The sequence below is a fragment of the Carcharhinus amblyrhynchos genome, chromosome 19 (assembly GCF_965287045.1).
Source record: "Carcharhinus amblyrhynchos chromosome 19, sCarAmb.v2.hapA, whole genome shotgun sequence".
Classification (NCBI taxonomy): Eukaryota; Metazoa; Chordata; class Chondrichthyes; order Carcharhiniformes; family Carcharhinidae; genus Carcharhinus; species Carcharhinus amblyrhynchos.
Window position 1 is genome coordinate 15,986,868 of NC_137342.1, and position 72,089 is coordinate 16,058,956.

A 72,089-nucleotide genomic window follows, 5' to 3' on the forward strand; every position below is an offset into this window, starting at 1 on the left:
TGACAGAGTCGTTTGTTTTGGCTCAGCAGTGTGATGGACCTTGCTGGTGAAATTTATATGTAAACATACAGACGTAATTATTCCTTCCAACAAAGTAAGTTTGAAGCAGTAAAGTTCAATATCATAATTTCCTGATCTGGAATGTCACCTGCGGGATTTTTGAAAGACATACGTTATTCTTTGGAAAATAAATGATTTAGTCACTGTTAAAATTTCACTTTCACTGGCTAATAATATCCAAATAATTTTGGGAAAATTTAGTGCCACATTTGCTGACCCCATGTTGAATGTTTTGTAATTGCCTGAAAAGTAGCTGGTTTTTGAAGGCAACTTGGTGGAGGACCTGTTCTGAATGGTAAACACTGCATTTGTGGAAGGAAATGATTAATTTTGCAGTTAGTGAATGGATATTTTCCTTTCTCCTTCTCAATGTGGAACCGGTTGAGGCTTTGACTGACATAATGATGCTAAGATGAATAAAAAATCTTGGGAAACAATTTCACTGTTAATGAATAAATATTGTGTACAAATTCTGCTTCTCTTTAGGGCCAACGCCATTCACAGGAACTGGAAGACCTACAACTTCAGAGACTACTGTCATTGGTGAGTCTTGCTTTTAGCATCTTTGTCATCTGAAATTAATCGATTTGATTGGTAGATTAATATTGTTTCAAATTTGCTCGATTACATGGGGCCAATAGCAATGACTCCATCAGGTGTACCAACTGTTGCTGAGACAGCAATTACTGGTGAGTAGATCTCCTTACACATTGTAACTTGGTGTTAATGTTAAGCAATTTGTAATTTAATACTCTGCAGCATTTTTCCTGTTAACTTGGACCAGCACCGACTTGGATGTTGTAACTTCCATTGTTCCTGAAACGAAGGGCCTGATTTTACCATTTTCATTCTAAGTGCCGATTCTGGGCATAGTACGGATCTGACTTTGAAATCTGCTTTCAGGCGCCCCCATCCGCTCTGAGCCATCTCCAGTCCGATTCGTGTTCTGGGCAGGGCTTATCGCTTTGGGAACCATAGGAGCTCTGAACTGTGCTTGCGCAGTTAGAAAAAAATTGGAATTGCTCCTGTGCTGCAGAAAGATGAGAAATGGGCCTGGGAGCGAAAAGCAGGAGTGAGGTTGGATCTTGGATTGGGGAGGAGGCAGGCAGGTAAGATGTATCTCGTTGGCAGGTGGATAACCGGGGGCAGTGATGTGTGTGGGTAGTGGGGGGGGTGGATAAGGAGGACACGCACACATCACCACCCTCCTTATCCACCCCCCCACTACCCAGACCGATCGCCACCCCTGCAACCCTCCCACCCGACTGATTTCCCACTGAGTGGCAGAGGACCCCCCCTAGCTCCCCCACAAGAGATCTATCTGCCATCTGCCGCACCCCCTTCTCCCCCCCCCCCCCCACAAGAGACCCACCTCCCTCCTCCCTCCTCCCACTCCCCAAGACAACGATCTGGCCTCACACCACCACCCCCCTCCCCGACAACGAACTTGTATCAGTTCCCCCCCAGCTATCCAGAAAATGGCCTGGCTTCACTCCGCCTCCTCTACAGAAGAACATCTGACCCATCTCCTCCCCCCACCACCATCAGACAATGATCAGCCTCCCCCCACCATCAGCCCTCCCCCCGGCACCAAACAAGGAACAGCCCTCCCCCCCCACCACCAGACAACGATCAGCCCTCCCCCCCCCCACAACCAGACAACCATCAGCCCTCCCCCCCACCACCAGACAATGATCAAACCCCCCTTCCCCCCGTGATACATCTGACCCCCCCTCCTCTTCCTCCCCTCCCAACCAGACAACGATCTGACCTCACTCCCCTCCTCCCCACTCCAAGCAGAGAATGATCTGGCCCGCCTCCACCCCCACCCCCACCACTGATCTGAGTCGGAGAGCCATTGCAAACACTGAACGTACTCTTCAGAGGCTGGAGCGCCTGACTCAGGCTTTTATTCAGCAGGTCCCTAAAAGCAATGTTCTGGATTGGTAACCGCGGTGGTAAAAGAGGAAATGCTGATAGAATTGGGCGGGCGGTTCATTAATTCAATTTAAATGCATGCAAATGTGGAATGGATTCCTGCCATTCACAACTCTTGGTAAAGTGGCAATCTGCGTGGACTCGGATGCAGATCGCGATAAAGGCCTCACACCCGACTTTACCACAATTTAATGTCCGAAAACGGGCGCAAATAGTTGGTAAAATTGGGCCTGAAGAATTATAAGAACATAATAAGAAATAGGAGCAGGAGTAGGCCATCTAGCCCTTCGAGCCTGCCCCGCCATTCAATAAGATCATAGCTGATCTGTCGTGGCTCAGTTCCACATTCCCGCCCTCTCCCCATAACCCTTAATCCCCTCTCTTATCAAAAACCCATCAACCCGCGTCTTAAAAATATTTAGCGAGGTAGCCTCCACCACTTCAACGGGCAGATGTATTTTCTTATTGTCACAATAATATTTCAGAGCCTTGAATAATCAGTTTTCACAAGCAAGGAAGATTTGAAACTTGTGAAATTTCATGTTGTGTTTGCTGAGAACAGGTCAGTGATATTGTTATTCCTTCAGGCAATATGGCTGAGGAACTGTTCTGAAGGGAAACCTCAGAATTTGAGTGAGGGAATTATTGTTGATCTGTGAAATAGTTTATGGGTCATGTTTGATCCTTGCTGAGGTGCAAGCAATTCCTGGTTAAGAATTTGGTTAGGATAATGATGCTTATAACTAAACATTTCCTTGGAAATGAATTGCAGTAGTAGTGAATAAATATTCTGTCCAAATGTCTGTGCTGTTTAGGGCCAACAAGAGCTGCAGGAACTGGAGGACCAACCACTTCAGAGACCACCATCAGTGGTGAGTTTTGGTGCAATTGTACCAGCCTCATTAAATTAATTTGTGTGCTTCGTGGACTAATGTTGTTTCAACTTATCTCTGCTTCCTAGCACCAATAGCAATGACTGTGACAGGTACGCTTCCTGTTTCTGAGAGCAGAATTACTGGTGAGCAGAGCTTCTTCGTGCTACAAACTGCTATTAGTGTTGTGCTATTTGTGACTTTTAACTCTTCCATGTGTCTGCTGTTAAACCAGATCCACACCAGATAGCAGGACAGTCACTTCGTTTCTGAAACTGTGATGAACAACGATTGAATGTATTCTCAGTGTCATATGAAGTTTGTGCTGCCAAGGTGTCCCAGGCAAGGGATGCATCATTGCAGTTCACTGTTGCAGTTACTGATGCATCATTGCAGTTCACTGTATTTTCAGTCCATTCAGATGGAAGGGTTTGAATGTGTATCACTTGAGTTGTTCCCTATTGCCTTTGGTCAGCATCTTCTTGTTTGAACGTGCTTGTTTTTGCTTTGTGCTGAATGTAAAATGTTCAACAGATAGGAATTAGTGATTGGTTTATTTCAATTTTTGTACACATTTGCTTCTCAGTGCAGAAACTGTAAACACATACGTGTTGGTGTTTCACTTGCCTGCTAATTGATGCATATTCATGTTGACACTGAAGGAGCTTTTCAGTGAATGGAAATTGGAATAATAAAAGCTACCTGATAGAGTACATAAGAACATAAGAAATAGGAGCAGGAGTAGGCCATCCAGCCCTTCGAGCCTGCCCCGCCATTCAATAAGATCATGGCTGATCTGTCATGTCTCAGTTCCACATTCCCGCCCTCTCCCCATAACCCTTAATCCCCTCGCTTACCAAAAACCCATCAACCCGCGTCTTAAAAATATTTAGCGAGGCAGCCTCCACCACCTCAACGGGCAGAGAATTCCAGAGATTCACCACCCTTTGAGTGAAGAAGTTCCTCCTCAACTCCGTTCTAAACCGCCCCCCCTTTATCTTGAGGCTGTGCCCCCTAGCCCTACTGTCCTTTCTGAGCGGGAAGAGCCTCTCCACCTCTATCCTATCCATCCCATTCATTATCTTGTACGTCTCAATGAGATCTCCCCTCATTCTTCTAAACTCCAACGAGTACAAGCCTAGTTTATTCAGCCTCTCCTCATAGCTCATCATAGCTCAACACCCTCAACTCCGGTATCAGCCTAGTAAACCTCCTCTGCACTCCCTCCAAGGCCAAAATATCCTTGCGTAAGTACGGCGACCAAAACTGCACACAGTACTCCAGCTGCGGCCTCACCAATGCCCTATACAGCCGCAGCAAGACCTCCCTACTTTTATATTCAATCCCCCTTGCTATGAAGGCCAGCATCCCATTAGCCTTCCTGACCACCTGCTGCACCTGCAGGCTGGGTTTTTGCGACTCATGCACAAGGACCCCGAGGTCCCTCTGCACCGTCGCCTGCTGCAGTTTTTTGCCCCGTAAGTAATAGTCCTTCCTACCATTATTCCTACCAAAGTGGACCACCTCGCACTTGCCAACATTACATTCCATTTGCCATTTCCTGGCCCATTCTCCCAGCATATCTAGATCCTCCTGCAGACTCTCCACACCCTCCGCGCAATTTGCCGTTCCACCAATCTTGGTGTCATCAGCAAATTTCGACACCATACACCATACACTACATAGAGTAGATGTCGTGCATTATCAATTATAATGCTTGAAAGTGGGCAGTGTTATTGAATATGATTATTGATTATAATGTAGGTTGTGTCCGTGATATCCATGAATGGCAGCATTTATGAATTTAAAAAGATAGTAAGGCAGACTGTCCAAACTTTAATGAGCACTGGAAGATCCTGGTTTTGACATTCTGCATTGCTATTTTGGAAGCTTGTATTGAAATTTAATATTTAACACATTTTCATTTCCATTTTGAAGAGCCAGGATTTTGGTGCCATTGATTTTAGATCGCTAAATGCATTTATTTCTATGAACGATGATTGGTAAGGTATCCGGAGATTTGAGATGCACAATAATGCGTGGCTTGTCTGTGACCGAAAAGCCTACTGGAAAGCTCCTCATTTGTAGCTTTGCAGAATGACTGAACCTTTTATTTTGATTCGGCAGTATGATAGACCTTGCTGGTGAAATTTATGTGCAGATGGACAGGCATAATTATTCCTTCCGACAGAATAAATTCAAAGCAGTAAATTTCAATATTGTAATGAATTCCTGATAGGAAATGTCATTTGTTCAGTGGGATTTTTGAAAGACAAACTTTATTCTTTGGAAAACAAGTGATTTAGTCAGCTTTAAGATTTCACTTCTACTGGCAAATAACATACAGATCATTTTGGGAAATTTAATGCTCCATTTGCTGACTCCATGTTGAATTATTTTGTAATTGCCTGAAAAGTAGCTGGTTTTTGAAGGCAACTTGGTCGAGGAACTGTTCTGAATGGTAGGTGCTGCATTTGTGGAAGGGAATGATTGATTTTCTAGCTTGCTTATGGATATTTTCCTTTTTCCTTTGCAATGTGGAACCATTTGTCCCTCAAGGCTTTGACTGACATAATGATGTTAAGATGAGCAAAAAATCTTGGGAAATTGTGAGGGAATTATTGCTGATCTGTGAGATAGTTTATAGATCATGTTTGATCCTTACTGAAGTGCAAGCAATTCCTGGTTAAGATTTTGACTAAGATAGCAATGTTTATAATTAAACATGTCCTTGGAAGTGAATTGCAGTAGCAGTGAATAAATGCTGTGTCCAAATGTCTGTGCTGTTTAGGGCCAACAAGAACTGCAGGAACTGGAGGACCAACCACTTCAGAGACCACCATCAGTGGTGAGTTTCAGTTTATCGTACTCACCACATAAAATTAATTTGTCTGCTTCATGGACTCACCTTGTTTCCAATTATCTCTGCTCCCTAGGCCCGATGGGAATGACTGTGACAGGTACACTTCCTGTTTCTGAGAGCAGAATTACTGGTGAGCACAGCTTCTTTCATGTTAAAAGCTGCTGTTAGTTTTGTGCTATTTGTGTTTTTTAACTCTACCATAGGCCTATAGTTATGTTGGACCTGCACCAGGTAACAGGGCAGTCACTCAGATAGTTTCTGAAACTGTGATTAACAATGATTGAACGTACTCTCAGTGCCATACAACGTTTGCAATCCCAGAGTGTCCCAGGCATGGGACATGTTGTTGGTGTGTCATTACAGTTCACTGTATTTTCAGTCCATTCAGATGGAAAGTTTTGAATGTGTACCTGTTGAGTTGTTCCATATTGCTTTTGGTGAGCATCTTCTTGTTTGAACGCGCTTGTTTTTGCTTTGTGCTGAATGTAAAATGTTCAACAGATAGGAATTAGTGATGGCTTTATTTCAGTATTTGTATACATTTGCTTCTCAGTGCAGAAACTGTAAACACGTGCATGTTGGCTTTTCATTTACCTGCTAATTGATGCATATTCATGTTGACACTGAAGGAGCTTTTCAGTGAATGGAAATTGGAATAATAAATGCTACCTGATAGAGTAGATGACTTGCATTATCAATTATAATGTTTGAAAGAGGGCAGTGTATTTGAATTTGATTATTGATTATACTGTAGGTTGTGTCCGTAAAGTCCGCTTGAGACCGTGAATGGCAGCATTTATGAATTTAAAAAGATAGTAAGGAATAAGGCAGACTGTCCAAACTTTAATGAGCAGTGGAAGATCATGGTTTTGACCTTATGCATTGCTGTTTTGGAAGCATATATTGAAATATGAAATTTAACATATTTTCATTTCCATTTTGAAGAGCTCGGAGTTTGGTGCTATTGATTTTAGATCACTAAATGCATTTATTCACATGAATGATCATTGGTAAGGCATCTGGAGATTTGAGATGTACAATAATGCATGGTTTATCAGTGACCAAAAAACCTACTGGAAAGCCCTTATTTGTAGCCTTGCAGAATGACAAATCTTTTATTAAATTTGGCAGTATGACAGACCTTGCTGGTGAAATTTATATGCAGATGGACAGACACAATTATTCCTTCCAGCAGAATAAATTCAAAGCAGTAAATTTCAATATCATAATGAATTCCTGATCAGAAATGCCACTTGTTCAGTGGGATTTTTGAAAGACACACTTTATTCTTTGGAAAACAAATGATTTAGTCAGCTTTGAAATTTCACTTTTACTGGCAAATAACATCCAAATCATTTTGAGAAAATTTAATGCTATATTTGCTGACTTCATGTTGAATTTCTTGTGATTTCCTGAAAAGTAGCTGGTTTTTGAAGGCAACTTGGTCAAGGAACTGTTCTGAATGGTAAGCGCCGCATTTGTGGAAGGGAATGATTAACTTTGTAGTTAGTGAATGGATATTTTCCTTTTTCCTTCCCAATGTGGAGCCATTTGCCACTTGAAGCTTTGAATGACATAATGATGCTCAGATGAATAAAAAATCTTGGGAAACAATTGCAGCCGTAATGAATAAATATTCTGTACAAATTCTGCTTCTCTTTAGGGCCGACACCATTCAGAGGAACAGGAAGACCTACAACTTCAGAGACTACCGTCAGTGGTGTGTATTGTTTTCGGCATCCTCGTCACCAGAAATTAATTTATTTGATGGGTACATTAATATTGCTTCAAATTTGCTCCACTCCTTAGGGTCAACAGCCATGATTTCGTCAGGTCTACCAATTGTTCCTGAGACAGCAGTTACTGGTGAGTAGATCTTCTTACATGTTAGAACTTCATATTAATTTCAAGCTATTTGTAACTTAATGCTCTGCAGCATTTTTCTCTTAAGTTGGACCAGCATCAACTAGAATGATAGTAAATCCTGTTGTTTCTGAAATGAAGAGTAATGATGTATGTATTCATTTACATTGTCACAGTAATATTTAAAAACCTTGAATAATTAGCTTTCACAAGCAAACAATATTTGAAACTTGTGAAATTTAACATTGTGTTGCTGAGAGCAGGTCAATTATATTGTTATTCCTTCAGGTAACATGCCTGAGGAATTGTTCTGAAGGGAAACCTCAGAATTTGAGTGAGAGAATTATTGCTGAACTGCACGATAGTTTCTGGGTCATGTTTGATCCGTACTGAGGCGCAAGCAATACCTGGTTAAGAATTTGACTAAGATAATAATGCTTATAATTAAACATTTCCTTGGAAATGAGTTGCAGTAGTAGTGAATAAATACTCTGTCCAAATGTCTGTGCTGTTTAGGGCCAACAAGAGCTGCAGGAACTGGAAGACCAACCACTTCAGAGACCACCATCAGTGGTGAGTTTCGGTTTTATCGTACATGCCACATTAAATCAATTTTTGTGCTTCATGAACTAATGTTGTTTCATATTATCTCTGCTCTCTAGGGCCAATGGCAATGACTGTAACAGGTACACTTCCCATTTCTGAGAGCAGAATTACTGGTGAGCAGAGCTTCTTTCAAATTGTAAGCTGCTGTTAGTTTTGTGCTATTTGTGATTTTTAATGCTTCTGTGGGTCTATAGTTACGTTGGACCTGCACTAGGCAGCAGGGCAGTCACTCAGATAGTTTCTGAAAATGTAACTAACAATGATTGAATGTATTCTCAGTGCCATACAATGTTTGCAATGCCAAGGTGTCCAAGGCAAGGGACATGTTGTTGGTGCGTCATTGCAGTTCGCTGTATTTTCTGTCCATTCAGATGGAAGGGTTTGAATGTGCACCAGTTTGGTTGTCCTATATTGCTTTCAGTAAGCATCTTTTTGTTTGATTGTGCTTGTTTTTGCTTTGTCCTGATGGTAAAATGGTTAACAGATAGGAATTAGTGATTTCTGTACTTCACATTTGCTTGTCAATGCAGAAGCTGTAAAGACATGCATTTTGGTGGTTCACATTCCGCATTTCTAAATGATGTATGTTCATGTTGAGACGAAAGAGGTTTTCACTGAATGGAAATTGGAATAGTAAATGCTACGTGACACAGTAGATGTGTTGCATTATCAATTATAACATTCAGAAGAGGACGTTGTTATTGAATATGCTTATTAATGATAATGTTTTGCGGCATGCCCTTGAAGTCAACTTGAGACCGTGAGTTGCAGCATTTGTGAATTTGAAAAGATAGTACTAAGGAAGACTTTCTAAACATTAATGAGCGCTGGTAGATTCTGGTTTTGACATTCTGCATTGCTGTTTTAGAAGCTTATATTGAAATTTAATATCTGATGTATTTATAGTTGCATTTTGAAGAGCACCAACTCGGATGATTGTAACTCGCATTGTTTCTGAAACAAAGATGGTGCACTTTCTCATTGTCACAATAATATTTCAGAGCCTGTAATAATTAGCTTTCACAAGGAAACAACATTAGATACTTGTGAAACTTAATGTTGTGTTGTTGACAGCGGGTCGCTGATATTGTTGCCTAGCTGAGGAACTGTTCTGAAGGGAAACCTCAGAATTGGGCTGAGGGAATTATCGCTGATATGCGAGATAATTTATGGATCATGTTTGAGTCTTACTGAGGTGCCAGCAATTCCTGGTTAAGAATTTGACTAAGATATTGGTGCTATTAACTTTAGGTCACTAAATTCATTTATTCACATGAATGATGATTGGTAAGGGATCAAGAGATTTGAAATGTAGAATAATGCATGGTTTGTTTGTGACCGAAAGGCCGAATGGAAAACACCTCATTTGTCGATTTGCACAATGACAGAGTCTTTTATTTTGGTTTGGCAGTGTGATAGATCTTGCTGGTGAAATTTATATGCAGGCATACAGACATAATTTTTCCTTCCAACAAAATAAATTCAAAGCTGTAAATTTCAATATCATAATGAATTCCTGATCAGGAATGTCACCTGTGAGATTTTTGAAAGACATACATTATTCTCTGGAAAATAAATGATTTAGTCCATGTTAAAATTTCACTTTCAGTGGCAAATAATATCCAAATAATTTTGAGAAAATTTAATGCCACATTTGCTGACCCCATGTTGAATTTTTTGTAATTATCTGAAAAGTAGCTGGTTTTTCAAAGCAACTTGGTCAAGGACCTGTTCTGAATGGTGAGCGCTGCATTTGTGGAAGGGAATGATTAATTTTGTAGTTTGCAAACCAATACTTTCCTTTTTCCTTTGCAATGTGGAACCATTTGCCACTTGAGGCTTTGACTGACATAATGATGCTAAGATGAATGAAATATCTTGGGAAACAATTTCAATGGTAGTGAATAAACATTCTGTACAAATTCTGCTTTTCTTTAGGGCCGACACCATTCACAGGAACTGGAAGACCTACAACTTCAGCGACTACAGTCAGTGGTGAGTATTGTTTTTGGCATCCTTGTCATCTGAAATTAATTTATTTGATGGGTAGATTAATATTGTTTCAAATTTGCTCGCTTACATCGGGCCAATAGCAATGACTCCATCAGGTGTACCAACTGTTTCCAAGACAGCAGTTGCTGGTGAGTAGATCTCCTTACACATTATAACCTGATATTCATGTTGGGGAATTTGTGATTTAATACTCTGCAGCATTTTTTCTGATACCTTGGACCAGCACCAACTCGATGATAGTAACTCCCATTGTTTCTGAAACGAAGATGGGTGTAATTTCTTGTTGTCACAATAATATTTCAGAGCCTGAAAGAATTAGCTTTCACAAGGAAACAACATTAGAAACTTGTGAAATTTAATGTTGTGTTGCTGACAGCGGGTCAATTACATTGTTGCCTGGCTGAGGAACAGTTCTGAAGGGAAACCTCAGAATTGGAGTGAGGGAATTATTGCTGATCTGCAAGATCGTTTATGGATCATATTTGAGTCTTACTGAGGTGCAAGCAATGCCTGGTTAAGAATTTGACTAAGATATTGATGCTTATAATTAAACATTTCCTTGGAAATAAATCGCAGCATAATACATAAATAATCCGTATCAATTGTCATGCTGTTTTGGGCTAACAATAACTGCAGGAACTGGAGGACCAACAACTTCAGAGACCACCATCAGTGGTGAGTTTTGGTTTATTGCACTCACCACATGAAATCAATTTGTGTGCTTCCTGGACTAATGTTATTTCATATTACCTCTGCTCCCCAGGCCCAATAACAATGACTGTGACGGGTACGCTTCCTGTTTCTGAGAGCAGAATTACTGGTGAGCAGAGCTTCTTTCATGTTATAAGCTGCTGTTAGTTTTGTGCTATTTGTGATTTTTAACTCTACCATTGGTCTACAGTTATGTTGGACCCGCACCAGGAAGCAGGGCAGTCACTCAGATAGTTTCTGAAATTGTGATTAAGAATGAATGTATCCTCAATGCCATACAATGTTTGTGATGCCAAGGTCTCCCAGGGAAGGGACATGTTGTTGGTCCGTCATTGCAGTTCACTGAATTTTCCGTCTATTCAGATGGAAGGGTTTGAATGTGTATCAGTTGAATTGTTCCATATTGCTTTTGGTAAACATCATCTTCTTTGCATGTGCTTGTTTTGGCTTTGTCCTGATGGGAAAATGGTCAACAGGTAGGAATTAGTGATCGCTTCATTTCAGTATTTGTACACATTTTGCTTCTCAGTGCAGAAACTGTAAACACATGCGTGTTGGTGTTTCACTTGCCTGCTAATTGATGCATAGTAAGAAGTCTGACAATGCCAGGTTTAAGTCCCACCGATTTATTTGATAGTAAACTCACAAGCTTTTGAGGTTCCCCTCTTCGTCAGGTGAAAGAAGAGTTCTGGCCTCAGACAGTACATTTAACATCACAGACAGTTTACAGATTACTGTGCTGTTATATGTACTGTCTGAGACCAGAACTCTCCATTCACCTGATGAAGAGGGGACCCTCGAACGCTTGTGAATTTACTATCAAATAAATCAGTTGGACTTAAACCTGGTGTTGTCAGACTTCTTACTGTGTTTCCCCCAGTCCAACGCTGGCATCTCCACATCATGACTACAATTGATGCATATTCATGTTGACACTGACAGAGCTTTTCATTGAACGGAAATTGGAATATTAAGCGCTACCTGATAATGCAAGACATCTACTCTATCAGTTATAACGTTTGGAAGAGGACAGTGTTATTGAATATGATTATAGATCATCATGTAGGTTGTGTCCATGAAGTCCTCTTGAGACCAGGAATGGCAGCACTTGTGAATTAAAAAAAAATAGTGATAAGAAATACTGTCCAAACTTTAATGAGGACTGGATAGTTCTGGTTTTGACCTTATGCGTTGCTTTTTTGGAAGCTTATATTGAAATTTAAAATTTGACATATTTTCATTAACATTTTGAAGAGCTTGGATTCTGGTGCTGTTGATCTTAGATGACTAAATCCATTTATTTGCATGGATGATGATTGGTAAGGCAACAGGAGATTTGAGATGTACAATAATGCCTGGTTTGTCTGTGACCGAAAGGCCTGCTGAAAAGCACCTCATTTCTATGGTTGCAGAATGACAGAGCCTTTTATTTTGATTTGGCAGTATGATAGACCTCGCTGGTGAAATTTATATGCAGACAGACATAATTATTCCTTCCAGCAGAATAAATTCAAAGCAGTAAATTACAGTTTCATAATTACAGTATCATAATGAATTCCTGATCGGAAATGCCACTTGTTCAGTGGGGTTTTTGAATGACAAACTTTATTCTTTGGAAAACAAATGATTTAGTCAGCTGTAAAATTTAACTTTTACTGGCAAATAACATCCAAATCATTTTGAGAAAATTTAATGCTACATTTGCTGACTCCATGTTGAATTTTTTGTAATTACCTGAAAGTAGCTGGTTTTTGAAGACAGCTTGGCCGAGGAACTGTTCTGAATGACAAACGCTGCATTTGTGGATGGGAATGATTAATTTTCTAATTTGCCTGTGGATATTTTCCTTTTTCCTTTGCAATGTGGAACCATTTGTCCCTCAAGGCTTTGACTGACATAATGATGTCAAGAAGAACAAAAAATCTTGGGAAACAATTGCAGCAGTATTGAATAAATACACTGTACAAATTCTGTTTTTCTTTAGGGCCGACACCATTCATAGGAACTGGAAGACCTACAACTTCAGAGACTACTGCCAGTGGTGAGTCTTTTTGGCATTCACATCAACTGAAATTAATATTTGATGGGTAGATTAATATTGTTTCAAATTTGCTCCTCTACTTAGGGCCAACAGCAATGATTCCATCAGGTGTACCAACTGTTCCCAAGACATCAATTACTGGTGAGTAGATCCCCTTGCAAATCAAAACCTGATATTAATTTTGAGCTATTTGTAATTTAATACTCTGCAGCATTTTTCTGTTAACTTGGACCAGCAACAACTCGGATGACAGTAACTCCCATTGTTTCTGACACTGGGAGTAATGATGGGTGTATTAATTCACATTGTCATAATAATGTTTCAGAATCTTGAATAATTAGCTTTCACAAGCAAACAACATTTGAAACTTGTGAAATTTAACGGTGTGTTGCTGAGAGCAGGTCAATGATACTGTTATTCCTTCAGTCAACATTCCTGAGGAACTGTCCTGAAGGGAAACCCCAGAATTTGAGTGAGAGAATTATTGCTGATTTGCAAGATAATTTATGGGTCATGTTTGATTCTTACTGAGGTGCCAGCAATTCCTGGTTAAGAATTTGACTAAGATAACAATGCTTATAAGTAAACATTTCCTTGGAAATGAATTGCAGTCGTAGTGAATAAATGCTCTGTCCAAACGTCTGTACTGTTTAGGGTCAACAAGAACTGCAGAAACTGGAGGACCAACCACTTCAGAGATCACCATCAGTGGTGAGTTTTGGTTTTATAGTATTCACCACATGAAATTAATTTGTATTTTTCATGGACTCATCTTGTTTCATATTATCTCTTCTCCCTAGGGCCAATGGGAATGACTGTGACAGGTACACTTCCTGTTTCTGAGAGCAGAATTACTAGTGAGCAGAGCTTCTTTCATCTTATAAGCTGCTGTTCGTTTTGTGCTACTTGTGATTTTTAACTTTACCATACATTGGACCTGCATGAGGTAGCAGGGCAGTCAGTCAGATAGTTTCCAAAACTGAAATTAACAAAGAGTGAATGTATTCTCAGTGTCATACGATGTTTGCACTGCCAAGGTGTCCCAGGCAAGGGACGTGTTGTTGGTGTGTCATTGCAGTCCACTGTATTTTCAGTCCATTCAGATAGAAGGGTTTGATTGTGTATCAGTTGAGTTGTTTCATATTGCTTTTGATGAGCATCTTGGTTGAATGTGCTTGTTTCTGCTTTTTTCTGATTATAGTTTCTGATGGGAAACTGGACAACAGATAGGAATTAGTGCTACCTGATAGAGTAGATGTCTTGTATTTTCAATTATAATGTCCAGAAGAGGACAGTGTTATTGAATATGATTATTGATTATAATGTAGATTGTGTCCGTGAAGTCTGCTTGACATCATTAATGGCAGCATTTGTGAATTTGAAAAGAATGTAACAAAGCAGGCTGTCCATCTTTAATGAGCACTGGAAGATGTTTTTAACATTCTGCATTGCTGTTTTGGAAGCGTATATTGAAATTTAAATTTGCAATTTGAAGAGCTAAGATTTTGGTGCTGTTGATTTTAGATTGCTAAATCTATTGATTTGCATGAATGATGATTGGTAAGGCACCTGGAGATTTGAGATGTACAATAATGCATGGTCTGTGATTGAAAAACCTACTGAAAAGCACTTCATTTGTAAACTTGCAGACTGACAGAGTCTTTTATATTGATTCTGCAGTATGATAGATCTTGCTATTATATGCAATTTATATGCAGACAGACATAATTATTCCTTCCAACAGAATAAATTCAAAGCAATAAATTTCTATATCATAATGAATTCCTGATTGGAAATGGCACTTGTTCCGTGGGATTTTTGAATGACACACTTTATGGGAAATAAATGATTGAATCACCTTTAAAATTTAACTTTTACTGACAAACGACATGCAAATAATTTTGAGAAAATCTAATGCCACATTTGCTGACACCACATTGAATTTTTTGTAATTGCCGGAAAAGTAGCTGGTTTTTGAAAGCAGCTTTGTCAAGCAACAGTTCCAACTGGTAAGTGCTGCATTTGTGGAAGGGAAAGATTAATTTTGTAGTTTGCATATGGATATCTTCCTTTTTCCTTCGCAATGTGGAATCATTTGCCACTTGAGGCTTTGACTGACGGAATGATAATGTCTAAAACACATCTTGGGAAACAATTGCAGTGTAACTAATAAATATTCTGTACAAATTCCTCTTCTCTTTCGGACCAACACTAAATGGCAGGAACTGGAAGACCTACAACTACAGAGACTACCGTCAGTGGTGAGTATTGATTCTAGTTGCCTGAAATTAATTTATTTGCTTAGTTGATTAATATTGTTTCAAATTTGCTCCACTACATCGGACCAACAGCAATGACTCCATCAGGTGTACCAGCTGTTCCTGAGACAGCAATTACTGGTAAGTAGATCTCCTTACACATCATAACCTGATATTCATGTCAATTTAATACTCTGCAGCATTTTTTTCTGTTACCTTAGACCAGCACCAACTCAGATGATAGTAACTGCCATTGTTTCTGAAATGAAGAGTAATGATGGGTGTATTTATTTGCACTGTTGCATGTAATTTGTTCTACAGTAGCGTCCCAGTCAGCAATCTTATTGTTGGCCTGATTGAAGTTGACAATGTTTTCAGTCCATTGACACGAAAGTACCCAAACGAGTCTCACTTGTGTTGTTTAACTTTGCTTTAGCAAGTACTTTCTTGTTGAATGTGATTCTTTGTCCTTTTGTGTTGATAATGCTCTCTGATAGGAACTTGCTCAACTGATAGCAATTAGTGAATGCTTGTTGTCTCTTGTTTTCAATATAATTGCCTATATAGGAAACATTGAGCACAACCTTGTTGGTATTTGAAATATTTTACTGTGCGTTGATGAAACTTTATGTTGAGATTGATAGAGCTTTTAATTGAGGAAGTAATTGGAAAGTGAACATTAGCTGAAATAGAACAAGTCTGGCATTATCAATTGTACATGCAGGTGAAGATGGTGCTAGTGAATAAATTTGTTGATTATAATGTAAACCACTTCAAGTGCCACTGTCTCCTGTTTTGACAGAATTGTTGGCAAAATCTTAAAATTAAAGGAAAATGCTGATAGGAAAGGCAGTCCTAAGCGTATTGAACAACAGAGAATCCGGGATTTGAATGTCTGTATATCTATTTTGGAAGGACATATTGAAATTGAAAGCCTGTCTATTTGAATCGTGCATTTGCATTTTGGAGACCTAAGAAATTGCTGCCATTCATTTTAAAATTCATATCCATTTATTTGCATGAATGATGATAGGTAAAGCGCTTTGAGGAGAATGATAATGCTTCTTTCTCCTGAAAATGAAGGATCAGGATCAAACGTATCTAAGTTGTAGAATGCCAAAATCAATATAGGGCTCGATTTTACCATTGCATTGCATTCATTTTCGGGCATGAATATTTGGTAAAGTTGGGTGTGAGGTGAGTAGTGCAATCCCACCTCCATGACAGTTCTCCCTTTACCAAGGCCTGAACATGGTCGTGATCAAGACCGTGCCCAAAAGAGACGCGATTGCCATTTAAATGCATTTGCATGCATTTACATTGACTTAATGGGCTGCCTACCTAACTTTACCGGTAGTTCCCCCTTTACCACAGCGTTTGCCCATCCAGAATTTGCGTGAAACAGACATGCTCCATTTAAGTCCTATTCAGGAACCATTCTGAAGGGAAATCTCAGAATTTGAGGTGAGGGAATTATTGCTGACACTCTAGATTGATTAAGGATCCTTTTTGTTCTTACTATTGTGCAAGCAATTCCTTGATGAGAATTTGATTATGGTGCTTATAAATAAACATTTCCTTGGAAATGAATTGCAGTAGTAGTGAATAAATACTGATCCTTCATTTTCAGAAGAAAGAAGCATTATCGTACTCCTCAAAGCGCTTTACCTATCATCATTCATGCAAATAAATGGATGTGAATTTTAAAATGAATGCAGCATTAATGTAAGCCTACCTGTGCCACTAGTAAATAAATAAATAAATACACCATCCACCACATTGAAAAAAACCAAAGTATAAGTGTGGGAAAGGACTTTAAAACCTTTCCAGGGCCTCTTTGCACAATTGAGGGTTAGTGAGGAGGTAAATGCCTAGCGTCCAACGGTTCTTTGCTTGAGATCAATGGAGGGGAAGGGTATCCACTGCCACTATGTCTGCAATCAGAGGGGGTAAATTGGGGTCTGCTGCCATTCTGCCCAAGATCAGTGATGGGGCAGGGGAGAAGTGGGGGGGGCGGGGGGTTGGTTGACAGGGAGAGGCCCACAATTGGTCTGGATAGCGAAGGCGGGTGGGAGGGTTAAGAGAATCAGTAATGTTGTGAGGGTGGGGCAGTGTCTGTGGGGGATGGGGGAGGCATTATCTGGCCCGGGAGAGATGTGGCAGTGGAGCAGCATTCTTTCATTTTTTTTCTAAGCATGCGCACTTGGAGGCACCGAACAGAGCTGCAGGATTTTAGTCGCATTAAACACCGCCCACAGGCTTCTGCAGCACAATTTGAACTCGCTGATACTTTTGCAGGAAGTGTGTGTATGAGGGTGCCTCAGCACGGGTCTAAAAGTTGGATCTGAAATACTCCCAGTTTCAAGTCCACCCAGCACTTAGAATCAAAATGATAAAATAGGGCCCATAGCCTTTTTTTGGTTCTGGAATATTATGGCTCTTAAATATGAAATTCATAACAGAAAAACAGACAACGTAATTGCTTCAAAGGGAATGAAAGCAAAGTGCAGATAATGCGACTTTTTAATGAGAATTTGAAAACACATTTTACTGATTCAATGACAAATCATTTTTTTGGAACCTTTAAAAATTAGCTTTCAACAGCAAACCACTTCTCAAACTTGTTGAAATTTAATGTTGTGTATGATATTGTTTTTCCGTCTGACAACATGGCTGAGGAACTGTTCTGAAGAGAAATCTCAGAATTTGAGTGAGGGAATTATTGCTGATACTCTAGATTGATTAAGGATCCTTTTTGTTCTTACTATTCTGCAAGCAAGTCCTTGATCAGAATTTGATTATGGTGCTTATAAATAGACATTTCCTTGGAAATGAATTGCAGTAGTAGTGAGTAAATACTCTGTCCAAATTTCTGTGCTGTTTAGGGCCAACAAGAACTGCAGGAACTGGAGGACCAACAACTTCAGAGACCACCATCAGTGGTGAGTTACGGTTTTATTGTACTCACCACGTCAAATTAGTTTGTATTCTTTTAACTCGTATGGTTTGATGTTATCTTTGCTTCCTAGGGCCAACAGCAATGACTGTGACAGGTACACTTCCTGTTTCTGAGAGCAGAATCACTGGTGAGCAGAGCTACTTCATGCTATAAGCTGCTGTTAGTGTTGTGCTATTTGTGACTTTTAACTCCTCCATGTGTCTGCAGTTAAACCAGATCCACACCGGATAGCAGGACAGTTATTCAGTTTCTGAAACTGTGATTAGCAATGATTGAATGTATTCTCAGTGTCATATGATGTTTGTGCTGCCAGGGTGTCCCAGGCAAGGGACATGTTGTTGGTGTATCATTGCAGTTCACTGTATTTTCAGTGCATTCAGATGGAAAGGTATAAATGTGTAGCAGTTGATTGTTCCATATTGCTTTTGGGAAGCGTCTTCTTGTGCTTCTTTCTACTTTGTACTGGTAATGTTTTCTGATGGGAAAAGTTTCAACAGATAGGATTGACTCTCAATACGTAATTTAAGCATTTGTATCGTCTTACATCTCAGATTAGAAACTGTGAGCACTGGCATGTTGTTGATTTACTTGTATAACTGCTACTTGATGCATGTTTATGTTGAGACTGAAAGAACTTTTCAGAGAACAGGAGCTGGAATATTAACTGTTGCTTGATTTAGTAGATGTCTGACATTATCAGTTAAAACATTTAAAAGAAGATGGTGTTATTGAATAAGATTATTGGTTATAATGCCAGCTGCCCGACGTGTCCCTGTTGGCAGCTTGAAAATATGAATGGTAGCATACTTTTTCTTAAAAAAGTTAGTAACAAGCAAAACTGTCCAACCTGTAATGAGCAATGGAAAATTTGTTTTTTGTAGCCTATATTGACATTTGAAGTATTTATTTGTATCTTGCGTTTGAATTCTGAGACCTAGGAAATTGCTGCCATTCATTTTAGAAGCTATATCCATTTATTTATGAATTATGATGGGTGAGACAACTGGCATTTTGATGAGTATAAGAATGTCTGTTAATTCTGAGAGTGAAAGGTCAGCCTTGAAAGTATCTAATTTGTATAGTGCAGAAATCAATATAGTCTTTTCTTTTGATTCTGGAATATTATGGTCCTGAAATCTGAAATTTCTTCATGGAAAAACACTCAAAATATTTCTTCAGAAGAGGTGAATGCAAAGTGCAGGTTATCAAGAAATTAATACATGAAATGTGACTTTTTCAGGGAGAAATTTGAGAACACATTTTATTGATTCAAAGATTAATCATGTTGACGAAACTTTAAAATGAGCTTTCACAAGCAAACAACATCTCAAACTTGCTGAGAAATTTATCATTCAGTTTGCTGACAGCAGTTTAATTCTATTGCGAATTTGGCTAACATAATGATGCTTAAAACTAAACATTTCCTTGGGAATGAATTGCAGTCGTAGTGAATAAATATTCTGTACCAATTTCTGTGCTGTTTAGGGCCAACAACAGCTGCAGGAACTGGCGGACCAACAACTTCAGAGACCACCATCAGTGGTAAGTATTGGTTTTATCGTATTCGCCACATCAAACTAATGTGTATACTTCATGGCCTAATATTGATTGATATTACCTTTGCTCCCTAGGACCGACAGCAATGACTGTGACAGGTACTCTTCCTGTTTCAGAGAGCAAAATTACTGGTGAGCAGAGCTTCTTTCACGTTAAGAGCTGCTGTTAATTTTGTGCTCTTCATGATTTTTAACTCTACCATTTGTCTGTGGTTGCCTTGTGTTTTGGAGTAGAAAGGCGTAGGACTGGGCTGGGCGTAGTAAGATGTCTCACAACACCTGGTTAAAGTCCATAAGGTTTATTTTCTATCACGAGCTTTTGGAGAGCTGTTCCTTCACCTCAAAATAAAGAGTCCTTTATATTGATTCAGCAGTATGATAGACGTTGCTGATGAAATTTATATGCAGACAGACAGACATAATTGTTCCCTCCAGCAGAATAAGTTCAAAACTGTAACTTTCAATATCATAATGAATTCCTGATTGGAAATTCAGTGGAATTTTTGAATGGCACACTGTGCTCTTCGGAAATATTTAGTCACCTTTAAAATTTAACTTTTACTGGCAAATAACGTCAAAATCATTTGAAAAAGGTTAATGCCACATTTGCTGACAGCATGGGCCCAATTTTACCATCAAGTTGGGCCCATTTTCTTAGTAAAGTTGGACTTGATAACACGATCCATGACTGCCTCTGCACCCATCCCCCCCCTTTAGCAATGGCCTAAAATGGCCGCCGTTGGCACTATGCCCAAAACGGGTGTGATGTCAATTTAAATGCATTTGCATGTATTTAAATTGACTTAATGGACTGCATGTCAAACTTACTGGCGTTTCCCTCTTTACCACCGCATTCACCCATCCAGATCTGACACAAAACAGACATGGTCCACAAAGGTCCAATTCTGGCACTGCAGCTTCTGAGGAGGTTAGTTCAGAGCTTCTGGCAGATCTCTAACTCAGATCAGTAGTGGTGGTGGTGGGAGGGAGGGGGATGAAGGTGGGTCAGATGGCTCTCTAGTGGGGGGTGAAGGAGGGAGGTGGGTCAGATTGCTCCCTGGTGGCAGGGGTGGTGAGTGGAGGTAGGTCAGATCGCTCTCTGGTGGTGGGTGAGGGCAGGGAGTGCCCACTGCCACTCTGCGTGTGATCGGTTGGGGAGAAAGGGGTTCGCTGCCATTCTGCGTGCTGTTGGTAGGGTGGTTGGTGAAGGGGGGGTCCACTGCCACTCTGCGTGTGATTGGTGGGGGAGAAGGGGGTTCTCTGCAATTCTGCATGGTATCGGTGGGGGGGGGATGTGAAGGGGAGGTCTGCTGCCATTCTGCGTATGATCAGTGGGAGGGAGGAGGAGGACAGACAGCCACGATCAGTCTGAGTTGTGGGAGGGGGCTAGCGGGATAAGGGGGTGGGGCAATTTCTGTGGGGGCTGGGGGAGACATTATTGTGGCCCAAGAGTGATGTGGCAGGGGAGCACTTTTCTATTTTCTTTACTATGCATGTGCAGTTGAAAGCTCCGATTGGAGCAGCAGTGTTTCAGGTGTGTTAAGCCCTACCCATGTGCCTCTGCAGCACAATTCAGAATCGCTGCTTTTTTTTCAGGCAGGGTGCATATTTGTGCGCCAGAGAATGGGTCTAAAAGTCAGATCTGAAACACTCCCAGATTCAGCACTTTGAATCAAAATGATAAAATCGGCCCCATGTTGAATATTTTGTAATTGCCTGAAAAGTAGCTGGGTTTTGAAGGCAACTTGATCGAGGAACTGCTCTGAATGGCAAGCACTGATTTGTGAAAGGGAATGATTAACTTTGTACTTTGCGTATGAATATTTTTCTTTTTCCTTACCAATGTGAAACCTTTTGCCACCAGAGACTTTGACTGACATAGTGATACTAAGATGAACAAAAAATCTTGGGAAATAATTGCAGCAGTAATGAATAAATATTCTGTACAAATTCTGCTTCTCTTTAGGGCCGACACCATTCAGAGGAACTGGAAGACCTACAACTTCAGCGACTACCGTCAGTGGTGAGTATTGTTTTTAGCATCCCTGTCACCTGAAATTAATTTATGTGATGGGTAGATTAACATTGTTTCAAATTTGCTTCACTACATTGGGCCAACAGCAATGACACCATCAGGTGTACCAACTGTTCCCAAGACAGCAATTACTGGTGTGTAGATCTCCTTACACGTTATAACCTGATATTCATGTTGAGCAATTTGTGATTTAATACTCTGGAGCATTTTTTCTGTTGCCATGGACCAGCACCAACTTGGATGATAGTAATTCCCACTGTTTCTGAAACCTGGATTTTTTTGGATGTATTTATTCACATTTTATCATGTAATTTGTTGTGCCACGGTGTCCCAGACAATTGTTTTATTTTTCACATGACTGTGGTTGATTGTATTTTCAGTCCACTGACATGGAAGTGTACAAAAGAGTCCCACTTGTGTTGTATGACTTTGGTTTAGCTTTCTTGGTTGAAAACGGTTCTTTCTCCTTTTGTGCTGATAATGCTTTCTAATAGGAGATTGTTCAACTGATGGCAATTATTGAATGCTTGTTGCCTCTTGTTTACAATTTTAGTTGCCTAGATTGAAAACTTTGAGCACAATCTTGTTGGTGTTTGAAATGTCTCATCGTGCACTGATGAATCTTCACTTTGAGATTGATAGAGCTTTTTATTGAAGTATTTGAAAAGCAAACATTAGCTGCGATAGAAGTGTGGTGTTATCAATTGAACTTTCAGGTGAAGATGGTGCTGTTGAATAAATTTGTTGATTATAATGGACGCTGTCTCATGCACCACCATTTCCTGCTTTGACATATTGTTGGCAAAGTCTTAAAGGAAGATGCTGATAGGAATGGCAGCTTAAGTCTATTGAGCAATGGAGAATTGGGCATTTGAATGTTTGTATAGCTGTCTTGGAAGCAGATTTTGCATTTTGAAGACCTAGGAAATTGCTGTCACTCATTTTAGAATTTATATCCATTTGTTTGCATGGATGATGGTAGGTAAGGCAACCGACGCTTTGAGAAGTACGATAATGCTTCTTACTTCTGAAAGTGAAGGGTGAGGATCAAACGCATCTAATTTGTAGAATGCAGAAATGAATGTAGTCTTTTGTTTTGATTTTGAAATATTATGGTTCTGAAATATGGAAGACCTTTACGGGAATAAAGAAAACATCATTCCTTCAAAACGAATTAAAGTGCAGATTATCGAATAATTGATACATTATTGTTCTGAAATGCAACTTTTTGAATGAGAATTTGAATATACATTTTATAGTTTTGAAGATTAATCCTTTTTAGGAATCTTTAAAACTTAGCTTTCAACAGCACACAACATCTCAAACTTGGTGAAATTTAACACGGTGTTTGCTGATGGCATTTCAATTATATTGTTATCCCTTCAGACAACATGACTGAGGAACTTTTCTGAAGAGAAACCTCAGAATTTGAATGAGGGAGTTATTGCTGATATTCTAGATGGGTTAGGGATGCATTTTGTTCTTACTAAGGTACAAGCAACTCCTTGTTCAGAATTTGACCAAGATTATGATGCTTATAAACAAACATTTCCTTGGAAATGAATTGCAGTAACAGCGAATAAATACTCTGTCCAAATTCCTGTGCTGTTTAGGGTCAACAACAACTGCAGGAACTGGAGGACCAACAACTTCAGAAACTGCCGTCAGTGGTGAGTTTTGGTTTTATCGTACTCGCCACATCAAATTAATTTGTGTGCTTCGTGGACTAATATTACTTCATATTATCTCTGCTCCCTAGGGCCAATGGCAATGACTGTTACAGGTACACTTCCTGTTTCTGAGAGCAGAATTACTGGTGAGCAGAGCTACTTCATGCTATAAGCTGCTGTTAGTGTTGTGCTATTTGTGACTTTTAACTCTTCCATGTGTCTGCAGTTGAACCGGATCCACAGCAGATAGCAGGATAGTCATTCAGTTTCTGAAACTGTGATTAACAACGATTGAATGTATTCAAAGTGTCATATGATGATTGCACTGCCAAGGTGTCCCGGGCAAGGGACATGTTGTTGGTGCATCATTGCAGTTCACTGTTTTTTCAGTCCATTCAGATGGAAGGGTTTGAATGTGTGTCAGTTGAGTTGTTCCATATTACTTTTGGGAAGCATCTTTTTGTGCTTCATTCTTCATTGAACTGATAATGTTTTCTGATGGTAAAGGGACGACAGATAGGTTTCAGTCAATACTTAATTTAAGCTTTTTGTACACTTCTACATTTCCGTTCAGAGGCTGTGAGCACCAGCATGTTGTTGATTTACAACAACTGCTATTCGATGCATGTTTATGTTGAGACTGAAAGAGCTTTTCAGAGAACTGGAGTTGGAATATTAAAGGTCACTTGATTTAGTAGATCTCTGACATGATCAATTCTAACTTTTTAAAAGAGGACAATATTATTGGATAAGATTATTGATTATAATGCCGGCTGCCCGACATGTCCCTTTTGCCAGCTTGGAAGTATGAATGGGAATATATTTGAATTTTAAAAGATATTAATAAGCAAAACTATCCAACCTGTAATGAGCTGTGGAAAACCCTGGTTTAGAAATTCCACAGTTATTTTGTTTTTTGAAGCTTATATTGACATTTGGAGTCTGTTTATTTGAATCATGTGTTTGCATTTGAGACCTGAGAAATCGCTGCCATTCATTTTAGAAGCTATATCCATTTATTTGCATGAATGATGATGGGTGAGGCAACTGGTGCTTTGAGGAGTACAAGAATGCCTGTTAATTCTGAGACTGAAGGGTCTGTCTTGAAAGTACCTAATTTGTAGAGTGCAGGAATCAATGTACTCCTTTGTTTTGATTCCGGTGAATTGTGACCCTTAAATATGAAATTTCTTCATAAAAAAAACAAACAAAATATTCCCTTAAAGAGATGAATGCGAAATGCAGGTTATCAAGAAATTAATACATCATTATACTGAAATGCGACCGTTGCAGAGAGGAATTTGAGAACACAATTTATTGTTTCGCAGATAAATCAATTTTAAGAAACTTTAAAAATGAGCTTTCACAAACAAACAAAATCTCAGACTTGTTGAGAAATTTATTATTCAGTTTGTTGACAGTAGGGCAGTTCTATTGAGAATTTGTCTAAGATATTGATGCTGACATTAAAATTTCCTTGGAAGTGAATTGCAGTTGCAGTGAATAAATACTCTGCATCAATTTCTCTGCTGCTTAGGGCCAACAATACCTGCAGGAACTGGAGGACCAACAACTTCAGAGACCACCATCAGTGGTGAGTTTCGGTTTTATTATCTTTGCTACATCAAATTATTTTGTGTTCTTTGTGAACTAATCTTGTTTCATATTATCTCTGCCCCCTAGGGCCAATGGCAATGACTGTGACAGGTAAGCTTCCTGTTTCTGAGAGCAGAATTACTGGTGAGCAGAGCTTCCATCACGTTAATAGATGCTGTTAATTTTGTGCTATATGTGATTTTTAACTCTTCGATTTGTCTGCAGTTACATTATATTTTGGAAGACTTGGTTGAAATTTAAAATTTGACAAATTTGCAATTGCATTTTGAAGAGCTAGGATTTAATGCTATTGATTTTAGATTGCTAAATCCATTTATTCACATGAATGATGATAGATAAGGCATCAGGAGATTTGAGATGCACAATAATGCATGGTTTGTCTGTGACCGAAAGGCCTCCTGGGAAGCACCTCATTTGTAGACTTGTAGAATGACAGAGTCTTTTATTTTGATTCTGCAGACTGAAAGACCTTGCTGGTGAAATTTATATGCAGACAGACAGACATCATTATTTCTCCCAACAGAATAAATTCAAAGCAGTAACTTTCTCGTAATGAATTCCTGTTCAGAAATGCTACTTGTTTGGTGGGATTTTTGAAATTCACACTATATCCTTTGGAAAACAAATAATTTAGTCAGCTTTAAAATTTAACTTTCACTGGCAGATAATATTCAAATCACTTTGAGAAAGGTTAATGCCACATTTGCTGGCCCCGTGTTGAATTTTTTGTAATTGCCTGAAAAGTAGCTGGATTTTTGCAGGCAACTTGGTTGAGGAACTGCTCTGAATGGCAAGCACTGCATTTGTGGAAGGCAATGATTAACTTTATAGTTTGCATATGGATATTTTCCTTTTTCCTTACCAGTGTGGAACCATTTGCCACTTGAGGCTTTGACTGACATAATGATGCTAAGAGGAATAAAAAATCTTGGGAATTGCAGCAGTAATGAATAAATACTCTGTATAAATTCTGTTTTTTTTTAGGGCTGACACCAATCACAGGAACTGGAAGACCTACAACTTCAGAGACTACTGTCAGTGGTGAGTATTTGTTTTTAGCATTCTCGTCACCTGAAATTAATTGATTTGATTGGTAGATTAATATTGTTTCAAATTTGCTTTATTGCATAGGGCCAACAGCAATGACTCCATCAGGTGTACCAGCTGTTCCCGAGACAGCAATTACTGGTGTGTAGAGCTTCTTACACATTATAACCTGATATTCATGTCGAGCAATTTGTGATTTAATACTCTGCAGAATTTTTTCTGTTAACTTGGACCAGCAACAACTCGGATGCTGGTGGCAAATCTTAAAATTAAAGGAAGATGCAGATATTGGAACATTAGAAGCAGATCTTGGAATTTAAGTCTGTTTATTTGAATCATGCATTTGCATTTTGAAGACCTAGGAGATTGCTGCCATTCATTTTAGAATTTATATCCATTTATTTGCATGAATGATGACAGGTAAGGCAACCAGTGCTTTGAGCAGTATGATAATACTTAATTCTGAAAGTGAAGGGTTAGGATCAAACATATCTAATTTGTAGAATGCAGAAATGAGTGTAGTCAGAGATGTTCCATTGTTCTCTCTGTGCAGGGTGGTGAGGGACTTGACTGAATACTAATGGGGTTGCAGTTTCTAGGCCCAGAAACATTCCGTTGTTCTGATTATGGGTGAGGTGAGGGATTTTACTGAGGTGTTGGAGTTTTAGCCAGGCGGGGGAAGGGCACCATGTGCTGCTTCCAGGCTCATCAAGTCAGGCAACAGGTGCTCCAATCAGGGGCACTCTCGTTAACACAGACACTCAAATTGCATGTACTCTGCACTGAATGTGAACCCATATTGTGAGAATCAGGGGGCTGCCCTGCTCCTTGTGCCTTACCCGCAACACATACCTGGAAGAGAATGCTATAATGGCACCCACGGCAGTGGCTCAAGGTGAGCAATGGCCACACCCTCACAACCTACCTGTATGCTCTCCCTACATGCCGTGGCCACGAAACCAATGGCAGGCAACCTAATCAGGTGATGTATGGCAGTCCAGATTGTGTTGTGTCGCCAGCGTCCACAAGTGGTACGCTCGTCCAAGTGAGGGAGTGGAGGGTGCCGGGATAGTAAAAACCAAAGACATATATCTATCTATCTATCTCTCTCTTTCTCTCTCTCTCTCTCTCTGTAACTCCCACCGCGCAGATTGATTTTGGACTCATAGGTCTGGAGCTGGCCATCATGGTGGCAGCTGTTGAGGAGGAGCTCAGGAGGTGAAGGGAGTCATCTGACCACTGCAAGACCAGCCAATGGTAGAACCTACAGAAGGAGGACAGGGGGCTGCCAGTGAGGTCCAAGAAGTGGCAGCACAGCCTCCCACAGGGGTGAGGGTAGGGGAAGGAGGATATGGAGACAGAGGCTGTACAGCACAGGAGACAGTGCAACACCTGTGTCAGGCCCTTGCAGACCTGGCACCTCAGGGGAGGGGAGGGCACTCGCTCCCAGTGAAAGTGAAGGTGATGGGGGTCCTAAATTTCTATGCCACTGGATATTTCCAGGCACCCAGTGGGGACATCTGGCATGTCTGTGCACAGATGTGTGCACCAGGTTATGAATGTGTTGTAACATAGAAACATAGAACTAGAAATAAAAAACGTTAGGAGCAGGAGGAGGCCATTTGGCCCTTCGAGCCTGCTCCGCCATTTATTATGATCATGACTAATCATGCAACTCAATAGCCTAATCCTGCTTTTTCTCTATAACCTTTGATCCCATTTGCCCCAAGTGCTATATCTAGCTGCCTCTTGAATACATTCAATGTTTTGGCATCAACTACGTCCATTCTTTGGGTGAAGAAATGTCTCCTCACCTCTGTCCTAAATGGTCTACCCTGAACCCTCAGACTGTGACCCCTGGTTCTGGACTCCCCTCTGCAACGGGAATATCCTCTCTGAATCTACTCTATCTAGTCCTATTAGAATTTTATAAGTGTCTATGGGATCCCCCCCTCATTTATCTGAATTAAGAACATAAGAAATAGGAGCAGGAGTAGGCCATCTAGCCCGTCGAGCCTGCCCTGCCATTCAACAAGACCATGGCTGATCTGAAGTGGCTCAGTTCCACTTTCCCGCCTTCTCCCCATAACCCTCAATCCCCTTGCCTACCAAAAACCTAACGACCTGTATCTTAAATATATTTAGCGAGGTAGCCTCCACCACTTCAACGGGCAGAGAATTCCAGAGATTCAGCACCCTTTGAGTGAAGAAGTTCCTCCTCAACTCTGTTCTAAACTGCCCCCCCTTATCTTGAGGCTGTGCCTTCTAGTCCTGCTGTCCTTTCTGAGCGGGAAGAACCTCTCCATCTCTACCCTATCCATCCCTTTCATCATCTCATATGTCTCAATGAGATCTCCCCTCATCCTTCTAAACTTTAACGAGTGCAAGCCCAGTCTATTCAGCCTCTCCTCATAGCTCAACCCCCTCAACTCCGATATCAGCCAAGTGAACCACCTCTGCACTCCCTCCAAGGCCAAAATATCCTTGCGCAAGTGCAGCGACCAAAACTGCACACAGTACTCCAGCTGCGGCCTCACCAGTGCCCTGTACAGTTGCAGCAAGACCTCCCTACTTTTATATTCAATCCCCCTCGCTATGAAGGTCAGCATCCCATTTGCCTTCCTGACCACCTGCTGCACCTGTAGGCTGGGTTTTTGCGACTCATGCACAAGGACCCTCTGCACCATAGCATGCTGCAGCTTTTTGCCCTGTAAGTAGTAGTCCTTCCTGCCATTATTCCTACCAAAGTGGATAACCTCTCACTTGCCAACATTGTATTCCATCTGCCAGGTCCTCGCCCACTCGCTCAGCCTATCTAGATCCCTCTGCAGACTTTCCACACCCTCCGCACAATTTGCTGTTCCACTTATCTTGGTGTCATCAGCAAATTTCGACACCATACACTCGGTTCCCTCCTCCAGATCATCTATATAAATGGTAAATAGCTGAGGCCCCAGCACCGACCCCTGGGGCACTCCACTAGTCACCAATCGCCAATCCGAATAGCACCCATTGACACCCACTCTCTGCCTCCTATTTGACAGCCAATCCCCTATCCATGCTAACACCCTACCCCCTACTCCATGACCCCTAACCTTCTGTAACAACCTTTTGTGTGGCACCTTATCAAACGCCTTCTGAAAATTGAGAAACACCACATCCACCGGTTCCCCTTTATCCACCGCACGGGACACATCCTCATAGAATTCCAATAAATTCGTCAGATACGACTTCCCCTTAACGAAACCATGCTGCGTTTGCTCTATCAAACAATTCTTCTCAAGATGTCTCGCTATTTTCTCCTTGATTACGGATTCAAGCATTTTTCCTACAACAGACATTAAACTAACCGGCCTATAATTCCCTACCTTTTGCCTGCTACCCTTTTTAAACAGCGGCGTAACATTAGCCGTTTTCCAATCTTCCGGCACTTCCCCGGAATCCAGCAAGGTTTGGAAAATAATCACCAAGGCATCCACTATCACCTCTGCCATTTCCTTCAGAACACTTGGATGCGTTCCATCCGGTCCTGGGGACTTGTCCACCATCAGTCCCTCTAGTCTGTCGAGCACTGCCTCTCTAGTAACAATGATCTCATTCAGGCCCTCCACTCCTACCATCTTTCCATCGTTAACACCCGGCAAACTATTCGCGTCCTCCTCCGTGAAGACCGAAGCAAAAACGTTATTCAAGGCCTCAGCCATTTCCTCATCCCCCACCACTGAATTCCCCCTCTCATCCTCTAAGGGTCCAACATTCACCCTAGCCAGCCTTCTCCTTTTTATAAAAACTCTTACTATCCTTTTTTATATTTAGCGCTAGCCTAGATTCATAGTTTATCCTTCCTTTCTTTATCAACTTCTTCGTCATTCTTTGTTGATATTTAAACCTCTCCCAATCCACTTCTCGCCCACTACTCTTAGCCACTCTAAACGCATCAACTTTTAATTTAATACTCTCCTTTATCTCCTTCGTTATCCATGGCTGATTATCTCTTCTCCTACGATCCTTTTTTACAATTGGAATAAATTTTTGCTGCGCACCAAGAAAGATCTCCTTAAAGATCCTCCACTGTTCTTCAGCAGACCTACCTCCCAATCTGCGTCCCCAATCTACATTCGCCAATTCCAGTGAAAACAATCCTAACCGAGTCAATCTCTCCTCATACATCAGTCCCGCCATCCCCAGGTGCAGCTGGTAAACCGTTGCAGCACCTCCTCGAGAGCAAGAACATCCTTCCTCAGAAAAGGAGACCAAAGCTGCACACAATACTCTAGGTGTGGCCTCACCAAGGCCTATATAATTGCAACAACACCTCCCTGCTCTTGTACTTGAAACTCGTCTTCTTTGTATGCCCCGCCAGGCCAGTAAATCAACATTGATTTTGGCCAGACTCAGCAAGAGACCTTGGCTGCGAGCTTAGCCACCATTGCTGACATGTCCATGTGCAAAGTGCAGAGGATTGGATACACATCACCCTGTGGTGCCCGTGGTGTGAGGGACAAACATTCATAAACCAGAAGGGCTTCCACTCACTAAACATGCAGATAATCTGTGACCACAGACTGATCATTGTGTAGGTGTGTGCATGGCAGCCAGCAAGTATCTATGACAGCCATGCCCTGAGTTGTTTGCAAGAAGTCTCACAACACCAGGTTTATTTGATAGCACAAGCCACTAGCTTTCGGAGCCCTGTCCCTTCATCAGGTGAGTAAGAGTTCTTTTCTCAAACAGGGCATATAAAGAGACAAACTCAGTTTACAAAATAATAGTTGGAATGCAAGTCTTTACAGGTAATCAAGGACGGTCACCTCAGCACTTCATCGTATGCAAGGATAACCTCACGATGCTCCACTTCTCCAGCTTCCACGCTAAACACGTTAAAGAAGCCATCCTCTACAGAAAGCCCTCCGTATACACAGGATCTGCTCAGTTGAGGAGGATCACAACAGACACCTCCAGATGCTGAAAGATGCCTTCATAAGAACAGGATATGACGCTCGATTAACAGTTCCGATGCGCCACAGCAAAAATCCGCACTGACCTCCTCAGAAGACAAACACGACACGTGGCGGACAGAGTACCCTTCGTCATCCAGTACTTCCCTGGAGTGGAGAAGCTATGACATCTTCTCCGGAGCATTCAACATGTCATTGGTGAAGACGAACATCTTGCCAACGTCATCCCCACACCCCTATTTCTTGCCTTCAAACAACTGCACAACCTCAAACAGCCCATTGTCCACAGCAAACTACCCAGTCTTCAGGAGAACAGTGATCACGACACTACACAACCCTGCCACAGCAATCTTTGAAGGATCATTAACACAGATGCCATTATCTCACGTGAGAACACCATCCACCAGGTACACAGTCCATGCGTTTGCAACTCAGCCAACGTTATCTACCTGATATGCTGCAGGAAAGGATGTCCTGAGACATGGTACATTGGGGAGACCATGTAGACATTACGACAATGGCTGAATGAACACTGCTCAACAATCACCAGGGGGGAGTGTTCTCTTCCTGTTGGGGAACATTTCACTGGTCACGGGCATTGAGCCTCTGATCTTTGGGTAAGCATTCTCCGAGGCAGCCTTCACGACACATGACAATGCAGAATCGCTGAGCAGAAACTGATAGCCAAGTTCCGCACACATGAAGATGGCCTCAACTGGGATCTTGGGTTTATGTCACACTATCTGTAACCCTCACGACTTGCCTGGGCAACCAAGAGCACTCTGTGTGATAGGCATCAGAGAGACCAATGCGCTCTGTGTGAAAGGCAGCAGTGAGGCCAGCGCTCTGTGTGAAAGGCAGCAGTGAGGCCAGCGCTCTGTGTGAAAGGCAGCAGTGAGAGCGTGAGATGACAATAACTTCAATGCTGGGAGAAAATAACTCCTTCAAACAGATGAAAGCAAAATGCAGGTTATTGAGAAGTTGATGTAATACTGTTCTGAAATGCAACTTTTTCAGGGGGAGATTTGAAAACACAGTTTATTGTTTTGATGACTAATTATTTTTAGGAACCTTTGATAATTAGCTTTTACAAACAAACAACATTTCAAACTTGCTGAAATTTAGCGTTCTGTTTACTGAGAACAGGTCAATTATATTGTTATTCCTTCATCTGAGGAACTGTTCTGATGGGAAACCTCAGAATTGCAGTGAGGGAATTATTGCTGATCTGCGAGATAGTTTATGGGTCATGTTTGATCCTCACTGAGGTGTACCCAATTCCTGGTTAAAAATTTGACTAAGATAATGATACTTACAATTAAACATTTTCTTGGAAATGAATTGCAGTAGTAGTGAATAAATACTCTGTCCAAATTTCTGTGCTGTTTAGGGCCAGCAAGAACTGCAGGAACTGGAGGATCAACAACTTCAGAGATCACCATCAGTAGTAAGATTCGGTCTTATCGTACTCGCCAAATGAAATTAATTTGTCTGCTTTGTGAACTAGTGTTGTTTCATCTTATCTCTGCTCCCTAGGGCCAATGGCAATGACTGTGACAGGTACACTTCCTGTTTCTGAGAGCAGAATTACTGGTAAGCAGAGCTTCTTTCATGTTATAAGCTGCTGTTAGTTTTGTGCTAGTTGTGATTTTTAACTCTACCATAGGTCTGCGGTTATATTGGGCCTACACCAGGTAGCAGGACAGTCTCTCAGATAGTTTCCAAAACTAGGATTAACAATAATTGAATGTATTCTCATTGTCATACGATGTTTGCGCTGCCAAGATGTCCCAGGCAAGAGACATGTTGGTGCACCATTGCCGTTCAGTGTATTTTCAGTCCATTCAGATGGAAGGGTTTGAATGTGTACCAGTTGAGTTGCTCCATATTGTTTTAAGCATCTTATTGGTTGAATATGCTTCTTTCTCTTTTGTATTGATAATATTTTCTGATGGGAAAATGGTCGAGGGATAGGAATTAGTGATCGCTTTATTTAAGCTTTTGTCGACATTTCCTTCTGAGTTCAGGAACTGTAAAGAACAAAGAAAATTTCAGCACAGGTACAGCCCCTTTGGCTCTTCAAGCCTGCACTGACTATGCTGCCTGACTTAACTATGGTAGTGACATATCTGCTTCCACTACCTCTCCCACCAATGACAAATACACAAATAGGATGGGAATAGAAGGATATGGTCCTTGGAAGGGTAGGGGGTTTTAGTTAAGTCAGGCAGCATAGTCAGTGCAGGCTTGAAGGGCCAAAGGGGCTTTACCTGTGCTGAAATTTTGCTGAAATTGGTGGGAGAGTAGTGGAAGCAGATATATCACTACCATATCTGCTTTCACTACCTCTCCCACCAGCGAGTTCCAGACACCCACTGCCTTCTGTGTAAAAAAAAAGTCTGCCTCGTACATCTCATTGAAACCTTGCTCCTTGCATCTTAAACCTGTGCACCCTAATAATTGACTCTCCCACCCTGGGACAAAGCTCTGACTATCCACTCAAAATCCATGCCTCTCATAATCTTGTAGACTTCTATCGGGTCGCCCCTCAACTTCCGTCGTTCTATGATTGTTGGTGTTTTACTTGCCTCACTATTAATTGATGCAAAGTTTGCTGAGACTGAAGAGCTTTTCATTGAACAGAAATTGGAATAGTAAATGCAACCTGATAAGTAGATGTTTTGCATTATCAATTATAAATTTCAGAAGAGTTTGGTGTAACTGAATAAGATTATTAATTATAATGCCAGCTTGTCTCTATTGTCAGTTTGAGAGTATGAATGGCAACATATCTGAATTTAGAAAAAAAGTAATAAGGAAGATTGTCCAACCTATAACGGCCAATGGAAAATCCTGGTTTTGACAATCCGCATTTCTGTTTTCGAAGCGTGTATTGAAATTTAAAATTTGATATATTGTATTTGCATTTCTGATGGGAAATTGGTCCACTGATAGTCACAGAGAAAACAAAAACATTTGTCAAAGCTTGGAGGGTGGGAACACACAAATCAAGCGTGGAATACAAGGGAAGTAGAAAGAAACCTAAGCAAAGAGTAAGGAGGGCTAAAAAGGGTCACAAAAAAGCACTGGCCAGCAAGATTAAGGAAAATGCTTTTTATACATACGTAAAGGACAAGAGGGTAGCCAGGGAGACAGTTGGCCCACTCAAGTAGAAGGGAGGGAATTTATGCATAGACCCAGAGGAAATGGGCAAAGTATTAAATGAGTACTTTGTGTCAGTATTCACCAAAGAGAAGAACTTGGTGGATAATGAGTCTGGGAAAGGATGTGTAGATAATTTGATTCATGTTGAGATCGAAAAGGAAGAATATTGGGGTTCTTGAGAAACATTAAGGTAGACAAGTCCCCTGGGCCTGATGGGATATATCCCAGAATACTGAGAGAGGCAAGGGAGGAAATTGTTGGGGCCTTGAGAGAAATCTTTGTATCCTCACTGGCAACAGGGAAGGTCCCAAAGGATTGGAGAATAGCCAATATTGCTCCTTTGTTTAAGAAGTGTAGCAAGAATAATCCAGGTAGTTACAGGCCAGTGAGCCTTACGTCAGTGGTAGGGAAATTATTGGAGAGGATTCTTCAAGACAGGATTTATTCCCACTTGGAAATAAGTGGACGGATTAGTGAGAGGCAACATTGTTTTGTGAAGGGAAGATTGTCTCTCATGAACTTGATTGAGTTTTTCGAGGAAGTGACAAAGATGATTGATGAGGGTAGGGCAGCGGATGTTGTCTACATGGACTTCAATAAGGCCTTTGACAAGGTCCCTCTTGGCAGATTATTGCAGAAGGTGAAGTCACATGGGATCAGAGGTGAGCTGGCAACATGGATACAAAACTGGCTCAATCAAAGAAGATAGAGGATAGCAGTGGAAGGGTGTGTTTCTGAATGGAGGGCTGTGACAAGTGGTGTTCCTCAGGGATCAGTGCAGGGACCTTTACTGTTTGTAATATATGTAAGTGATTTGGAGGAAAGTGTAACTTGTTTGATAAGTAAATTTGCCAACAACACAACGGTTGGTGGATTTGTGGATGGCGATGAGGACCATCAGTAGGGTACAACAGGATATAGATCAGTTGGAGACTTGGGCAGAGAGATAGCAGATGGAGTTTAATCCAGACAAATGTGAGGTAATGCATTTTGTAAGGTCTGATACAGATAGGAAATATACAGTAAATGGCAGACTCCTTAAGAGTATTGATAGGCTAAAGAATCTGGGTGTTCAGGTACACAGGTCACTGAAAGTGGCAATGCAGGTGGAGAAGGTAGTCAAGAAGACATATGGCATGCTTACCTTCATCGGCCGGGGCATTGAGTTTAAAAATTGGCAAGTCATGTTGTATAGCACATAATATACATAATATGTTGGTACATGATACCTAAGCAGTATATAATGAATATATATATAAATATGTATTTAGGGCATGCAAGCTTTCTTGATTGAATGTCTTTTTCCTTTTGTGCTGATAATGCTCTCTGATGATATATTGGTCCACTGCTAGCAATTAGTGAGTGCTTGTTGTCTCTTGTTGACAATTTTAGTTCTCAATATTGAAAACTTGAACACAACCTTGTTGGTTTTTGAATTGCCTCATTGCACATGGATGCATACTTACATCAGGTGTGATGGAGCTTTTCCTTGAAGAGGTTTTGTAAAAGTGAATATTAGCTGAGGTAGTGGGCGAGATTTTATGACCTCGCTCTGGCAAGCTAATGTCCAAGCAATTCCTTGTTAAGAATTTAACTAACATAATGATGCTCATGTCCAATCGTTTCCTTGGAAATGAATTGCAGCAGTAGTGAATAAATACTCTGTCCAAATTTCTTTGCTGTTTAGGGCCAACAACAATTGCAGGAACTGGAAGACCAACAACTTCAGAGATCACCGTCAGTGGTGAGTGCTTGTTTTATCGCACTCACCATCCAATTAATTTGTATTCTTCACTAACTGATATTGTTTGATATTATCTTTGCTTGCTAGGGTCAACAGCAACGCTTGTGACAGGTACACTTCCTGTTTCTGAGAGCAGAATTACTGGTGAGCAGAGCTTCACTAATGTTATAAGCTGTTGTTAGTGTTGTGCTATTTGTGATTTTTAACTCTTCAATTTATCTGCGGTTATATTGGACTACACCAGCTGCAGGACATTCACTCAGATTGTTTCTGAAACTTTGATTAACAATGATTGAATGTATTCTCAGTGTCATAGGATTTTTGTGCTGCCAACGTGACCCTACCAAGGGACATCTTGTTGGTGCATCATTGCAGTTTACTGTATTTCAGTCCATTCAGATGGAAGGGTACTGTATTTCAGTCTATTCGGATGGAAGGGTATCAATGTGTACCAGTTGAGTTGTTCCATAATGCTTTAAGTAATCATCTTTTTGGTTGAAAGTGCTTATTTCTCCATTGTATTGATAATGTTTTCTGATGGGAAAATGGATGCAGTTAGTCAATGTTTTGTTTAAGTATTTGTACACTTTTATTTCTCAGTTCAGGAACTGTGAGCTCAAGAATGTTGGTGTCTTACTTGCCTCACTGCTAATTGATGCAAATTTTGTTGAGACTGAAAAGTTTTTCACTGAACAGAAATTGGAATAGTAAATACTACCTGATGTAGCAGATGTCTGATATTATCAATTATAAATTTTAAAAGAGTTTGGTGTAATTGCATAAGATTATTGATTATGTCAGCTGCCCACCTTGTCCCTGTTGTCACATTGAGAGGATGAATGGCAACATATTTGAATTTAGAAAGAAGGTAATAAGGAAGACTGTCCAACCTGTAATGGGCAATGGAAAATCCTGGTTTTGACAATCTGCATTTTTGTTTTGGAAGTGTGTAGTGAAATTTAAAATTTGATATGTGTATTTGCATTTCTGATGGGAAATTGGGCCGCTGATAGTAATTAGCGAATCCATTATTTCCATTTGTTTACAATTTTAGTTCCTGACATTGAAAACTTCGAGCGTAACCTTGTTGGTGTTTAAATTGCCTCACTGCACATTGATGCATATTTATGGTGAGATTGATAGAGCTTCTCATTAGAGATATTTGAAATGTGAACATTAGCTGAGAAAGAATAAGTCGGGCATTATCAATTGAACATTCAGGTGAAGATGGTGGTATTGAATAAATTTGCTGTTTATAATGCACCTTACCTCATGTGTCACTTTGCCTGTTTTGAGCGAAATATTGGCAAAATCTTTAAATTAAAGTAAGATGCTGATAGGAAAGTCAATCCTAAACCTATTGAGCGATGGAGATTGGAGTTGAATGTATATAAGTTTTGGAAGCATATATTGAAGTTTAAAGTCTGTTTATTTGAATCTTGCCTTTGCATTTTCAAGACCTAAGGAATTGCTGCTATTCATTTTAGAAGCTATATCCCTTTATTTGCATGAATGATGATAGGTAAGGCAACTGGTGCTTTGAGGTGTACAATAATGGTTGTGCATTCTGAGAATGAAGGGTCAGTCTTGAAAGAATCTAATTTGTAAATGCAAAAATCAGTGTAGTCTTCTGCTTTGTTTCTGGAATATTATGGTCCTTAAATATTAAGTTTCTTTATGAAAAGCAAACAAAGTAATTCCTTCAAAACTGATGAAAGCAAATGCGTATTAGCGAGAAATTAGAACATAGAACATTACAGCGCAGAACAGGCCCTTCAGCCCACGATGTTGCATATTGATATATTATTGATCAGAATGGTGAGTTTTAGTGAGAATTTTGAAAATACTTTTGTTTTGAAGATTAATCATTTTTGGAACTTATAAAGATTAGCTTCTAATAGCAAACAACATCTCAAACTTGTGAGAAATTTAACATTGTGTTTGCTGACAACAGATCAATTGAATTGTTCCTTCAGGCAACATAGCTGAGGAATTGTTCTGAAGGGGAACCTCAGAATTTGAGTGAGGGAATTATTCCTGATATTTTAGATTGTTTATAGATCTTCGTTGTTCGTTATGAATGTGCAAGCATTCCTTGGTTAAGAATTTGCCTGACCAAATGAAGCTTATAATGCCTAAATGTTTTCTTGGAAATGAATGGCCATAGGATTGAATAAATGCTCTAAATCAATTTTTGTGCTGTTTAGGGCCAATAACAACTGCTGGAATTGGAGGACCAACAACTTCAGAGACCACCATCAGTGGTAAATATTGGTTTTATTGTACTTGCCACATCAAATTAATTTGTGTGTTTCATGAACTAATCTTATTTCATCTTACCTCTGCTCTCTAGCGCCAACAGCAATGAATGTGACAGGTACACTTCCTGTTTCTGAGGGCAGAATTACTGGTGAGCAGACCTTGTTTTGTGCTACAAGATGCTGTTAATCTTCTGCAATTTGTGATTTTTAACTCTATCATATTTCTGTGATTATATTGGACCTACACCGGATAGCAGGACAGTCACTCAGAACCCCTCTGAAACTGTAATTAACAATGAGTGAATGTATTCTCAGTGTCATACGATGTTGCGCTGCCAAGGTGTCCCAGCGAAGGGATATGTTGTTGGTGCATCATAGCTGTTCAGTGCATTTTAAGTCCATTTAGATGGAAGGGTTTGAATGTGTACCAGTTGAATTGTTTTTGGTAAGCATCTTCTTGTTTGAATGTGCTTGTTTCTCCTTTGTACTGATAATATTTTCTAAAGGGAAAATGGTCAATGGATAGAAATTAGTAAATGCTTTATTTCAGCTTTTGTATACTTTTACTTCTCAGTATGGGAACTGCGAGCCTGAGAATGTTGGTGTTTTACTTGCCTCATTGATGCCTACTTATGTTGAAACTAAAGAGCTTTTCATTGTACAGAAATTGGAATAGTAAATTGTACCTGATATAGCAGATGTCTGACATTATCAATAATAACTGTTAGAAGAGGATGTTGTTATTGAATAAGATTATTGATTATAATGTCGGCTGACTGCCATGTCCCAATTGCTTGCTTGATAGTGTGAATGGCAACATACTTGAACTTAGAAAGAAGGTAATAAGAAAGACTGTCCAATCTGTAATGGGCAATAGAAATTCCTGGTTTTGACAATCTGCATTTCTATTTTGGAAGCATGTATTGAAATTTAAAATTTGATATATGTGTATTTGCATTTTGAAAAGCCAGCATTTTGATGCCATTTATTACAGAAATCTCAATCTATTGATTTGCATGAATGATGATAGTTGAGGTATCAGCCAATTTCAGATGCAAGATAATGCTTGGTTTGGCTGTGATTGAAAGGATCTGCTTGAAAGCATCTCATTCAAAGAGTCTTTTATTTTGATTCGACGGTATAATAGACCTCGCTGGTGAAATGTATATTCAGACAGACAGATAAAATTATTTCTTCAAACAGAATAAATCTGAACAATGGTCTTATTGTTGGCATGATTGAAGTTGACCATATTTCCAGTCCATTGACATAGAAGTGTCCAAGTAAGTCCCACTTGTGTTGTATGACTTTCCTTTATGTGGAGATGCCAGCGTTAGACTGGGATGGGCACACTAAGAAGTCTCACAACACCAGGTTAAAGTTCAACAGGTTTATTTGATAGCACAAGCTTTAGGAGTGCTGCTGTTACATCAGGTGATGATGACTCATCTGATGAAGGAGCAGTGCTCCGAAAGCTTGAGATACCAAATAAACCTGTTGGACTTTAACCTGGTGTTATGAGACTTCTTACAGGACTTTCCTTTTGCAAGCGCTTTCTTGATTGAATGTCATTCTTTCTCTTTTATGCTGATAATGCTCTCTGATGGGATATTGGTCCATTAGTGAGTGCTTGTTGTCTTTTGTTGACAATTTTAGTTCTCTATATTGAAAATTTGAACACAACCATGTTGGCTTTTGAATTGCCTCATTGCGCATTGATGCATATTTACATCAGGTTTGATGGAGCTTTTCCTTGAAGAGATGTTGTAAAAGTGAATATTAGCTGAGTTAATGGCCAGGATTTTATGACCTCGCTCTGGCGACAAATGTTCAAGCAATTCCTTGTTAAGAATTTAACTGACATGATACTTATATCCAAACATTTCCTTGGAAATGAATTGCAGTAGTAGTGAATAGATATTAGATAATAGCGAATCATCGTGATATTATCTCTGCTCCCTAGGGCCAACAGCAATGACTCTGACAGGTGTATATCCTGTTTCTGAGAACAGAATTACTGGTGAGCAGAGCTTCTCTCATGTTATGAGCTGCTATTAATTTTCTGCTATTTGTCATTTCTGACTTTTCTATATGTCTGTCGTTACGTTGGACCTACTCCAGCTGTGTTATTGGCGCATCATGGCACTGCTCAAGGGTACACTGGAACTGTCCAGTGGGTGGTGCCAGTGGGATAATAGCATGCTTGAGGCAGGGTCTATTGGGGCCAACGGTTTTGTGGATGTGCTAGAGTGGATACACCGATTTCCTCATTGACAGATTGGTGACTGCGTTGTAGCCAGCTCAGCACTATGCTGCTGACCTCTCAGATCGGCTGAGGCCCCACCCCATATTTCAGCGTGGCACTCTATGGCACTCTGTGATTGTTGGCAATTCATTCAGATAAGTATGCTCAAAGAATGGGTGAAAAATTCACCGGTTTTCCCACCCATTGGGAAATCTGGCCAATATGTTTCATTTTTATTCTTCCCGCCTAAATGGATAACTTCACATTCTCCTTCATTATATTCCATTTGTCAGATCTTTGCCAACTCACTTAAACTATCATGTCCCCATGTAACCTTCTTATGTCCCCTTCATAATTTACTTTCCTGATTTGCTTCCATTTCCTGATTTACGGCTATTTCTGGGATTTTCTGTCTTCTCTGGCGAAGACCAATTTAAAGTACCTGTTTAATTGATCCACCATAGCCCTACTTTCCATTACCAATTCTCTGGATGCATGTTCTGCCAGGCTAACAATCAATTTGTTAACATTTCCCAGGGGATGCAATTTAAAAATCAAGGTCTTCCATTTCTCATTGTGATGTGAAGATTTTTTTATCTCTCAAATGATTGTCATTATTATGTGGAATGCGCTGCTACAGAGAGCAGCAAAGCTAGGGTCATTGAATATTTTTAATGTTGAATTTGATAGATTGATAGACCAGGAAGTCAAAGATTATGGGGGTAGACTCAAAAGTTAGTTAAGGCCATAATAAAATTAGTTGTGATTTTATGAAACTAGAGAAGAGGCTAGGGGGACAGAATGGCCTGCATCTAGTTCTTGAGTTCTAAATTTGTGATTTAATATTCTGTAATATGTTCTTAGGACCAATACCAACAGGCATTCCTTTGATTTCTGGAACACCAATTATTGGTAACTAATAGTTTTCTCTTTATCACATATTTACTTTGCAAATGATAGCCAACATAGTGGCTTAGTGTTGGCACATAATTGAAGTTCTTCACATATTCTGCTCATTCATCCGTTGTCGTTGTTTGTCTTCCTGCGCCTAGTGGTGTGCATGGCAGACTTTCATCTGTTTCCATTGTGAGTTTTATCTGGAACAGGTTGCTAACCTGCCATCAGCGGCTGATAGCTTGAGGGGCACCACTGCATATCAAGCATGGCTGACCAGCATTCTCTCCTGCTCTTCCCATCTGCCATTGGTGTGTGTTGGAAGGATTAATTTGCTAAATAGGTTTTTTCAACCTCCAAATTAGCGTTAAAAGTGTTAAAATGGAGAAATTAATGAGGTAATAATAAGTGAAATGTATTGCTTTTTTTTTGAAATACACTCTTTTTATTCTTTGCTAAGTAAATTTTAATTTTAATTGAAAGCATTTTATTTTTGTTGATGAAGGCCAATGACTTCCTTTATAACACTTTGTCACTATTCAAACAAAAACTTGCGCTTTCAGGCAAACTGGACCAAGAGCTGTTCTCAATGATGGTCATTACATTTCTTGAAGGGAGTTAATTAATTATTGATCTGATCATTGTGTCTATAGAAATGGTTGTATTTTGCTTTTTTGATTCTGACAAAGTAAGAATAATATCTAAAATATTGCTTAGTTAAACAGCCATAACAAAACTTGCTCCTCCAGCATTCCTGACCTGCTGCAGGTCCCATCATTGTGGCACAGGCTATTAGTTTAAAATTCTGACTTTTTTGTTGAAGAATCGGGAAATTGCTATCAATGATGGCCACAGCCTAAATCTATCTTTGACTATGAAAGATTATAGCAAATAATGGTAGTTCAGTTTTTACAGTAACTGTTGTTGCCTCTGAGAACAAGAAGAATTGTTTAAAAGCACTTATCTGAAGTGTTCTTGACCAAAGGCTTTTCTTTTATTGATTCTGGACAATGATATTGATACTACTATCAAATGTTATTATCTACTATCAAACTTTCCATTTAGAAAGATATGATGAATTATGCCAGCTGTGGCTGTCTCAATAGCACTCTCATTTCTCAACTACCTCGATAAATCAAGTCCCACCCAGAGATATGGACGCACAAATCTGGGCTCACGCTCCAGCGCAGTGCTGAGGGAGTGCTGCATCCTTATATTAGCTAGCCCCATATCTGTAAGAACCAGTCCAGAGTCAAGTATTTCAGAAAATAACCATCAATAGATCTATTATTTCCAGGGCCACTTCCTTAAGTAGTCTGGGGCAAATATTATCAGGAGCTGGAGATTTATCCTCTTTTAATCCCATCAATTTTCCCTAAATCCATTTCTCTACTAATGCTAATTTCCTTCAGCTCCTCACTCAAACTTGTTTCTCTCAGAACTTCTGTTATATTATTCATATTCTCCATTGTGAAGACTGAAGCAAAGTACAAATTTAAATCTTTGCCCATTTCCTTTTTCCCTGTTATGAATTCTCCTGTTTCTGACTGTAAGAGGCGTATATCTGGTTTTTTCAATCTATTTCTCTATAGAAACTTTTACAGTCAATTTTTATGTTCCCAGTTAGCTTCCTTTCTTACTCCATTTTTCCCTTCTTAATCAATCCATTGGCCATCCTTTGCCAAATTTTAAACTGCTCCCAATCCTCGGGCCTATTGTTTTTACATGCTAATTTTTATGCTTATTCTTTGAATCTGATACTATCTCTAATTTTCTTTGTAAGTCATAGTTTGGTCACGATTCCCTTACCACTCTTGCACCAAACAGGAATGAACAATTTCTGGAGTTCACCTATTCGCTCTTTAAATGCCTATCATTGCCTGTCCACTGTCTTTCCTTTCAATAATGTTTCCTAGTCCATCATGGCCAATTAATGCTTCATACTATCATTGTTACTTTCACTGAGATACAAAACCCTTGTCTCAGAATCAACTACATCATTATCCACCTTGACAAAGAATTCTACTATATTATGGTCACTTGTCCCCAAGAGTTTTCTTACAACTAGATTGCCAACTAATCCTTTCTCATTGCACAACACCCAATCCAAGATGGCCTGTTCCCTTGTTGGTTCCTCAACATATTGCTGCAGAAAACCATCTCATGTACATTCTAGAAATTCCTCCTTGATTATACTGTGACTCATTTGACTCTCCCAAACTAAATGCAGATTAAAGTCTTCAATATCGTATCAGTATCATCTTTGATCAACAACCCCACTCTCCGAAGCCCATTTTTTCCATCATTTGGCTCTGGCATGACATCCAGTGACATTCTTAGGCCTCATTTGAGTTTCATACTGGCAGCAGCGTGATGGTGCCAGCCTCTGATGGGCCTCCAACTCTTGGCAAATTGGACTTCCACCCCAGGATGTTTGTTCCAAGGAGAAGGTTTGCTGATGGCCAAATGACTGCCTGAAAGTGGAACAAGATACTTGTGTGGGCCTTCCCACAAAAAGGCCCCATTGCCAGAAGAGAGACTCCATCACCTTCACAAGATTCCAACAATACTTTACTTTCCATCCATTGCTGTACTTGATTTCAGTTTTCTCTTTCTTTTTATGTTTTCTGTTGCACTTTGTGTTTGTTGCCAGTGGGGTTCCTCTGAAGAAGAAACACATGTAATTTAAATGTATACTCTGTTTCTCCCTCCATGGATGCTGCCAGACCTGCTTAGTTTTTCCATCATTTTCTGTTTTACTTGAAAAGCGTAGTTCTGCTAGGGCTCTTCCATTTTTTTCCATCTTTGGGAATGTCCGATTTGCCATATCAGGAGTGGTGCCTCTGCCTCCACCCCTTCCCCTCCAATCCCCACAGAGAAAATAACAGTGAGTGTTGTGGGATCAGCAGGGGCAGTGGGGGCGGGAGAAGTGAATCATCTGTATGTGAGCGAGAGACTGGGGAGTGCCTTGAACAGGGCATACAGTCTTCCTATTCAATTCTTTCTTGTGATTACTATTTATTTTACTGTTGTTTTACTGTTCATTTTCACAGACACACTCTGCAAGGCCAAAAATTTTACAGAAACTGTCAAGATTAAATCCTGTGAAGAAGTTGATGTTGAACTCCAAAAATGTGAAGGATATTGTGGAGGATCAGCCGAGTAAGTAGTATTTTCCCAAGCTATGTTATTTAAATAGGAAATATTATCAACTGCTGAGAAGTGAATAATTCAAAGAATGTTAACATAACTAGAAAATGAATGAGTGCCTATGTTCCTTAACTGTGAAAAAATGGAAAGGGCTATTCTGGTGAACCAGTATTCACATCAATTTTATTGATTTTTGTGTTGACTGTCCCAGTATTATGGCGTCAGATGTTGCTTTCAACCTAATCAAAAGACCACATTAAGGACCTTTCTTAGAACTTAAGTCCTGGCCTATAAAACCCAGAATTTCCTATTTGTTGTCAATTGAGTTGTCATCTCTTTGTTGCTTCTTGTCCTCTTTCACACATTGAGAAGGGGAAAGAAAGCCTTCTGAAGCCAAAAATGAGGGTTGAATAAAAAATAACAATCAGAAGATGAATCCAAGCAAAAACAAATGAAGTTTTGTTGTAAGGGAGGATAAAGAATTGTTTAATTTATACATCTAAAGCTGATAGTGGTCTTTCCATCAACTTGCATGTATTTACTATTGTTTAGTAGCCCTATGCATCCATTTCATTTGAACCGAATTTACATCTGATGCTCTGAATGGCGAAGAATAGTGTTTGATCTATTTTTCCCTTGTTTGAGGCAATTTCCTTATCTGTCAAAAATTATGGTAAAAAAATGAGCAAATACTAAAGTGGATATAATTATGAACCCAAAATTGTATTAATTATAGAACACTATTTGCATTAATTGGATTATCCAGCCCCTCCATGGCATGTTTTTCAGCAGCAAAAGCAGCGAATCATTGGATGCTGGCAGAATCTTCCAGTCCTGCCAGTCGTTGCGTCACTTACCTGTCCTGTTGCTGGGGAACCTGTTACAGGAGGTTGCCTCTGACAGGACCAGAAAATCTCATTGGCGGGAAGGGCTGGAAAATCACATACACATCATATTTAATCTAACTTGCATTCCAAGTTGTTTCACAAGTAAATATATAGAAACCGCTGCCCAATCAGGAATTGAGAATGTGGAAGGACAGTCTTAGTCAATGAGATGGGTCATTAGGAATTTATTAAAGGTGGAGTTGAGAAAAGCCATGATGTGGAGATATTAGTGTTGGAGTGGGGTGGGCAGAGTAAGAAGTCTCACAACACCATGAAGGAGCAGTGTTCTGAAAGCTCATGCTATTAAATAAACCTATTGGACTTTAACCTGGTGTTATGAGACTCCTTACTGAGTTGGGAAAAGAAAGACTTTTATTTAAATAACACTGTTCATGACCTTAGGATGCCCCAAAGCACTTGACAACTCAGTTAAACATTTCTGAAGTGGAGTCATTGTTGCGAAGTTGAGTCGAGCAATTGTACATTGGAAGGGTAGGAAGTTAGAATTTGGTGTTGGTAAGGATGGTAAAATTGTAAAATGCTAGTGGCGGGGGAGGGGGGAGGGGAAGTGCATTGTATGATCCTTTAAAAGGTGCTGCTTTTCTTGTGCTTAGAGAGTTAAAAATAACACAAGTACATAGGGAGCCCCAAACTGAAATATTAGTATCGAAAGGCCAAGCAGCAGTTTCTCGCGAGACAACAAACTTCTGAATTTAGCCGATCAATTTGAATCAGGCATTTAGACATCAAGAACCTATTAAATTTAAACCTGATGGTTTTGACAACTAGAACCAACCCTATTGTGGGAAATACTCATATGTCATAAGAACATAAGAAATAGGAGCAGGAGTAGGCCAACTAGCCCTTCGAGCCTGCCCCGCCATTCAATAAGATCATGGCTGATCTGTCGTGGCTCAGTTCCACTTTCCCGCCCTCTCCCCATAACCCTTAATCCCCTCTCTTATCAAAAACCCATCAACCCACGTCTTAAAAATATTTAGCGAGGTAGCCTCCACCACTTCAACGGGCGGAGAATTCCAGAGATTCACCACCCTTTGAGTGAAGAAGTTCCTCCTCAACTCTGTTCTAAACTGCCCCCCCCCCCCCCTTTATCTTGAGGCTGTGCCCCCTAGTCCTACTATCCTTTCTGAGCGGGAAGAGTCTCTCCACCTCTCTCCTATCCAAACCATTCATCATCTTATACGTCTCAATGAGATCTCCCCTCTTTCTTCTAAACTCTAACGAGTACAAGCCTAATTTATTCAGCCTCTCCTCATAGCTCAACCCCCTCAACTCCGGCATCAGCCTAGTAAACCTCCTCTGCACTCCCTCCAAGGCCAAAATATCCTTGCGTAAGTACGGCGCCCAAAACTGCACACAGTACTCCAGCTGCGGCCTCACCAATGCCCTATACAGCTGCAGCAAGACCTCCCTACTTTTATATTCAATCCCCCTCGCGATGAAGGCCAGCATCCCATTCGCCTTCCTGACCACCTGCTGCACCTGCAAGCTGGGTTTTTGCGACTCATGCACAAGGACCCCGAGGTCCCTCTGCACCGTCGCCTGCTGCAGTTTTTCTCCACATAAGTAATAATCCTTCCTACCATTCTTCCTACCAAAGTGGACCACCTCACACTTGCCAACATTAAATTCCATTTGCCATTTCCTGGCCCATTCGCCCAGCCTATCTAGATCCTTCTGTAGACTCTCCCCACCCTCCGCACAATTTGCCTTTCCATCAATTTTGGTGTCATTAGCAAATTTCGACACCCTACACTCGGTTCCCTCCTCCAGATCATCTATATAAATGGTAAATAGCTGAGGCCCCAGCACCGACCCCTGGGGCACTCCACTAGTCACCATCCGCCAATCCGAATAGCACCCGTTGACCCCCACTCTCTGCCTCCTATTTGACAACCAGTCCTCTATCCATGCTAATACCCTACCCCCAACTCCATGCCCCCTGACCTTCTGCAATAACATCTTGTGAGGTACCTTGTCAAACGCCTTCTGAAAATCAAGAAAGACCACATCCACCGGCTCTCCTCTATCCACCGCCCTAGACACATCCTCATAGAACTCCAGTAAATTTGTCAGACACGACTTCCCTTTAACGAAACTGTGCTGCGTCTGCTCTATCAAGCAGTTCCCCTCAAGATGCCTCGCTATTTCCTCCTTGATGACGGATTCTAACATTTTACCTACAGCAGACGTTAAACTAACAGGCCTATAATTCCCCGCCTTTTGCCTGGCACCCTTCTTAAACAACGGTGTAACATCAGCCATTTTCCAATCTTCCGGCACTTCCCCGGAATCCAGCGACGTCTGGAAAATAACCACCAAGGCATCCACTATCACCTCCGCCATTTCTTTCAGGACCCTCGGATGCATTCCATCCGGTCCTGGGGACTTGTCCACAATCAGCCCCTCCAGTCTGTCGAGCACCACCTCTCTAGTAACAGTAATGTCATCGAGACCCTCCAGTCCTACCACCTTTCCATCTCTAACACCCGGCAAATTATTCACGTCCTCCTCCGTGAAGACCGAAACAAAAAAGTTGTTCAAGACCTCAGCCGTATCCCCATCCCCTACCACTAAGTCCCCCTTCTCATCCTCTAAGGGACCAACGTTCACCCTAGCCAGCCTCTTCCTTTTTATATATTTATAAAATCTCTTGCTATCCTTTTTTATATTAAGCGCTAGCCCAGCTTCATAGTTTCTCCTACCCTTCTTTATCAACTTCTTTGTCAATCTTTGTTGACATTTAAACCTCTCCCAATCCTCTTCTCGTCCACTACTCTTAGCTACTCTAAACGCCTCCGCTTTTAATTTAACACTTTCCTTCACCTCCTTCGTTATCAAGAAGGGGACAGTGGGAGAAAAAGAGAGAGCAACTGCAACCTGCTAGAGCTAATAGCTCTCAGCTCTCAACTTTCGAGAGAAAGAGAATTGCAGCTCTCGTAGCTTTGTCTATGCCTCAGAGAAAACACCATCTAGGCAGCAAGGGTACCAAAGAAGAAAGAAGTACCAGACAGAAGACTCAGCAGAGAAGGCCCAGAATAATCCAGAGGACACAAAACCTGGTTGTAATTTAGAGAGTGGCTAAATTCTACTTTTGTTAATGAGGGAATTTTATTTATTTGAAAAGCATACCATTAGAATCTTGTTTTATTCAGGAATAGATAATAGCTAGAAGGGATTTATTTCATTTATTAATAGTTTGGTTTGTTTGTTCACTTTTAGTTTAATAAATAAGTTGTTATGTTTTGATTTTAGAGAGAGTGTCAGGGATTTATTTTGTAATTAACCACTAGAAGCTGCTGAAGAGTAAGTCACACAACCTCTTTGGGTGTTTTGGTGTCAGTTCTCAGAGGGGGGAAATCAACCTCTGCTTTATAACAGTCACTGTTGGAATGTAGAGATGGAAAGTATAAGATCTAAAGAGTACAATTATTCTAACAAATATATAGCGCAAAGGGAGGAGATTGGTATAAGTATCAGGGAGAGGAAATTGATTTACAAAAGATAACAGAGATTGGGTGGCATAAAGCCATTGAGGAATTTATGGATGGTGATTTTTAAAGATCTTAAATATAAGAAGCTGGAGGACTCAGCATGAGTATGCAAAAATGAAGGTGTTTGGTGAATAGGATTTTGTGTAATACACATTTTTTTTGTCTGGCACACTTTTGGACAATTTGGAATCTTTTGAGATCAAGAATTAGTGTATTAGAATAGCCATTTCCAGAGTTAGTGAAGACATGAATAAGGGTTCAAAAGCAGAGAAGCTCACATAGAATCAAAGAAAGAAGTTTGTAGCCTTATCTCTGAATGTTGCTTCCTTTAGGAATAGCTCCCTGCTAATTTCCATTCATTGGTTCAATTGAAATTATATTTTCAAACGTTCAAAATATTGCTAATGGTAGCTCATGAAAAATATACAACAATTTAAATAAAAGTTTTACATTTTTAGTATCATGAACTGATGTTTGTGGTTGCTCCCCTGTGACGGGTGGTTTTATCATCTTTCAGATATGATATTGTCTTAGGCAGAATGAAACACAAGTGTACATGCTGTCATGAAGCTGAAACAGAAGAAAGACAATTAGAACTTCAATGTGACGTTTTACCTCAGACCCTCAAATATATTTACATCAAATCATGTACATGCAATGAATGTAAATATGAAGAATAATTAATGTTGCAGCAATGGATTCATTCATCGAATGCAACCTGTGTAGATGATTTGGAAATAATCCAAATGGGGAAAATTGTTCTTGCATTGTAGTGCTAACTTGATCTTAATAATATGATGCATGGCAAGAATGTGAAAATCTAGTTTCAAGTGAAATATTCCTCTGTTATCTGAGGTTTGGGGAATCTTTTGTTTCTGTTGCAAACCTGTTGATTTTAATGTACTTATAAATGATAATAAATTCCTTTACAAATAATAGAATCTAAGTGGTATTTTTCTTATTCCAAGTTTTGATGTGTTTTAGCCCAAAATTTACAGAAAGTATTTAGTTGCGAGGCTGTGGGTTTAAGTTGAACTCCAGAGACTTGAACAAATAGTTAAGGCAAAAGCAAAAAATTTGGACCTGTATTTCTAACAACATTCCCTCTCACTGCTGTATATAAAAGTCAAAAGGTATGCTGTTACAATGATCACTGAAGTGGCATCTTGACTGGAAGATAATCAGGGCCACGCAGTGTAAACCATTGGCTTCTTTCAGTTCAGGATTCATATACCAGTGATATCTGACAGCTTCTTCTGAGTATCATTTTGGTCACCCAAACACCATTAGTACTTTGAACTTCTCTTTCCAAAATACTGTCCTATGTTTTTCTATCCCTTTTCCCAACTAAGCTCTGTTACTTTGGCAAAATCCTCCCCACGTCCTAGTCAACATAGCATTTCCCTCTCCTCCTTCGCCCTCCCACTTCATTATTTCTTTTGCTTTTCTCTACTTCTGCCATGATTTTCACCTTTGTCCTCTGATTTGAATCTCTGCCACACCAATTCAATTATCTCTCCACCCTCCAATTACTCGGCATTACATTTGATTGTAACTTTCTGTGTTCAAGGTGCCCCCATGATGCAGGCCCAGAGAACAATCGCTCTGCCTGAACAGGTAGTCCTGACATTTGACCCAAGGCAAAGATGTTTCATGCAATAAAACATGGAAGTAAAGGATATCAGTAAAATTTGTCCAAACTAGTCTGTAACCTAAAATGGAACTCCAGTATTACTTGTGCTAGTATTACTGTTCTTTACTGGCATTTGAAAATTTTGAACTGGTTTTTGTTTCATTGCTGGCAACAGCCTTCAGATAACTGCTTGAAGGGAAAGCAAATAGTGGGGCTGGGTCTGGGAGATGGCAACCAGTAGTGGAAGTTGGGAGGTGAAGTGCGGTGGGGAGCACGGGGTGACAGTATCACCTGGAAGAGGAAACCTAATCAGAAGGAGAGCAACCAGAGGAGTGCCAACTAGTGAAAGGAAGAATTGGAAAGGGAGGTAGGCAACTGGAAAACTTCTCAAGAAGCCAAATGACCTACCCGGGTTCTGAGTTCATATGCTCATTCAAATGCAGAGAAGTTTATGCTGGAATTGTATGAAAGGAAAATTCTGTGGATGCTGGAAATATTCAGCAGTTCAGGCAGCATCTACGGTGAGAAACAAAGGGGGCAATTCTCCCAAAAGACCTGAATCTCCGCACTCTGTACAATTATGCATCTCATTAAAAACCCAGAGGTGGGGGTCGGGACCTATTCATGCTGGAGTCTGACAGTTCTGGAACTCTGCGCGTGATGTGGAGATGCCGGCGTTGGACTGGGGTAAACACAGTCTGTTGTCAGACTTCTTACTCTGTGCATGTACAGTGATCCCAATGGCAATTTCCCCATTTGCAGGCCAACCCTGGGCCATCCACTGTGCTGTCTGTTCAGCCCCTCCCCCATGGCCCGATCATGGTCTCCACAACAATTCCTGGGCCAACCCTGGCCCCTCCCTCCCCGGAGTGCCTGATGTCCAGCCCACCCCTCCCCAGCAGAGGCAATGAACCCAACCCCCTCACCCCAGCAGACCTCCTCACACTCACCCCCCACTGACCCAGCCCAGGGTCAGACCCATCGGGAGGTAGACTGCCCTGTAGGAGGCAGGCCCCCCCAGCAGACCCCCCCCCCCCCCATCCTCAGCCCACCCCGAATGCTGGCCAAACTCCAGCCCAGACCAATTCCAATGCTGAATAGCAGTGCGACCCTCCACCCCAACTGATCGCCCCTATGCCCCACAATAGGCTCTGCTTCTTTGGCACTGACCGATGCCTGGTGGGCAGTGCCAAGGTCCCCTGAGGCATGGGCACTTTGCCCCTAGGGCAGTGCCAGGAGGCACAGGTTGGCACTGCCAGGTTGCCCATGCCCACGGTATATCACCACCACCCCCCCCCACACACCCGCTGCCCTACCTCCCCAGCCCCCATGGGAGGGGCCCCGGTTGCCCCCCTTCATTCCTCCAGGGTCTCCCGCTAGTTCCATGAAAGTGGGGAGCTAGTCTGAACCCCACCAGAATGAAGTTCTCCTGGTGGGGTAGGAGATTCTATCAGGACCGGCAAGTTCCCGATAATGACATGCAAAACATATTTAAACTGCATTAAAAAATGATTCAATTGACTTAACTCTCTTCCTGTCGGTTTCCAGCATGGTCTGGACTGCGGCTGTTCTCTGGCTCTAGGAGATGCGCGAGTGTTCCCTGCGTGTGTGCAAATTCCAGGAAAAGGCCGAGGACGTGATTCTCTTGACCGGACCTGCCAAAAAAGTTACAGGTCATGATGGAAGAATCAAGCCCAAAGTGTCTGTCAATGACTTTTCATCAGACTAATTAGGCCACACTAGAGTGCAGCATACAATTATGGTCCTCACATTCCAGGAGATATATAATTGCACCAGAGAGGATACTGAGGAGATTTTTGAGGAAGTTTCCTGCAATGGAGAATTTAACTGTTGCAAAAGACTGTATTGGGCTGAGTTATTTTCTTTGGAACAGAGGAGGCTGAGGGGAAATATAATTATTCCTGGCAAAAGAAGTAGTGATACGGAATTGGTTTAAGGTATGCCATGGTTTTGCGTGAAATGTTTGGGAAAGAGGTAGTGCCCATGGCCTTAGATGGATCAGAAATCTTGGCAGCCAAGCTGAAGAAAGGCCTTCCTGCTGACCATATCTCCTGAAGGTTCCTCATTTCAGCCTCATTATCCTCATCACCTGCCTGCCCAAGCTCTGCTAGATTCTTCTTCCGAGGCAGATGCACTCTGCCTCAGCCTATTCTACTCCAGTGGTTCCCCGCCAGAGAGAACAAGATTACTACAATGAATGATACTTGCTCTCGCAGATATTGTAGGACCCTCCTGCAGCAATCCAGGCATTGGAAGCTAATTTTCAGCAGACCTGTTATCCTCTCCACTGCTGCCCTTGTTGCTATGTAGTAGTGATTCATTCTTTTCTCTACCTCTGTCCTCAGTGGCATGAGACGCATCATCAGCCACCTTTTCAAGAGATCTCCCTTGTCAGCCATTCATGAACTGCTTTGGCACTTCTGAGTGTCTCAGTATGTAGGCATTGTGGGAGTTGCCAGTGTACCTCTCAGTACTATGGAATCCAGGTTCTTTGGTCACAAACAAGTTGAGCAATCATGGAGTGAAACCTCTTCTGTAAGGAATTTTCTGGGGTGACCCATTGGGGTCGTGTGCTCTGCTGATCTGAACCAACACAGAGCCCATGAAAGACGGCATGTAGTTAAAGAGTGAATTGAAGTTTATTGCCAACGCGTGCATCAGAAGAAAAGATAGTCTGCAAGCGCTGGTTACCCTTTCTGCTGTAACGATACAAGTATGAGATTGATACACTCTTCTGAACACTTAGATTTCCCAATCAGCTTGTCACCCAAGCTGGTGAATCCAATTACAATGTTACACATTATTATGATGTGACGAGACAGAGTACAGGACTGAGGTAGAGAATCTGGTGAACTGGTGCAGCAACAACGATCTCTCCCTCAATGTCAACAAAATGAAGGAGATTGCCATCAACTTCAGGAAGCGTAAAGCAGAACATGTCCCTGTCTACGTTAATGGGAACGAAGCAGAAAGGGTCGAGAGCTTCAAGTTTTTAGGTGTCCAGATCACCAACATCCTGTCCTTGTCCCTCCATGCTGACACTATAGTGAGGAAAGCCCAACGCCTCTACTTTCTCAGAAGACTAAGGAAATTTGGCATGTCAGCTACGACTCTCACAAACTTTTACAGATGTATCATAGAAAGCATTCTTTCTGGTTGTATCACAGCTTAGTATAGCTCCTGCTCTGCCCAAGACTGCAAGGAACTACAAAAGGTCGTGAATATAGCCCAATCCATCACGCAAACCAGCCTCCCATCCATTGACTCTGTCTACACTTCCCACTGCCTCAGCAAAGCAGCCAATATAATTAAGGACCCCACTCACCCCAGACATTCTCTCTTCCACCTTTTTCCGTCGGGAAAAAGATACAAAAGTCTGAGGTCATGTACCAATCAACTCAAGAACAGTTCCTTCCTTGCTGCTGTCAGAGTTTTGGATGGACTCACCTTGCACTAAGTTGATCTTTCTCTACACCCAGGCTATGACTGTAACACTACATTCTGCATTCTCTCGTTTCCTTCTCTATGAACAATACATTTTGTCCGTATAGTGTGCAAGAAACAATACTTTTCACTGTATGTTAATACACCTGACAATAATAAATCAAATCAAATCAAATCTTAGCCAATAACAATCTACTTATAGAATTTAGAGGTTTACAGCGTGGAAACAGGCCCTTTGGCCCAACTTGTCCATGCTGCCCTTTTTTTTTGAAAACCCCTAAGCTAATCCCAATTGTCCACATTTGGCCCATATCCCTCTTTGTCCATCGTACCCATGTAACTGTCTAATTGCTTTTTAAAAGACAAAATTGTACCCGCCTCTACTACTACCTCTCGTAGCTTGTTCCAGACACTCACCATCCTCAGTGTGAAAGAATTGCCCCTCTGGACACTTTTGTATCTCTTCACTCTCATCTCAAACCTATGCCCTCTAGTTTTAGACTCTCCTACCTTTGGGAAAAGATGTTGATTATCTGGCTGATCTGTGCCCCTAATTAATTTATAAGACCTCTATAAGATCACCCCTCAGCCTCCTACGTTCCAGAGAAAAAAGTCCCAGTCTATCCAGCCCCTCCTTATAACTCAATCCATCAAGTCCCAGTAGCATCCAGGTAAATCTTTCTAGTTTAATAATATCCTTTCTATAATAGGGTGACCAGAATTGCCACAGTATTTCAAGTGTGGCCTTACCAATGTCTTGTACAACTTCAACAAGACATTCCAACTCCTGTATTCAATGTTCTGACTGATGAAACCAAGCATGCCGAATGCCTTCTTCACCACTCTGTCTACCTGCAACTCCACTTTCAAAGAGCTATGGACATGTACCCCTAGATCTCTTTATTCTGTAACTCTCCCCAATGCCCTATCATTAACTGAGTAAGTCCTGCCCTGGTTCAATCTACCAAAATGCATCACCTCGCATTTGTCTAAATTAAACTCCATCTGCCATTCGTCAGCCCACTGGCCCAATTGATCAAGGTCCCGTTGCAATTGGAGATAACTTTCTTCATTGTCCACAATGCCACCAATCTTAGTGTCATCTGCAAACTTACTAACCATGCCTCCTACGTTCTCATCCAAATCATTAATATAAATGACAAATAACAATGGACCCAGCACTAGTCCCTTTATTTGCATATAGTAATTATAGTAATTTTAAAATAAAGGGCTTTTATACTATAATATTACCCTCCTTCACCTTCCTATCAACAATAGCACCCTGCTAGCTGGTTGGAGCCTCAATGACCACATGAGTGCAAAAGAAAACAGTGAAAACAATCACAATACTCTAGTCTAAGTCCACACCAATCTCTCAATAGTTCCTACCAGCTCAGCCTGTCTTTGCTTCTGCCCCCTTTTATCCTGCTCTTGGATGACTAAGGGCCTGATTTTACCAACAATTTGCGCCTGTTTCCGTGCGCTAAATCGTGGTAAAGTCGGGTGTGAGGCCTTTATCGCGATTTGCACCCGACTCTCCGCAGATCACCATTTTGCCGAGACCCACGAATGGTGGGGATCTGTTCTGCTTCCAGGTCGGATGCAACGACGATTTAAATGTATTTCCATGCATTTAAATTGAATTAATGAACTGCCCGCCAAAATCTATCAGCATTTCTCCCTTTACGGCCTCTTTTACTAATCCGGAACCACGCTTTTAGGAACCTGATTGTTGTCTGGTGGTGGGGGTGGAAGGAGGTGGGTCAGATGTTCTTCTGGAGGGGAGGCGGAGTGAGGCCAGACCATTCTCTGGGGTGTGGGGGGGCAGTGAGGCAAGTTTGTTGTCGGGGGAGGGGGGTGATAGTGAGGCCTGATCCTTGTCTTGGGGGGAGGAGGGAGGCAGGTCAGATGGATCTCTGGTTTGGGGGTGGGGGGGAGAGCAGATGGATCTTTGGTGGGGGGGGGGGTGGGGCGCAGGGGGTCCTGCTGCCACTCTGCAGGCGACCTGGGGGAGCAGGGGGGTGCTGTGGGGAAGGGAGCAAGAGTGGCAGTCGGTCTGGGTAGTGGAGGTGCGGATAAGGGGGACAGTGATATGTGTGTGTGTGTCCCTTATCCACCAACCTCCAGTACCCACACACATCTTAATTCCTCTGCTGCCTTAATTTTTTATCTGATGAGTTTGACAATTGTTTTCATGTATTTGTTCAGAAGGTTTCATCCATTATTGTTTCTCGCTAACTGAAATTTCTAATATTCAAAGTCAGACTTTATTTTTTAAATGTGATAACTCACAGTTAAGACTCCTGTTTTCCTTGAATGATGATTTCTGTTGATGTTTCCATTCGAGTTTTCCCTTGAAAGCTTGGGACTCTCAAAAACCTCATGACAATTGTTCAATGCTTCTAATCACACTGTGCATTCTGAATTCACCAAAAATCTGGAATGAAAAGTCTAATAAAGCCATTGTAGTAAAAAATCTATCTGGTTCACTAATGTCCCTTTAGGGAAGGAAATCTGCCATCGATACTGGGTCTGGCCTACGCATGACTCAAAGTTCACAACAATATTCATTGTTCCTGTGGAGCAGCTTCGAGAGGCAGCGATTTTTGGGCGTGTGTGGAGGTCGCGAGTAAGGTACTTTTTCTTGTTTAAATTTTTAACTTTTTATTTCTAGTTTAAAGTCACGAGTAGCGGTGTTTTTTTTTTCTTTTTTTTGAATTAGTTAGAAACCGGAAGTCGTCACTAGGACGCTTACTGGTATTTGTTGTTTTTTCTTCGGGTCTCTGACCCTATAAATTGGCACAGAGAGGATACCCGATCCTCTACACTGATAGAGAATCCCACCCTCCCACCTCCTCTAATCTAATTATAAGTGTGTGGGAAGTTTTTTTTTCTTTTGTTTTCTTTTCTGCTGGAAATTGTTTCAGAGATGGCAGTTCAGGCAGTAAGCTGCACCTCCTGTGGTATGTATGTGGTGAGGGACACCAGTAGTGTTTCTGCTGATTATACCTGTAGGAAGTGTGTAAGATTGCAGCTTCTGGAGGAGCGTGTTAAGGAGCTGGAGTTGGAATTGGAGGAACTCTGGATAATTCGGGAGGCTGGGGCGGACATCGATAGGAGTTAGAAGGAGATAGTCACTCCTAGAAATGAGTCTTGGGTAACTGCCAGGAAGAGGGGAAAGAAGCAATTGGGGGGACAATCCCCTGGGGCTGTTCCCCTCCAAAATAGGTTTTCTGATCTGGAGGCTACAGTTGAGGAGGAATCAACTGGAGATAGCCAAAGGGAGCAGGTCTCTGGAGGTGAGCCTGTTGTGAAGGCTCAGGTGGTTAGGGGATGTAAAAGATTGGGCCTAGTGATTGGGGACTCCACAGTTAGGGGGACGGATAGGAGAGTCAGAGGTAATGGTAGGGACTCAGGGCTGGTGTGTTGCCTCCCAGGGGCTGGGGTCCGGGATGTTTCAGAGAGGGTGTTTAGGACTCTTAAGGGAGAGGGAGATCAACCCCAAGTCATAGTTCATGTGGGGATGCATGACATAGGGAGGTTAAGGGAAGGGGATATTAAGCAGAACTTTATGGAGTTGGGGTGGAAACTTAAGGCCAAGTCGGACAGAGTGGTTATCTCGGGATTCTTGCCTGTGCCACGGGATAGTTTAGAGCGGAACAGAGAGAGGGAAAGTTTGAACTCGTGGATGAGGGGATGGTGCAGGAGGGAGGGATTCAGGTTCTTGAGCAATTGGGGCTCATTCTGGGGAAGGTGGGACCTCTACAGGAGTGATGGTCTACACCTGAATCAGAGGGGAACCAATATCTTGGGGGGAAAATTTGCAAAGGCTATGCAGGGGGGTTTAAACTGATTCGGCGGGGGGTGGGATCCTGTGTAGCGGGGGTGAAAGTGAGGGGGGCATAGATGGGGACTGCAATGCACGGCATCGTGGGGGTGAAGCGGAGCAGGGTTTGAAATGCGTATACTTTAATGCGAGGAGTATTCGCAATAAAGTGGATGAACTTGCAGCGTGGATCAGTACCTGGGACTTTGATGTTGTGGCCATTTCAGAGACATGGATAGAGCAGGGTCAGGAATGGTTGTTGCAGGTTCCGGGGTTCAAATGTTTCAGTCGGAGCAGAGAAAGAGGTAGAAGCGGGGGAGGGGTAGCATTATTAGTCAAGGACTGTATCACGGTGTCAGAGAGGAAGTTTGATGAGGACTTGTCTGTTGAGGTAGTATGGGCTGAGATTAGAAATAGGAGAGGGGAGGTCACGCTGTTGGGAGTCTTTTATAGACCTCCTAAAAGTTCTAGAGAGGTTGAGGAAAGGATTGCGGAGACGATCCTGGATAGGAGTGAAATTAATAGGGTAATTGTTATGGGGGACTTTAACTTTACTAATATTGATTGGAATAGCTATAGCTCTAGCTCATTAGAGGGGTCAGTTTTTGTGCAAAGCGTGCAGGAAGGTTTTTTGACTCAGTATGTAGATAGGCCAACTAGAGGCGAGACTATATTGGATTTGGTGCTGGGAAATGAGCCAGACCAGGTGCTAGACTTGGAAGTTGGGGTGCATTTTGGTGATAGTGACCACAATTTGGTTACGTTCACCTTAGTGATGGAAAGGGATAGGCATGAACCTCGGGTCAGTAGTTTTAGCTGGGGGAGGGGTAATTATGAGGCTATTAGGAGAGAATTAGGAAGCATAGGTTGGACTAGGAGACTACAGGGTCTGGGAACGTCCGAAATGTGGAGTTTTTTCAAGGAGCAGCTACTGCGAGTCCTTGATAGGTATGTCCCTGTCAGGCAAGGAGGAATTGGTTGAGCTAGGGAACCATGGTGCACTAAGAAAGTTGGTTCGCTGGTTAAAAAGAAAAAGGAGGCTTATGTCCGGGTGAGACTTGAGGGCTCAGGTAGTGCACTAGAAAGCTTTAGATTGGCTAGGAGGGAGTTAAAGAGTGAGTTAAGAAGGGCTAAAAGAGGACATGAGAAGACTTTGGCTGATAGGATTAAGGAGAATCCTAAGGCGTTCTATCGATATGTTAAGAACAGAAGGTTGGTTAGGGCAAGATTGGGGCCAGTTAGAGACAGCAGTGGGAATTTGTGTGTGGAGCCGGAAGAGATTGGAGAGGCATTGAACCAATATTTCTCTTCGGTGTTCACGCAGGGGGACATAAATGTAGCTGTGGAGAACACTGGGTTACAGGGTTGTAAACTGGACAGTATTGCAGTTGATAAGGAGGATGTGCTAGATATTCTTGAGGGCTTGAAAATAGATAAGCCCCCTGGGCCAGACGGGATTTACCCTAGGATTCTCTGGGAGGCAAGAGAGGCGATTGCAGAGCCTCTGGCTCCGATCTTCAGGTCGTCGTTGGTCACAGGTATAGTGCCGGAGGATTGGAGGATGGCGAATGTTGTCCCATTGTTTAAGAAGGGGAACAGAGACTTCCCTGGGAATTATAGACCGGTGAGTCTTACTTCTGTTGTGGGTAAGGTTTTAGAAAAAATTATTAGGGATAGGATTTATAGTTATTTGGAGAGTAATGAATTGATTGGAGATAGTCAGCATGGTTTTGTGGAGGGTAGGTCGTGCCTTACTAACCTTATTGAGTTTTTTGAGAAAGTGACCAAAGAGGTGGATGGGGGTAAGGCAGTTGACGTGGTATATATGGACTTTAGTAAGGCGTTTGATAAGGTTCACCATGGAAGGCTTCTGCAGAAAATGCAGATGTATGGGATTGAAGGTGATATAGGTAATTGGATCAGGAATTGGCTGGCGGATAGGAGACAGAGGGTGGTGGTTGATGGTAAGTATTCATCATGGAGTTCAGTGGTGTGCCTCAGGGATCTGTTTTGGGGCTACTGCTGTTTGTAATTTATATAAATGATCTGGATGAGGGTATAGTTGGGTGGATTAGTAAATTTGCTGATGACACCAAAGTCGGAGGTGTGGTAGATAGTGAGGAAGGGTGTCTTAGTTTACAGGGGGACTTGGACAAGTTGCAGAGCTGGGCCGAGAGGTGGCGGATGGAGTTTAATGTGGAAAAGTGTGAGGTAATTCACTTTGGCAGGAATAACAGATGTGTAGAGTATAGGGCTAATGGTAGGACTCTGAATAGTGTGGATGAACAGAGGGATCTAGGTGTATGTGTACATAGATCCCTGAAAGTTGGGAATCAAGTAGATAGGGTTGTTAGGAAGGCATACGGTGTCTTGGCGTTTATTGGTAGGGGGATTGAATTTAGGAGTCGCAGCGTCATGTTGCAACTGTACAAGACGCTGGTGCGGCCGCACTTGGAGTATTGTGTGCAGTTCTGGTCCCCACATATAAGGAAGGATGTGGAGGCTTTGGAGAGGGTGCAGAGGAGGTTTACCAGGATGTTGCCTGGTATGGAGGGGAGGTCCTATGAGGAGAGACTGCATTTGAGGTTGTTTTCGTTAGAAAGAAGGCGGCTAAGAGGGGACCTTATTGAAACATATAAGATGATTAGAGGTTTAGATAGGGTGGACAGTGATAGTCTTTTTCCTCGGATGGAGAAAGCTAGCACGAGGGGGCATAGCTTTAAATTAAGGGGTGGTAGTTATAGGACGGATGTCAGGGGTAGGTTCTTTACCCAGAGGGTGGTGAGGGACTGGAATGCCCTGCCTGCTGCAGTTGTAAATGCGCCTAGTTTGGGGGCGTTTAAGAGATCCGTGGATAGGTTTATGGATGGAAAGGGTTTGGTTTAGGTTAGAGGGTCATTGTTTTTTAACTGGTCGGCGCAACATCGTGGGCCGAAGGGCCTGTTCTGCGCTGTAATGTTCTATGTTCTATATAGTTGACTCTTTGGACCTGATTTTACCATTTTGATTCTAAGTGCTGGATCTGGGCACGATTCAGATCCAACTTGGAAAACCAGGTGCCCCCACACGCCCTCAGCCTGAAAAAGAAATTGCAGGTCTGAATTGTGCTGTGCCGGGGCTTATCACACCCAAAATGCTGCAGCTTCGATTGGAGCTTTGAACTGTGCATGCGCAGTAAGAAAAACAATTTGAAAAACGCATCCCTGTGACATCATTCCCAGGCCACAGAAAGCGGAAAAACCAGCCCAGGGGCGAAGACCCCCCCCCCCCCACAGACATCGCTTCACCCTCACAACGTAACTGTCCCCGTTATCCACTATCTTCCCCACCCGCTACCCAGACTGATTGTGACTCTTTGCCCCCCTTTCTCCCCAGCTGATCGCCCACAGAGTAGCAGTGGTCTCCCTGCACCTGCCACCCCCCCCCACCAGAGATCCATCTGCCCCCCCCCCAGTAAATGATCTGGCCTCCACCCCCACCATCACCACTACCAGAGAATGATCGGGCCTCTCTCCTCCTTCCCTCCCTCACCAGAGAATGATCAGGCGTCTTCCCACCAACTCCCCCCCACCCCCCACCAAGTAAATGAAGTAAATGATCTGGCCTCCCCCCCCACCCCCCCCAACCACCACCAGAGAATGATCAGGCCTCTCCCCTCCCTCCCTCCCTCCCCTCCCTCACCAGAGATATATCTGATTCGTCTCCTCCTCCCTTCCCCCTCACCAGAGAATAATCGGGCGTCTTCCCACCTGTCCCCCCCACCAAATAAATGATCTGGCCTCCCCCGCCCCCCCAACCACCACCAGAGAATGATCGGGCCTCTCTCCTCCCTCCCTCCCTCACCAGAGATACATCTGATCTGCCTCCTCCTCCTTCCCCCTCTCACCAGAGAATGATCTGGCTCACCTCCACCCACACCTCACTCCCCCCACCCCCCCCCCCCCACCCCACCCCACCACACCCCACCCCACCCCACCACCGATCTGACTCAGAGAGCCGTTGAAAGCTCTGAACTTACCTCTTCAGAAGCTGGAGCGCCCAAAACAGACCTTTGCCGAGCATGTCTGTTTCGTGCCGAATCTGCATGGGCGAATGCGGTGGTAATGGGGAAAATACTGGTAAAGTTGGGCAGGCAGTCTGTTAATTCAATTTAAACGCATGCAAATGCATTTAAATCGCTGTTGTGTCGGGCGCAATTCGGATCGCAGCCATTTTCGGGCCTTGGTAAAGTAGGCACCTGCGTGGACGATGGAGTGGGTCACGTTAATGACCTCGTGCCCGAAATACTCTTGTGTGGTGCTTTCAGAGATTTTATAACACTAAGGGCACGATGCAAATGCAGGCAGACTTAGGATTTATTTTTCTTTTGCTTTCCCCAAGAAACAGGTGCTCTAATTCTCACTAATCTATGAAGTTGTGGGGCACCTGTTTGTCTTTTGAAGAGAATGTTTGGTTAATGTTTATAATGAGCACACCTGTGAGCAGCTCTGCTAACCAGCAGCTGTTGCTTTCCTGGGTTTCTTGGCAGCAGAGCTGCTCATCAGGAATGGATTTCTTTTCCTGTTATTGAAAATTCGGTAAAGTATTACGCTGAATGATTTGTTTTTGGTGGTTATAAGTTTTTTTTCATGTGGAACGATGTGAATTCCTGGCCGTGTAAATTTCTCATCTACTTTTTAATTATTTATGGAAATATATGCTAATTAGAGGTTTGATTTGATTATTATTGTCACATGTATTAGTATGCAGTGAAAAGTATTGTTTCTTATGCACTATACAAAACATACCATTCATAGAGAAGGAAAGGAGAGAGGGCAGAATGTACTGTTACAGTCATAGCTAGGGTGTAGAGAAAGATCAGCTTAATATGAGATAGGTCTATTTAAAAGTCTGATGGCAGCAAGGAAGAAGCTGTTTTTGAGTCAATTGGTATGTGATTGGAGATATTTGTATCTTTTTCCCGAAGGAAGAAGGTGGAAGGGAGGATGTTCAGATTGTATGGGGTCCTTAATTATGCTGGCTGCTTTGTTGAGGCAGTGGAAGTGTATACAGAGTCAATGGAATGGAGGCTGGTTTGCGTGATGGATTGAGCTACATTCACAACATTTTGTAGTTTCTTATGGTCCTGGACAAAGCAGGAGCCATACCAAGCTGTGATACAACCAGAAAGGATGTTTTCTATGGTGCATCTGTAAAAGATTGTAATTTATATGACAGGATGTAAAGGCAAAAACCAATTGCTGATTGCATAGTCTAAGAGTAAACTAGCAATCACATAAAGCTGAGATATGAAGGAATTTCTTCACTCAGGCAGTTTTTAATCTTCATAATTCTCTACCTCAGAAGCCTGTTGATACTCTGTGACTGAATACATTTGTGACTGACATTGATCATTTTTTGATCTCTAGAGGAATCACATGATCACTTGAGCAAGTGAAGTTGAAACCAAAGATCAAGGGAGTGGCTACTCCAATTTAAAGAAGATCTGACACTGGAAAAAATTATCCAACTTTTCAGACAATTGGAAGTCCACCAGCAAAATGAATGATTTTTGCGTGGTGAAGTTAAACCATGGTACAGAGAAACCCCAACAGTCCAGCTCAGAAATCCAATCAAAGGCTAGGAGACTACAGGGCAGGAAAAGCAATATCCAAGCAAAACAGAAGATGGCAGACCATGTCTGTGGCACCAACAGACTTCGAGGCACGAGCAGATTGTAGCTATCACTGTGCAGTGCTTTTACTGCAACCATATGGGACGCTTTGGGATATTCTGCATCTTTCCAGCTTTTGGACTTAAACATATTGCCAAATAAATGTACACAATATATGAGCCACACCTAGAACAAGTCTGACAATGCTTCTTGTAAGAAATTAAGATTGTTAATTTCACATTTTGTTATGTTGACATAGCTCTAAATGGTCACTTCATGAATGTTAATTTAGAAACAAAAGCCAGTGAGAAAGTCCTGTCAGATCAGGAACTATGACTAAAAGGTAAAGTTAAAGTTTATTTATTAGTTGCAAGTAAGGCTTACGTTAATGCTGCAATGAAGTTACGGTGAAATTCCCCTAGTCGTCACACTCTGGCGCCTGTTTAGGTCAATGTACCTAACCGGCACATGTTTTAGGCTATGGGAGAAAACTGGAGCACCCAGAGGAAACCCACACAGATGTGGGGAGAACCTAGGTCCTTGGCACTGTGATGCAGCAGTGCTAACCACTGTGCCACCCACAAGGTGTCTGGCTATAGGACAACAGGCACACCACAGTATACCCTGGAGAAAACTAACTACCGGTCACAGCATGATTCCAAGAGCTGCTCCTGTACGGCAAAAAACATATAATCAAAATTCTGTATATCATGGATAAAAAATCCTTTTCTCTCATGAGCAGAGTTGCCCTCAACCATCACAACATGGTGGAAGATGTCAAAATAATCTCTCAGATCAGGTCCACTAAATTGGAGAATCCTGAGAAGTTCACCAGTGCTGATTATATCAACTGAAACTTAATTCAGAATTGTTCTCACTTTTTGCAGAGGCAGTTACTCTGGCTCCTTTGCAGGTGGTAGAAAATACTCTGGTCAAACATCCAGAAGTGCACCAACTTGCTTAAAGCAGAAGATACTGAGAATAAAGTAAGTTGAGCCCAAACTTCAGAGTCGAACTGGGAGAAACTACAGCAACGAAGCTGGAGCTTCAAATTGACCTCGATAACATGAGGTCGATCTTGGAGTAAGGCAGAAGTGGCCATCAAATCACTAAGACAAAACTCTGAGTGCACACGAGGAAACAGAGTGCTACATTAGAAACCAAACTGCAGGCTAAGCTCAATGATGAGGAACATACTAAAGTAAAGGAGCTAAAACTTCAACTTCGAGGGAGGATAGAGTGGACCTCACTGATAAAGAAAACCCAAGTCCACTCTATGAACAACCAGACTGAACATTTCCTTGGAGGGAGAGAGATAAGTCCACCAGTTGCCAGAGGCGGTGCCAAGGGGTTGAGGTCTATTTACACCATAAATACTTGTTTTTAAGTATAACTAATAAATGACCTGGGGATCTTGAAGAGTGCCACATTGATTACGTGCTTACCCAAAAGAGATATCAAAATAGCATTAAAAATTAGTGTGCCTACCCGGGTGCAGACATGGACACAAACCATAATCTAGCTACCATGTTGCGATAGCCACCATGATTTTCATGGCAAATCATTAATTGATCTCCCTGTGGGATTTGTTAAATACGAGTTCCCTTGGTCACAAGCATTGGCCTGCCCAGGTGGAACTCGTCATCCGAGCCCTATATAAGGCAGGTATTGGGAAGAGTTTGTAGAACAATTGTCCCTCTGTTGGGTCTGTGTATTCCACACCACAGTGTTGGTGGGTTTCTGGAGAGATTCCGTTGCTGATTTGTTTCTTTCTTTTTTGGAGAAAAGGAGAGAACAGTTGCTGCAAAGACAGATGCTCCATATTGCCTTCCTGCAGCTCATACTGCAGGGCCCAGTGCACAATGACTTACACCTGGATCAGCTAGTGTGTACTACTGCTGCCTTTGGAACTATTGCTGTGAGCTGCTGGCTGGTAGAGAGAGAGAAGACTTGAGAGTTCAAAGTCCTGAAGCCTAAAAGCATCACAACCTGCAAGGAGGGAGAGGAGCTGAACATCCACAGAGACGGAATGGTGGCAGAAAGGTTAGTGTGTTTTGGAGTAGCAGTGAAGGTTTTTCCTTCTATAACTGTCTATCAACTGAAGTGGGATGGGTGGTCAAGTGACAACTTTTGGGCTGGGCTCCCTTTCTAGGCTGAAAACCCCAAGTCCATCTACCCTGTTGACCAAAGAATACACTGGTCGTCATCCCACTCCCCCTCCATTTCATGACCTGACTCAGAACACCTCCTTGCCCTGGTTCTGCACTCCCTTATCCTCCCTCCTGCCTTTCCTTCTCCCTCCCCTCTCTCTCTCTCCTTCAGCTCAGTACTGTTCCTAACACCTGGGTGAGGGAGCTTTCCACTATTCTGCTCTTCCCCACCCACTTTAAAATTTATTGATTACCTGGAGTGAGGATAGCACTGCCCAAATGATGACCATCTTTGACAGAGGCCCTGTGCAGGAATAACGGCTTCTTGGGTCGCCGCTGCTTCTGACTAAACACTCAGGGGTGAAGTGCTACACCCATCCCCCGATGACTGAGGCATGTGTGAAAGCAATGGCCAGGGTTGTCAGTCTCTTGGCCATTGTAGAAGGAATGGCAAAGCCGTATTCTTTTTCCAGGCCGAGTGGGTAGTCCACCTTGCCTTGGAAAACAGGCTCACGATAGATGGGACCTCCCTGCTGGTGGACCCACTCAAGCACACTGCCCAATTGACCATATTGCCAAATAACCCATCCTTCTTCCACACTGAGTTCCACCTCCATCAACTGGGGGAGGTTAGGTCCGGGATAGTGCCAATCCCACTTGGCCTAGAGGCCTTGTTTCAGCACATCTATTCATGCTGGTGTCAGGTTTTCATCTTCCTGGCCCTGGAGGAGTACCTGAGGGGTGACTTTGATTGCTGCCCCCAACTCCTCGCTCCCCTCCTTCCCATGATGTGGCCAATTTCTGTGTCTTTTGGTCCATGGATGGTATGTTGTGCCTGTAAAAGGCCCCACCTCCAAACGTGGATGATGCATTTCTTCCACCAGATGCACAGGCTGAATTGTGCTGCGTGGCTCCTGTTATAGACCTGAAGGGCCATTGGAACTCCTTGCAGGTGTGGCCCATCTTTTACCTGTACCCCCTTAAAGTCTGAGACACTGATGCTTCGCGCCTCAGCTCTCTCCTGTTGGGAGTAGTGGTTGTCATCAGGCAACTGTTGCTCAGGAAACCACTCCTCCACCAACTCCATTTCCGGTGGCTGGCGGAGAGACGGGTTGTAGCTGCTGGGGTAATCAGGATAGGGGATGTACTGAGTGGCGGAGAATTGGGCTGGATGATGCCCCAGGAGGTATGGTAGTGAGCATTCAGCTCACAACCAATGTCATCTGTGACCTAAAAACAATCATGCTCAGACTGACATCGTTGACTCGAAGAGGTACAACACAAATCTGTTCGTGTGCGCCCCTGCTTGGACAGAGTTTCACATTGGCCGCAAGCCCAGATCTTGAGCCACCTCACGGAAATGCCCTTTGTGTCTGCACGGACGGATTCCCTGTATGGGCTGCTGCTACACACCTTCCACTACCTTGCCCATCATTCAGGCACAACACTGGCAGAGGTCCCTCTATGGAGGGATCGTCCTCTCTACTCTGGGGACCGAGGATGAAGACTAGTGCACGCAGCAGTACCATACAACTGTAAATTGCACCAGTTTATGGTCTTCTAAGAAACCTACCCTTTTTACAATCTTGGGGAGTCTGTGGATCTTGTCTACATTTGTTGTTGTAGGCTGCACTTCCTTTCCCTCCTTTAGTTACTTAAAAAAAAAACTTTTACTGATGTTTTGTTTGCACTTCAGCTCCACGTTCTGGATTTACAGGCATCTAGTGCGGAGGGGAGGGGGTGAGGTGAGGGGAGGGGGGGATGTGTGTAAGATGGAGGAACTTCCTCGTGAATCTGTTCCTGGACCTGGCCAAATATGCTGTTAACAGGCCAGGCAGTGGGCGACCAAGGGGGTTGTCCAACCTGACTGTCTGCCCTTCTACCGGGGCTATATTAATAGCCGAGTGTCCCTGGAGAGGGAACGTGGGGTGTCGAAGGGCATCATCAAGGCCTTCCATGACCATTTGGTACTGCATGGACTGGGGTGTATTACTGACCCCTTTAATCACATTTTGGCTTAATGTTTTCGGTTTCCTTTCTGTTTCGTTTTTGGTTTTGGGCTGTTCCCTTTATTTTTTTGCGGCCTGCCCTTGCATTTTTTTTGTTGTTTGTTTAATCTGGTTCAATTGATTTACCAAATGGGACTTGTATTTCTACACCATGAAGTACTGGTTTTATTTTGTGTTTAACAATAAATCTATTCCTTTCCAGTCAGGCTTCCTGAGTTGTTACACATGAAAATAACATCACAGGATATATTGTACAGATACAGGGAACTGATCCAAGCAGTCCATGCTAGTGTTTATGCTCCATTTATCTATCTTTTTTCCTCCTAATTCAATCATGATATCCCTCTCTTACCCCTTATGCTTTTCTGGCTTCCCCTTAAATGCAACTATATAATTTGCCTCAAATAATCCTGCGTATTGCAAATTCACCATTCTTTGGGCAAGCTTCTCCTGAATTTCCTGTTGGATTTCTTGGCGACTATCTTACATTGATGGCTTCTAGTTAGTTTCTGTACCACAAAAGGAAATAATTCTGTTGCTGCGCAGTCTGTTAAAACTTTTAAAGATCACTATTATGATAATGCTCCCTGCCATTTTTTTTCAAAAGAAAGCTGGCCTGCCACTCTTTCCCTGATATGTATAGCCACGCATTTCCCATATTTTTGTAAATCTTCTCTGCGCACTCTACACCCTTCTTATAATATAACAACCACAGCTGCATACGGTCCTAATCAAGGTTCACTAGTGGTTTAACATAATTCCCTTCCTTTTGCAATTTTATCCTTTCAGCATATAGTCTAGTTCTTGCTTTGCAAGTTCGTGACTTGTAATGAGTAATCTCCCAAGTAACAAGGGACTTCTCCAATTGCCATACCAAAATGTAATACACTACTTTTATTTGTGTTGAATTTCATTTGACAATTATTTGCCTGGTTCTGTACGTTTGTTGACAAATTCTTGTATTTTGTTCAGGCCCTCTTTCTTATTGACTCTCCACCCAGTCTGGTGTAAATCACATTGCATTATTGGCTGCGATTCTCCCATTGCGACCCACAACTTTTCTGTCAGGTCGCAGTGGGAGATGTGCATCGCTGCTCTTGAACAGGGATTTGCATCCCCTGTGTCTCCCAGAGCTGGCAAACAGTCGCCGGTGAGATCGCGCTGGAAACCGGTGGGAAGGCAGTTAAGTCATTTGAATCTTCTTTTAATCTGTTTTAAAGATGTTTATTTGTTAATTATCAGGTCCCGATTGAATCTCCCACCCCACCAGGGGTATTTCATTCCAGCAGGGTTCAGATTAGCTCCCCACATTCGGAACTAGCAGGAGACCCTGCCAGAATGAAGAGGGGGAGGGCAATCAGGGCCCCCCAGGGGGTTGGGCGGTGGGAGACTGGTGTCCCCAGGCATGGGAACCCTGGCAGTGCCAGCCTGTGTCCCCTGGCACTGCTCAAGAGGCAAAGTGCTGAGGGGCGCACTTTGGCCTGCCCATTGGGCAGTGCTAAGGGGGGGGTGGGGCCTATTGTGGGTGGGGCCTGGGGGCAATCTATGGGAGTGGGGATCCCATTGCTACTCTGCAGACAGGATTGGTCTGGGATGGAGGGAGCTCTCCCGGGGTTGGGGTGGTCTGCTGGTGGGGGTGGAGGGAATCGTTACTACTGGAGGGCAGGTGGGCTGTGCATTGGGGTGCTCTAGGATGGGGGATGTCAGGGCTAACCCGGGAATTGCTGTGGAAACTGCGATTGGGCGATTGGGCCATTGGGCTGGGCGGGGTGCTGGAGAGGCAGCACTGTGGGGATCCCAGGCTGGCCAGTGAGCAGGCTGGCCAGCAAATGGGGAGACTGACAGATCAGGTCACTGACTTCCAGAACTGTCAAACTCCGACGCAAACAGTCCCCTGGGTTTTTAATGATATTCATGACTGGGACCTCTGCATTACAAAGTGTGGAGATTTGGGTGAGAAGTTGAACTGACAAAACAATTGGAATTTAGATCAGTTTTCCTGCCAATTTACCAATTTTGGGAGAATTCCAAAGTCAAAATTGTTAATGTAAACAGTTGTCCCAGCATTGATGTTGCTTGAGGAACATCAATTCCCATCTACTGTCACATTTTATTTTCCATCTTGAAACCAGCTAGCAATCCATTCTGCCACTTGTTCCTTGACTTCACATTCTCTGATCTTATTCATAATCTATTATGGAGGCAACTGTTTGAAGGCCTTTTGAAAATTCAGATAAATTATATTTTCCATATTTATGTATGTTGGGCATAGCTCCTTTAAGAGGATGGGTCAGGTGACCCAGAGGGTGCAGTGACCTGCCTGGGGAACCACCTCTAAAGCCACTTGAGGGCTGGAGTGTGAGCAGTGCAGTTCTTCAATAAACCTTATTGTTCCTGTGGCTTGCTTTTGTGTGACTTCTTTGGAGCTACCTCCCTGGTAGTCTCAGACTTAACAGCATTAACCTCGAAAAAATTAAATAAGGCTCTCCTTTCGAAATCTATGCTGACTATTTATTATTATATTTTTCATTTCTAGATATTTTTCCCACTACCATATTGACATATTTGAGCTGAACTTCCTTGGAGTGGCAATTGGAGAAGATTGCTACTCCACTGCCAGTTAATTACCTGACCTCCTGTCTTGCTTGACCTTCCAACTCAGGCTGGGTGAGATCTGGGTAGTGCACTGCATCCCCGGGCCGTGGTGAGGGGACCAAACCCCTGGGGGGTTGGCCTTAAAGTGGCTGGTGGGCCTTCAGAAGTTGGTGGAGTCAGATCTCAGGGCAGAATTGGGGATGATCGAGGCTTGACATGGGGGTGATTTGAGGAGGGTCACAGAGTCAAGAGGGGCTGAAGGTTGGGCGATCGTTTTATCTTTTACATCTATCCACATGAATTCAATTTTTGGGCTGCTGATAGCTGTGTCCGTTTTTCTGTAAGTACAGATACTCCACCTCCATTTGTCCGCTTTATCTTTTCTAATTATGTAATATTCTGCAATGTTTAAATTCCAATCTTGAGTTTTCTGTATCATATCCGGTTCCTTGCAATGATGATCTTCAGCTAGGATTGGCAGGTTGGTGCAAAAGGTTAAATCTCATGGGATAAAAGGAGAGGTGGCTAGATAGGTAGATTGTGGCTTGGCCACAAAAGACAGAGGGTAGCAGTGGAAGGATCTTTTTCCAGCTGGAGCTCTGTGACCAGTGGTGTTCTGCAGGATTCTGTACTGGGACCTCTGCTATTTGTGATATATATATATATAAATGATTTGGAAGAAGGTGTAACTGGTGCGATCAGTAAGTTTGTAGATGACACGAAGATGGCTAGACTTGCGGATAGCGATGAACATTGTCAGAGAATATAGCAGGATATAGATAGGCTAGAAAATTGGGCAGAGAAATGGCAGATGGAATTTAATCTGGATAAATGCAAAGTGATGTATTTTGGTAGGACTAATGTAGGGGGGAGCAATACAATAAATGGCAGAACCATCAGGAGTATAGACACACAGAGGGACCTGGGTGTGCAAGTCCACCGATCCTTGAAGGTGACAGCACAGGTGGTGAAGAAGGCATATGGCATGCGTGCCTTTATAGGACGGGGTATAGAGTATAAAAATTTGCATCTGATGTGATAGCTATATAGAACGTTAGTTAGGCCACATTTGGAGTATTGCGTGCAGTTCTGGTTGCCGCACTACTAGAAGGACGTGGAGGCTTTGGAGAGAATGCAGAGAAGGTTTACCAGGATGTTGCCTGGTATGGAGGGTCTTAGCTATGAGGAGAGATTGGATAAACTGGGGTTGTTCTCCTTGGAAAGACGGAGAATGAGGGGAGACTTAATAGAGGTGTATAAAATTATGAGGGGTATGGATACGGTGAACAGTAGGAAGCTTTTTCCCAGGTCGGAGGTGACAAACACAAGGGGTCACAGATTCAAGGTGAGGTTTAACTCCGACATCAGAGGGACGTATTTTACACAGAGGGTGGTGGGGGCCTGGAATGCACTGCCAAGCAGAGTGGTGGAGGCGGACATGCTGGGATTGTTTAAGACTTATCTGGATAGTCACATGCGAAGACTGGGAATGGAGGGATACAGAAGAATGGTCTAGTTGGACCAGTGAGCAGCGCAGGCTTGGAGGGCTGAAGGGCTTGTTTCCTGTGCTGTATTGTTCTTTGTTCTTTGATTGGAAATTCTGGCCTGAGGGCAACAGACCTTTTAATCGTCAGCACCACCCAGCTCCACGACAGGTTGGACTGGAACCTTTACCCCATTGTCTGCATTGCTGCAGGGAGATTGGATTTCCTCATTTATGTTTAACTACATTTTTAGAGACCTGTTTATTTCTTGCTGTCAATATCCTCATTTACTTCATTCTTTTCTGTGCTGTCCTATCTCTTTCATTTCCATTTAGGCTGCTTACGT

At 42.2% G+C, this 72,089-nt stretch overlaps 1 protein-coding gene and 1 long non-coding RNA gene across 2 annotated transcripts; both read left to right on the top strand.

The window, feature by feature from the left end:
• The first annotated feature begins 7,395 nt into the window (after window positions 1-7,395).
• Window positions 7,396-8,170, top strand: LOC145355540 (uncharacterized). Its single transcript, XR_013889005.1, has 3 exons — window positions 7,396-7,453; window positions 7,543-7,599; window positions 8,113-8,170. It is a non-coding gene; the product is annotated as an uncharacterized LOC145355540 (long non-coding RNA).
• Window positions 8,171-14,918: 6,748 nt separating this feature from the next.
• Window positions 14,919-49,800, top strand: LOC145355594 (uncharacterized). The gene is made up of 17 exons (XM_080207844.1): window positions 14,919-15,228; window positions 15,319-15,366; window positions 18,111-18,167; window positions 18,255-18,311; window positions 19,670-19,726; window positions 19,816-19,872; window positions 21,707-21,763; window positions 23,389-23,445; window positions 23,535-23,591; window positions 25,129-25,152; window positions 26,047-26,103; window positions 26,194-26,250; window positions 35,920-35,976; window positions 38,184-38,240; window positions 38,330-38,386; window positions 44,430-44,538; window positions 49,446-49,800. Exons 1-17 carry the CDS (start codon window positions 15,183-15,185, stop codon window positions 49,606-49,608), a joined length of 1,074 nt encoding a protein of 357 aa, XP_080063970.1. The 5' UTR covers window positions 14,919-15,182; the 3' UTR covers window positions 49,609-49,800.
• Window positions 49,801-72,089: the final 22,289 nt, after the last annotated feature.

Coding starts and splice junctions, on each gene's coding strand:
- LOC145355594 (XM_080207844.1), top strand. CDS start 15,183: ATGGCAGGAACTGGAAGACCTACAACTACAGAGACTACCGTCAGTG. Junction 15,229..15,318: donor TACAGAGACTACCGTCAGTG/GTGAGTATTGAT, acceptor TCGGACCAACAG/CAATGACTCCATCAGGTGTA. Junction 35,977..38,183: donor TTCAGAGATCACCGTCAGTG/GTGAGTGCTTGT, acceptor TGTGCTGTTTAG/GGCCAATAACAACTGCTGGA.